This window comes from Salvelinus alpinus, chromosome 28 (genome assembly GCF_045679555.1).
Source record: "Salvelinus alpinus chromosome 28, SLU_Salpinus.1, whole genome shotgun sequence".
In the NCBI taxonomy this organism is placed as follows: domain Eukaryota; kingdom Metazoa; phylum Chordata; class Actinopteri; order Salmoniformes; family Salmonidae; genus Salvelinus; species Salvelinus alpinus.
Genome location: NC_092113.1, coordinates 36,340,921 through 36,402,772, shown reverse-complemented (window position 1 = coordinate 36,402,772; position 61,852 = coordinate 36,340,921). Strand labels below are relative to the sequence as shown.

The 61,852-nt window shown below is 43.3% G+C and overlaps 3 protein-coding genes and 2 pseudogenes across 7 annotated transcripts in view; 3 read left to right on the top strand and 2 right to left on the bottom strand.

The window, feature by feature from the left end:
• Positions 1-1,689: 1,689 nt before the first annotated feature.
• Positions 1,690-1,746, bottom strand: LOC139558047 (U7 small nuclear RNA; annotated as a pseudogene).
• Positions 1,747-3,115: 1,369 nt separating this feature from the next.
• Positions 3,116-17,442, top strand: LOC139557783 (SRSF protein kinase 3-like). The gene is made up of 12 exons (XM_071372964.1): positions 3,116-3,231; positions 10,093-10,196; positions 10,600-10,708; positions 10,810-10,897; positions 11,191-11,278; positions 11,558-11,664; positions 11,797-11,965; positions 12,604-12,680; positions 13,488-13,595; positions 14,259-14,328; positions 14,438-14,530; positions 15,722-17,442. Exons 1-12 carry the CDS (start codon positions 3,191-3,193, stop codon positions 15,904-15,906), a joined length of 1,239 nt encoding a protein of 412 aa, XP_071229065.1. The 5' UTR covers positions 3,116-3,190; the 3' UTR covers positions 15,907-17,442.
• A 285-nt stretch (positions 17,443-17,727) lies between these two features.
• On the top strand, positions 17,728-19,267 carry LOC139556882 (cytochrome P450 2K3-like; annotated as a pseudogene).
• Positions 19,268-36,775: 17,508 nt separating this feature from the next.
• On the top strand, positions 36,776-48,890 carry LOC139557782 (cytochrome P450 2K1-like). Of its 2 annotated transcripts, none has more exons than XM_071372962.1 (8): positions 36,776-37,275; positions 41,229-41,391; positions 43,258-43,407; positions 43,503-43,663; positions 43,793-43,972; positions 44,099-44,240; positions 46,681-47,007; positions 47,529-48,890. In XM_071372962.1, exons 1-8 carry the CDS (start codon positions 37,069-37,071, stop codon positions 47,714-47,716), a joined length of 1,518 nt encoding a protein of 505 aa, XP_071229063.1. In that variant the 5' UTR covers positions 36,776-37,068; the 3' UTR covers positions 47,717-48,890. The 2 variants fall into 2 exon arrangements, with proteins under 2 accessions (XP_071229063.1, XP_071229064.1); XM_071372963.1 differs by having other exon boundaries at positions 36,785-37,275; positions 47,438-47,671.
• Positions 48,891-58,770: 9,880 nt separating this feature from the next.
• The window catches only part of LOC139557781 (LHFPL tetraspan subfamily member 4 protein-like), an 18,353-nt gene continuing 15,271 nt past the window's right edge, over positions 58,771-61,852 (bottom strand). For all 4 annotated transcript variants that reach the window (XM_071372958.1, XM_071372959.1, XM_071372960.1 and 1 more), the window contains one exon: positions 58,771-61,852. This exon is cut by the window's right edge and continues 3,206 nt beyond it. The gene's annotated coding sequence lies outside the window, so the exon portion shown is untranslated.

The following is a 61,852-nucleotide window of genomic DNA, read 5'->3' as shown; positions in this document are numbered from 1 at the left end:
GACATGTGTGGGAGAGGAGAGGTTCCAGACGTGTGGGAGAGGAGGATATCAGACGTGTGTGGGAGAGGAGAGGTACCAGATGTGTGGGAGAGGGGGGTATCAGACATGTGTGGGAGAGGAGGGTATCAGACGTGTGTGGGAGAGGAAGGTATCAGACATGTGTGGGAGAGGAGGGTATCAGACATGTGTGGGAGAGGAGGGTATCAGACGTGTGCATGGGAGAGGAGGGTATCAGACGTGTGTGGGAGAGGAGAGGTACCAGACGTGTGTGGGAGAGGAGGGTAATAGGCGTGTGTGTGTGAGAGGAGGGTAATAGGCGTGTGTTTGGGAGAGGAGGGTATTAAACGTGTGTAGTAGAGCCTATGTTATGACCACAGAGATTATATTGACAATGCCTTTTCTTCAATCATTTTTTTTACATGGATTCAGTTGTCAGTCATTGCTCTCTGCATCTTTTTTAAGAAGCCCTCCGTCTATTAATTATCTCACCTGTGCTTATAATGTTTTGGCTAGGCCTATTGTAGTATTTTTAAGTTTATCTCACCCTATGCCTGTTGCCCTGTTCTGATCTTGGCATACAGCAGAAGGAGACAGAAATGTCCCAGTAACGTCACCTGCGACCCTTTGAACAGAGTCACGTCCATCCGTCGTGCAGACTAGTGACCCCAATCTGGAACTGTGGCCTCCATCACCTCTCTCTCAGCTTACCGACGTGCGCCTCGTGGTTTCTGAAGTGTCATCGGGTGGCGTGTTAGAGCAGAGTGTTAACAGCCGTGTATTGACCACAGAGAGCAGAGCCGAGCCTGAGACCTCACCCTGCTGTCCTCTGGACACAGACTGGGGATATTTTTACCCTCTCTCCAACTCCACGGCTGGTGTAGAAACATACTGATGAAAGTTTAAGAAGTGTAGCCTATCACTTCCCACTGACTTGACTTTCCACCATATCCAACAACTGCCACACAAGTGACCTCTATGACACAAGTTCACTTGTCTTTATATAGCCCGTACATCGTAGAACTATATCTACTTTTACAGTGCATAATTACATCAAATCAGAGATAGGCTAGCTATATTAGGCCTGTATCATTATATACATATCTTGATGACTGCACTATAGGACAAATCTACTGTAGTGTACAGCCAATTTACCGCGTTGACAAGCATAAACTGTTCATGGAATTGTCAGTGTCCTGTGCAATACGCTGGTGCTTCCTTGTGTTGATATACCTTGGCTTGCCTGTGAGATCACGGTCTGTTGGACTGCAATTTAACTCCAAAGCAGCCCCACACAGCTGTCATATCCTCTCCCATCTACCCTCTCACTGCTGCCCACAAGAAAAGAATACTATAGTATACTACGGTATAAATACTATAGTTTTCACTGTAGTGTTTTTGCAGACTTTACTGTAGTATTCACTGTAGTGTTTACAGTTAACTATAGTATAAATACTGTAGGCAAATAAAACTATAGTATATACAGTACACTATAGTAATTCATGTAGTGTTTTGTGGATTGTACTATACTGTAATATTTACTGTAGTGTTTTGCAGACTGTACTATACCATAGTATTTGCTGTAGTGTTTTGCAGACTGTACTATACCATAGTATTTGCTGTAGTGTTTTTGAGGACATTACTGTAGTATTTACTGTAGTGTTTTGGTTTTGTTATATTTGACATAGAAGTGGTGGCTTTCTCCTTCAGGAAACCTACTGGAGAAATACTAAAAGAGCACGTTTTCTACAACCTGTAGGTAGGACTGGGTTCTGAACAGATAGTTCAGAGCTTCAGCTCTTTTCTATAACCTGTAGGTAGGACTGGGTTCTGAACAGATAGTTCAGAGCTTCAGCTCTTTTCTATAACCTGTAGGTAGGACTGGGTTCTGAACAGATAGTTCAGAGCTTCAGCTCTTTTCTATAACCTGTAGGTAGGACTGGGTTCTGAACAGATAGTTCAGAGCTTCAGCTCTTTTCTATAACCTGTAGAAACACAATATGGTCTATACTTGGCATTTAGGTTTCTCACTTATTGGTGGCACGGATTGCTTTATGGGGGAGGGAAATGGGCAGGGTATATGCAAATTAAATACTGTAGTATTTACTATAGTTTAAAAAAGTGTAGTGTTTTGTGGACTGTAATGTTTTTGCGGACATTACTGTAGTATTTACAATATTCTATAGTAAGTACTACACATGATCGAGGGATACTACAGTGTGTAGTATAGTATTCTACAGTATACTACAGTTTACTATAGCATTATATAGGAAGTACTGTAGTATTCTATAGTAGTCTGCAGTATTTTTCCATATGGGTGTGGAGATATACTACAAATCAAATGTACTTATAAAGCCCTTCTTACATCAGCTGATATCTCAAAGTGCTGTACAGAAACCCTCAACGAGAGAGAGAGAGAGAGAGAGAGAGAGAGAGAGAGAGAGAGAGAGAGAGAGAGAGAGAGAGAGAGAGAGAGAGAGAGAGAGAGAGAGAGAGAGAGAGAGAGAGAGAGAGAGAGAGAGAGAGAGAGAGATATATAATATAACCTCCTGCCCAATGTATGACCATATTAGAGAGACATATTTCCCTCAGATTACACAGATCCACAAACAATTCGAAAACAAATCCAATTTTGATAAACTCCCATATCTACTGGGTGAAATTCCACAGTGTGCCATCACAGCAGCAAGATTTGTGACCTGTTGCCACAAGAAAAGGGCAACCAGTGAAGAACAAACACCACTGTAAATACAACCCATATTTATGTTTATTTATTTTAACTTGTGTGCTTTAACCATTTGTACATTGTTACAACACTGCATATATATAATATGACATTTGTAATGTCTTTATTGTTTTGAAACTTCTGTATGTGTAATGTTTACTGTTCATTTTTATTGTTTATTTGACTTTTGTATATTACCTACCTCACTTGCTTTGGCAATGTTAACACATGTTTCCCATGCCAATAAAGCCCCTTGAATTGAATTGAATTGAATTGAATTGAATTGAATTGAATGGAATTGAAGTGAAGGGAGAGAGAGAGAGAGAGAGAGAGAGAGAGAGAGAGAGAGAGAGAGAGTGAGTTTGGGGATTTCCATGTTTAGACCAAGCCGGCCCTCATACCTAAACACAGCTAACTGGTCACAGTCAGTCAGAGTTCTACTGTCTACAGGCTGCGTCCTATTCAGTCATGTGCTCAGATCGGACTTCTGTACAGGCGGCCCAGAAACCGTAAGTATAATTTATTCTCAACACTTTACACATGCTCATTTCATAACAGTCAATTTGGATTACACTTGTTATGATCCATAGACTACAGATTGTAGAGGGACATTCTGTACACAGATTATTACTTGTTCAAAGGTGCATCTCTCTGATGCAGTGTCCTCATAATGGATTGAGCCTGTTACCTATTCACCACACTGGATTGTGATTGATACTCACATGTATATAACGTTTTTGTCACAGAATACCTCCTGTATTAGACAGTTTTTTAATGATTTTAATGCAGCATTGAGATTTATCCCTGTGGTTGAGCCTGCCTCAGTAAACAGAAACCAAATTATATTTTTAATCTTAAACTGACAGTCCCCAAAATCGAGCACTATAATAATTTATGTACAGTTGAAGTCAGAAATGTACATACACCTTAACCAAATAAATTCACCACTTTATTTTAAGAATGTCAAATGTCAGAATAATAGCAGAGAGAATGATTTATTTCAACTTTTATTTCTTTCATCAAATTCCCAGTCGGTCAGAAGTTTACGTTGCCTTTAAATTGTTTAACTTGGGTCAAACATCTTGGGTAGACTTCCACAATAAGTTGGGTGAATTTTGGCCCATTCCTCCTGACAGAGCTGGTGTAACTGAGTCAGGATTGTAGGCCTGCTTGCTCACACACACTTTTTCAGTTCTGCCCACACATTTTCTGTAGGATTGAGGTCAAGGCTTTGTGATGGCCACTCCAATACCTTGACTTTGTTGTCCTTAAGCCATTTTGACACAACTCCGGAAGTATGCTTGGGGTCATTGTTAATTTGGAAGACCCATTTGCGACCAAGCTTTAACTTCCTGACTGATGTCTTGAGATGTTGCTTCAATATATCCACATAATTTTCCTGCCTCATGATGCCATCTATATTGTGAAGTGCACCAGTCCCTCCTGCAGCAAAGCACCCCCACAACATGAGGCTGCCACCCCCGTGCTTCACGGTTGGGATGGTGTTCATCGGCTTGCAAGCGTCCCCCTTTTTCCTCCAAACATAACGATGGTCATTATGGCCAAACAGTTCTATTTTTGTTTCATCAGACCAGAGGACATTTCTCCAAAAAGTATGATCTTTGTCCCCATGTGCAGTTGCAAACCGTAGTCTGGCTTTTTTTATGGCGGTTTTGGAGCAGTGGCTTCTTCCTTGCTGAGCAGTCTTTCAGGTTATGTCGATATAGGACTCATTTTACTGTGGATATAGATACTTTTGTACCTGTTTCCTCCAGCATCTTCACAAGGTCCTTTGCTGTTGTTCTGGGATTGATTTGCACTTTTCGCACCAAATTACGTTCATCTCTAGGAGACAAAATGCGTCACCTTCCTGAGCAGTATGACAGCTGCGTGGTCCCATGGTGTTTATACTTGTGTACTATTGTTTGTACAGATGAACGTGGTACCTTCAGGCATTTGGAAATTGCTCCCAAGGATGAATCAGACTTGTGGAGGTCTACACATTTTTTTCTGAGGTCTTGGCTGATTTCTTTTGATTTTCCCATGATGTCAAGCAAAGAGGCACTGAGTTTGAAGGTAGGCCTTGAAATACATCCACAGGTACACCTCCAATGGACTCAAATGATGTCAATTAGCCTATCAGAAACTTCTAAAGACATTACATCATTTTCTGGAATTTTCCAAGCTGTTTAAAGGCACAGTCAACTTAGTGTATGTAAAATTCTGACCTACTGGAATTGTGATACAGTGAATTATAAGTGAAATAATCTGTCTGTAAACAATTGTTGGAAAAATGACTTGTGTCATGCACAAAGTAGATGTCCTAACCGACTTGCCAACACTATAGTTTGTAAACAAGAAATTTGTGGAGTGGTTGAAAAACTAGTTTTAATGACTCCAACCTAATTGTATGTAAACTTCCGACTTCAACTGTATATGTTTACATTCATTATTTGAGTGATTTCCCACCATTTTATAAGCCAGAAGACAGCCATCCAGAACTTCCTAGAACCATGCAAACGTCTTCTGTCAAATAAACGTGTATTTGCCTCCCTCTGGTGGTTGGATGCATCATTACATCCAGTTACATCACTTCACTGCAACACCACGTCAAATGGGTGGTCCTTAGAACAACATTTATCCAGCTCGACCACTTCACGGCACAGACATAACAAAGCAATCGCTGAATTTGTTTCGAGTAGGCGATATAGCTCTGCTATGAAGAATGCGACCTACGCACTTAATTAAACCTAAAATAAGTAAAGAAGTACATCTGTGTGGAAGTCAAACATTTGCCGACACATTGCATATGCCCAGAATGACAAATCCCAGCACTTTACATACTGTAGCCCTTCTTCCCTTGTTTATAGGAGGGATGCACACTGTTTAAATGGCCCAAATGTTGATTTCGATGTTCACAATGTAACAGATTTTGACTATCACTAGGCTTATTCATGCACAATTTGTAACTTTTTTTTAATCATATCATCATATTTGTAAATGTTTTATTATACTTGTGTACTAGATCATATGGGTTGAAAAATGTTTTTTTCTCAGACGTAAATAATTCCAGGTGAAAGCTTTCTGGGGAGGGGTCAAATTTAATCAAATGTTTTTATAATGCCCTTTTTACATCAACAGATGTCACAAAGTGCTTATACAGAAACCCAGCCTAAAATCCCAAACAGCAAGCAATGCAGATGTACAGTAGAAACACGGTGGTTTCCCTAAAAAGGCAGGAATCTAGGAAGAAACCTAGAGAGGAATCAATCTCTGAGGTGTGACCAGTCCTCTTCTGGCTGTGCCGGGTGGAGATTATAATAGTACATGGCCATTAAGGCCAGATAATTCTTCAAGATGTTCAAATGTTAGATGACCAGCAGGGTCAAATAATAATCACAGTGTTTGTAGAGGTTGCAACAGGTCAGCACCTCAGGAGTAAATGTCAGTTGGCTTTTCATAGCTGAGCATTCAGAGGTCGAGACAGCAGGTACGATAGAGAGAGAGTGAGAGAGAGGGAGGGAAGGAGAAAGATAGAGAGAGAGGGTCGAAAACAGCAGGTCCGGGACAAGGTAGCACATCTGGTGTACAGGTCAGGGTTCCATAGCCGCAGGCAGAACAGCAGAATCTGGATCAGCAGCACGACCAGGTGGACTGGGGATGGGGACATCCAGGAGTCATCAGGCCAGGTAGTCCTGAGGCACGGTCCTTGGGTCCTCAGAGGGAGTGAGAGAGAGAGAGAGAGATGGAGAATTAGAGGGAGCATACTTAAGTTCACACAGGACACCAAATAAGACAGGAGAATTTCACCAAATAAGACAGGAGAATTTCACCAGGTAAGACAGGAGAATTTCACCAGATAAGACAGGAGAATTTCACCAGATCGGACAGACTGACCCTAGCCCCCTGGCACATAGACTATTGCAGAATAGATACTGGAGGCTGAGACAGAGGGGGTCGGGGTAACTGTGGCCCCGTCCGCCAATAACCCTGGACAGGGCCAACCGAGCAGGGCCAACAAGGTAGGATATAACCCCACCCACTTTGCCAAAGTACAGCCCCCACACCACTTGAGGGATATCAATAGACCACCAACTTACTGCCCTGAGTATAGCTGAGTATAGCTGAGTATAGCTGAGTATAGCTGAGTATTATTGAGTATAGCCCCCGAAAATCTCCTCCACCGCATGAGCCCAAGGGGGCGCAAAATCAGACAGGAAGATCACGTCAGTGACTCAACCCACTCAAGTGACGCACCCCTCTTAGGGACGGCATGGAAGAGCACCAGTAAGCCACTGTAATAGGGTCAGAGGCAGAGAATCCCAGTGGAGAGAGGGGAGCCGGCCAGGCAGAGACAGCAAGGGTGGTTCGTCACTCCAGTGCCTTGCCGTTCTCCTTCGCACCCCTTTGCCAGACTACACTCAATCATAGGACCGACCTTCAGTAAAGACTTAAAGATCAAGCCCAAGTCTGCGTCTCTCACATGGATAGGCAGACCATTCCATAAAAATAGAGCTCTATAGGAAAAAGCGCTGCCTGTTTGCTGTAGGGACAATAAGGAGGCCTGCGTCTTGTGACTGTAGCGTACGTTTAGGTATATGCGGCAGGACCAAATCGGAGAGATAGGTAGGAGAAAGTCCATGTAATGCTTTGTAGGTTAGTAGTAAAGCAAGGAAATCAGCCCTAGCCTTAACAGGAACCCAGGATTGCACTGGAGTAATATGATACATTTTTGGGGGTTTTAGTCAAGAAACGCTACTACATTAATGAAATATTGCCCTCTTGCTAGATTGATGACTAAAACCATAGCGAAACAGTGCAGAATGGCAGTCAGCCAAATGATAACGTTTGTTTCCATGGCCAAAGAGGCAGGAGGTCCATGTTTAGCTCGCCTGGCGCACGTTGAGAATATGTGGATTATTTTAGTGCCTGTGGAGGTGACGTTATTTCACTGGGTCTGTCACCGTGTCAAGGACCTGGGCCAATATCAACGCTCTAAACTGGAGCCAAAACATGCTGAGAGACAGCCCTGAAGAAGATAGTTGACTGTAAATAAATGTTTCAGAAAAGCTGTGTTTTTTATAGATAGATCTGCACAAGACAAACACCAAGGCAATATTTATAGTACACCAGTGGAGGCTGCTGAAGGGAGGACGGCTCATAATAATGGCTGTAATGGAGTCAATGGAGTGGTATCAACCACATAGAAACCACGTGGTAGATACCATTCCATTGACTCCATTCCAGCCATTATTATGAGCCGTCCTCCCCTCAGCAGCCTCCACTGTAGTACACTTACCTGATACAGCATATCCTGTTGAATTATTTATAGAACACTTACCTGATACAACATATCCTGTTGAATTATTTATAGAACACTTACCTGATACAGCATATCCTGTTGAATTATTTATAGAACACTTACCTGATACAGCATATCCTGTTGAATTATTTATAGAACACTTACCTGATACAGCATATTCTGTTTAATTATTTATAGAACACTTACCTGATACAGCATATCCTGTTGAATTATTTATAGAACACTTACCTGATACAGCATATCCTGTTGAATTATTTATAGAACACTTACCTGATACAGCATATCCTGTTGAATTATTTATAGAACACTTACCTGATACAGCATATCCTGTTGAATTATTTATAGAACACTTACCTGATACAGCATATTCTGTTTAATTATTTATAGAACACTTACCTGATACAGCATATCCTGTTGAATTATTTATAGAACACTTACCTGATACAACATATCCTGTTTAATTATTTATAGAACACTTACCTGATACAACATATTCTGTTGAATTATTTATAGAACACTTACCTGATACAGCATATCCTGTTGAATTATTTATAGAACACTTACCTGATACAACATATTCTGTTGAATTTTTCCTCTGGCTGAAGACTATAGTTTAATGTCCAAATCCCAGGGAGACACAGTCCTGCCGGCTGTGTCTCCCTGTGAACAGTGAGGGAAGTGTTCCTGTCTGCTCCCAGAAACCAGACATTGATAGAGGGGTCACATCTCTGCTCTTTGTAGGATCAGACAGGCTGACAGAGGGGTCACATCTCTCCTCTGTGTAGGATCAGACAGGCTGACAGAGGGGTCACATCTCTCCTCTGTGTAGGATCAGACAGGCTGACAGAGGGGTCACATCTCTTTACTGTGTAGGATCAGACAGGCTGACAGAGGGGTCACATCTCTCCTCTGTGTAGGATCAGACAGGCTGACAGAGGGGTCACATCTCTCCTCTGTGTAGGATCAGACAGGCTGACAGAGGGGTCACATCTCTGTTCCGTGTAGGATCAGACAGGCTGACAGAGGGGTCACATCTCTCCTCTGTGTAGGATCAGACAGGCTGACAGAGGGGTCACATCTCTCCTCTGTGTAGGATCAGACAGGCTGACAGAGGGGTCACATCTCTGTTCTGTGTAGGATCAGACAGGCTGACAGAGGGGTCACATCTCTCCTCTGTGTAGGATCAGACAGGCTGACAGAGGGGTCACATCTCTCCTCTGTGTAGGATCAGACAGGCTGACAGAGGGGTCACATCTCTCCTCTGTGTAGGATCAGACAGGCTGACAGAGAGGTCACATCTCTCCTCTGTGTAGGATCAGACAGGCTGACAGAGGGGTCACATCTCTGTTCTGTGTAGGATCAGACAGGCTGACAGAGGGGTCACATCTCTCCTCTGTGTAGGATCAGACAGGCTGACAGAGGGGTCACATCTCTCCTCTGTGTAGGATCAGACAGGCTGACAGAGGGGTCACATCTCTGTTCCGTGTAGGATCAGACAGGCTGACAGAGGGGTCACATCTCTCCTCTGTGTAGGATCAGACAGGCTGACAGAGGGGTCACATCTCCTCTATGTAGGATCAGACAGGCTGACAGAGGGGTCACATCTCTGTTCTGTGTAGGATCAGACAGGCTGACAGAGGGGTCACATCTCTTTACTGTGTAGGATCAGACAGGCTGACAGAGGGGTCACATCTCTCCTCTGTGTAGGATCAGACAGGCTGACAGAGGGGTCACATCTCTCCTCTGTGTAGGATCAGACAGGCTGACAGAGGGGTCACATCTCTGCTCTGTGTAGGATCAGACAGGCTGACAGAGGGGTCACATCTCTTTACTGTGTAGGATCAGACAGGCTGACAGAGGGGTCACATCTCTGTTCTGTGTAGGATCAGACAGGCTGACAGAGGGGTCACATCTCTCCTCTGTGTAGGATCAGACAGGCTGACAGATTATATTATGACAGATTGTATTATGTGTACAGTATTGTGTGTACAGTATTGTGTGTACAGTAAGTTTGTACAGTATGTGTATTGGCATGTGTGTGTTGCAGCAGTAAACCTGGGACATCGAATGGACTTGATAAGCTGAGTCGTTTGGAACAGATGGAGCAAGAGGAGTCACTGGACAGAGAGGACCCCAGAGAATACTGCCATGGTCCGTTATGGCTGTACATTTACATTTTGGTCATATAGCAGACGCTCTTTTCCAGAGCGACTTACAGGAGCAATTAGGATTAAGTGCTTTGCTTAAGGTCATAGACAGATTTGTCACCTAGTCGGCTCAGGGATTCAAACCAGCTACCTTTCGTTTACTGGCCCAAAGCTCTTAAGAGCTATGCTACCTGCTGCCCTACCTACCGCTATACTAACTCTGTTACTGGACCAAAGCTCTTAAGAGCTAGGCTACCTGCCTACCACTATACTAACTCTGTCTTTCTCCTTACATGTCTTTCTGTCCTATTCATTCCATTCCAGCATAGAAATAGTCTGTTACCAGACAGTAAATACAGCAGTTGGAGGTGTAACATCTATTGTTCTCATCCTGCATGTTTCAATAGGGGGGTACCACCCTGTTCACATTGGAGACACCTTCAACAGGAGATACCAGGTTGTGTCTAAGTTGGGCTGGGGATACTTCGCCACTGTTTGGCTCTGCTTGGACCTCAGGTACATTCACTATGTTGCAGTGTCAGCATATACTCAAATCTCCCCTTCTTGGCATATAGTGAAAGCTGCAGTGTGATTAAAAGTCAACTGTGTGTGTACAGGTTGGGCAGGCGAGTGGCCGTGAAGGTTTTGAAGAGTGGAGAAGGATTCACACAGGCTGGGCAAGATGAACTGACTCTGCTACGTTGTGTGAGTCTCTTCTTCTCTCTGATTTCTCACCTTAGGTTATTTATTGCTTCCTCAATCTCTTTCTCGTCCTCAACCCCTAAGGGCAAACAGTAGTAACTATTTTTACTCTTAGTCCACCTCATGTTATTTAATTTTCTCTGCCAGACTTATTCACAGACATCCCATGTTTTCAAGGTTCATTATTTTTCTCCCTTGTCTCATACAGACCCATCTCTATCTTTCTATTTAAACAAGTTCTTGTCAGTATAGTCCGGACTCTGAGTCTGAACTCTCCCCCCCCTCTCCCCCCTCAGGCCAGTGGTCCCACGGCTCGTCACCCCCACAGCCGGAGAATAGTCCAACTGCTGGATGAGTTTAAGATAGCTGGAGTCAACGGAGTCCGTATCCTTCCCTAGACTGCACAGTCATCACACACACACACACACACACACACACACACACACACACACACACACACACACACACACACACACACACACACACACACACACACACACACACACACACACACACACACACACACACACACACACACACACACACACACACACACACACACACACACACACACACACACACACACACACACACACTCACTCACAATGAGGAGTCAAAGTTCAGAGTTCAGATGTGTTTGGTTCCTTGACCTCCTGTGTGTAGATGTATGCTTAGTGCTGGAGCTGTTAGGACCAGACCTCTGCTGTTGGCAGGTCTGTTTTGGGAACCCAGGACTATCGCTTTCTTGGGTCAAACAGGTCATTGCTCAGGTCAGAGAGTGACAGAGTTCATGGAAGATGAGTAGAAACGTCATTATGGAAGTCACCACACTGTCTGGATGTGTCTTTAGTTTGATGCAGGAGTTGTTTTGGGTTAACAGTGCCATCACCCTCTCCCTGTAGGTTCTTCAGGCGTTGGACTACCTGCACACTCAATGTAAAATCATCCACACAGACATCAAGCCTGAAAATATACTGCTTTGTTTGGAGGAGCAGAACCCAAAACAGACAGCAGGGGGCAGTGCATGTCCTCCATTCCCTGGGAAAGATGCCAAGTCGATGAGTAGAGCAGGTAGTGTTCACTGTTCAGCTACATAATAGAACCCCGCAGTGGAGGTGTCATAATACCCATAAAACCTAGCGGTCAAACAGGGAAATGGTTCCAATCGTTTTTCCACCATTCATTTTTCCCATAGGAGATTTTAGGAACACTTAAAATAAGGGCTATGTTTCGAGTAGGTTTACTCTGACGTGACGTTTTGATACGCTTGTAAATCTCCATCGTACAAGGTGACTTTATTCAATATAAGCGGCTCTGTATGGTCATATGACTGTTTAGCTACAGATGTTCCAGAACGCTGTAAGGTCATGTGACTGTTCAGTTACAGATATTCTAGAACTCTGTGACGTCATATAACTGTTCAGCTACAGATATTATAGATCTCTGTAAGGTCATGTGACTGTTCAGCTACAGATGTTCTAGAACCCTGTGACGTCATCACTGAGCGCACCAGATGATACATCTGTTTACTGCACATGACACTTTACTGTAGGCTAGTATTCTGTTTCTATGTCACCTTTAGATGTAGATGCATTGTGTATTCTGCCTGTTTGTCACTTCAGGTTGACTGTGTCCAGTATGCTGTTGAAGTGTCTCAATCAGATCATAACCCTCTACTGTATGTTGTTCATCTCTTACTGTCTATCCAGAGAAGGACCTGGTCATTCCCTCCAGTCTGAAGGAGGTCACAGTAAAGATTGCTGACCTGGGAAGCTCCTGTTGGGTGGTGGGTATTGATCAGTCAGTCAGCAATAGCGGAGGTGCATAAAATTGAGGGCCCCCATGCATTTATCACAAATATGTATTTTGCTAAGTTTGACGTATTTTACATTGATCTCCATTACTCTGTTTTTTAAATCGTCATTAGCACAGTAAACATGATTTCAATTTGAGCTCCAAGACGAGGCCACATTGAAAAACTGAAAGATCTGATTGTGCTGATTTACTGGCGCATTGAACCATGTTGCACACTATAGTTTAAAAACTCTGTGGATCGTGCTAAAACATTGAACCATGTTGCACACACTATAGTTTAAAAACTCTGTGGATCGTGCTAAAACATTGAACCATGTTGCACACTATAGTTTAAAAACTCTGTGGATCGTGCTAAAACATTGAACCATGTTGCACACACTATAGTTTAAAAACTCTGTGGATCGTGCTAAAACATTGAACCATGTTGCACACTATAGTTTAAAAACTCTGTGGATCGTGCTAAAACATTGAACCATGTTGCACACTATAGTTTAAAAACTCTGTGGATCGTGCTAAAACATTGAACCATGTTGCACACTATAGTTTAAAAACTCTGTGGATCGTGCTAAAACATTGAACCATGTTGCACACTATAGTTTAAAAACTCTGTGGATCGTGCTAAAACAATGACGTCATACTGGTTTCCGACTTCTTTATGAACCGTTGCCATTGCTGAACCTCAGTAGTTGGTTGCGAAATAAGAGGGACTAGTGTGGAATACTGCCCTGGGATCAGAACTGTATTTTACTCTGTGCCGTTGCTTTGTGTGACATTCCAGTACAAACATTTCTGTGAGGAGATCCAGACCTGTCAGTACCGCTCACTAGAGGTTCTACTGGGCTCTGACTACGGCCCACCAGCAGACATCTGGAGTGTAGCCTGCTTGGTGAGAGAGTCAACGTCCATGCAACCACCATACAACCACCATACAACCACCATACAACCACCATACAACCACCATACAACCACTATACAATCACCATACAACCACCATACAACCAGCATACAACCAGCATACAACCACTATACAACCACCATAAAACCACCAAACAACCACTATACAACCACCATACAACCACTATACAACCACCATACAACCACCATACAACCACCATACAACCACTATACAACCACCATACAACCAGCATACAACCACTATACAACCACCATACAACCACCATACAACCACCATACAACCACTATATACCACCATACAACCACCATACAACCACTATACAACCACTATACAACCACCATAAAAACACCAAACAACCACTATACAACCACCATAAAACCCCCATACAACCACTATACAACCACTATACAACCACCATACAACCACCAAACAACCACCATAAAACCCCCATACAACCACCATCACCAACAACACTTATAGTCTGCATATGTTTGCAGCTTCACTGAAGAACAACCATGATCTCTCCGGTACCTGATTCACTTGGATCATTTAACTGTTTAGTTACTCTTCCAGTTCACCCCCCCCGCTGCAGAATAGTTCCTGGCCATTCAGCTTCTCTTCTTTTTACTCTAGGCGTTTGAGTTGGTCACTGGAGATTCATTGTTTGAGCCCAAAGCTGGGAAGACCTTTTCCTTAGAGGAAGGTAGGCGTGAAAATATTGACACAGGATTCGATGGAGACAACATTGTGTCCACTTTGTGACTTTTGCTTAGTTGTTTTATTCAGTGGGATTTTGGTTCTGTTCCCTCCAGACCACATCGCTCATATAATTGAACTCCTTGGCAAAATCCCAGCAGCAGTAGCCTTGTCTGGGAAATATTCAGTGGAGTACTTCAATCGCAGAGGTGAGTGAAGGACATTGCATTGAAAACAGTCAAATTATTCCAACTTAGAGAAATGACTCTTTGATGTGACGAATTATTGTGTTTAATTTAAGACAAAATTACATTAAATACTTTTTCTCTCCGAGTCAAAAAGCTTCCTTCTATTCACCTCTCTCTTTCCCCTCCTCCTCTCTCAGTTTCACCCTCTCTCTTTCCTCCCTCTCCGCTCTGTTTCACCCTCTCTCTTTCCTATCCCCCCTCTCTGTTTCACCTCTTCTCTCTTTCATCTCCCTCTTCTGTTTCACCTCTTCTCTCTTTCCTCTCCCTCCTCTCTCTTTCCTATCCCCCCTCTCTGTTTCACCTCATCTCTCTTTCATCTCCTTCCTCTCTGTTTCACCCCTCGCTTTCCTCTCCCCCTCTCTGTTTCACCTCTTCTCTCTTTCATCTCCCTCTTCTGTTTCACCTCTTCTCTCCTTCCTCTCCCTCCTCTCTCTTTCCTTTCCCTCCTCTCTGTTTCACCTCTTCTCTCTTTCCTCTCCCTCTTCTCTCTTTCCTCTCCCTCCTCTCTGTTTCAACTCTTCTCTCCTTCCTCTCCCTCCTCTCTGTTTCACCCTCTCTCTTCTCTCTGTTTCACCTCCTCTCTCTTTCCTCTCCCTCCTCTCTGTTTCACCCTCTCTCTTTCCTCTCCCTCCTCTCTGTTTCACCCGCTCTCTTTCCTCTCCCTCCTCTCTGTTTCACCCTCTCTCTTTCCTCTCCTTCACCCTCTCTCTTTCCTCTCCCTCCTCTCTTTCCTCTCCCTCCTCTCAGTTTCACCCTCTCTCTTTCCTCTCCCTCCTCTCTGTTTCACCCTCTCTCTTTCTTCTCCCTCCTCTCTGTTTCACTTTCTCTCTCTTTCCTCTCCCTCCTCTCTGTTTCACCTCTTCTCTCCTCTCTGTTTCACCCTCTCTCTTTCCTCCCCCTCCTCTCTGTTTCACGTCCTCTCTCTTTCCTCCCCCTCCTCTCTTTCCCCACCCTCCTCTGTTTCACCCTCTCTCTTTCCTCCCCCTCCTCTCTGTTTCACCTCCTCTCTCTTTCCTCCCCCTCCTCTCTGTTTTGCCTCCTCTCTATTTCCTCTCCCTCCTCTCTGTTTCACCTCCTCTCTCTTTCCTCACCCTCCTCTCTGTTTTACAGTCTCTCTTTCTTCTCCCTCCTCTCTGTTGCGTGGTCTCCCAGGTGAAATGAATCGTATCGGGGTGCTGCGGTACTGGGGTCTGTATGAGGTTCTGGTGGAGAAATACCACTTCCTGCTGAAGGAGGCCTCTCTGTTCTCTGACTTCCTGTTGTGCATGTTGGACTTCCAGCCCGAGAGGAGGGCCAATGCTGCCCAGTGTCTCCTGCACCCATGGCTTAGCTCCTGAGCCCTGGCCTTGGAGACCTGATAGCCAAGCCCATGGGGACCCCCGGAGCCAACTTGATAAGAAGTTAGGAGATACATGTGTTATGTTAGTGGACCTGCAGAAACAAACCGAATAGTGCTCAGTCGCTGAGACTAGGGGAGGATATAAGTAGTCGTAGTAGGCCCCATGCCAATGTTCTCTGTGAAAAGTAATATTTCATAAACTCCTCGTTAATCCAGCCACAGTGTCTGATTTCAAAAAGGCTTTACGGCGAAAGCACACCTTGCGATTATGTTTGGTCAGCGCCAAGTCACAAAAAAACATACAGCGATTTTCCAAAGAAGGAGAGGTTTCATCAAAACTCAGAAATATTGTTATAAATATTCACTTACCTTTGATGATCTTCATCGGAATGCACTCCCAGGAATCCCAGTTCCACAATAAATGTCTGTTTTGTTCGATAAAGTCCATAATTTATGTCCAAATACCTCCTTTTTTCCCGCGCGTTTAGCCCAGTAATCCAAATGCTCAATGCGCGATCACTTAGTTGGACGAAAAGTCAAAAAAGTTATATTACAGTTCGTAGAAACATGTCAAACGATGTATAGAATCAATCTTTAGGATGTTTTTATCATAAATCTTCAATAATGTTTCAACCGGACAATTCCTTTGTCTTTAGAAATGAAAAGGAATGCAGCTAACTCTCATGGCCACGCGCCAGACTGAGCTCATGGCATTCTGCCAGACACCTGACTGACTCAAACAGCTCTTAATCTCTCCCCCTTCACAGCAGAAGCCTGAAACAAGGTTCTAGAGACTGTTGACATCTAGTGGAAGCGTTAGGAAGTGCAAAATGACCCCATAGACACTGTATATTGGATAGGCAATGACTTGAAAAACTACAAATCTCAGATTTCCCACTTCCTGGTTGGATTTTTTCTCAGGTTTTTACCTGCCATATGAGTTCTGTTATACTCACAGACATCATTCAAACAGTTTTAGAAACTTCAGAGTGTTTTCTATCCAAATCTACTAATTATATGCATATTCTAGCTTCTGGGCATGAGTAGCAAGCAGTTTACTCTGGGCACCTTATTCATCCAAGCTCCTCAATACTGCCCCCCAGTCCCAAAGAAGTTTTAAGTAAGGCTACATGTATCTCTTCTTATAAATGTATGGAACATTTGATTATCTGTAAAGTAGTGGAGACTGGTGGGAGGAGCTATAGGAGGACTGGCTCATTGTAATGGCTGGAATGGAATAAATGGAACAGTTTCAAACAGATCATACATATGGAAACCACATGTTTGACTCTGCTCCATTCCAGCCATCCCAGCCATTACAATGAGCCCATCCTCCTATAGCTCCTCCCACCAGTCTCCAATGCTGTAAAGCATAATGAATGTACAACGTAAAATATTATTTAAGTTTTGTATGATTTGCTTAAATGTAAAGCTAGTGCTCAGCCTTTCCACAGCTGTGCTGGACAGTGCTCTGTGCCAATGGTAAAATGTTTTTTTTTTACAACATCCAATAAATCAAGTATTGATAAAAATATATTGTTTCTGTTGTCTCTTTTGGGGTAACACCTGCATGTCTGCAAGTTCGGACTCTGGCTGGGGCGGCTCAAGGACATTCAGAGACTCCTGCGCTGTCTTGGCTGTGTGCTTAGGGTCGTTGTCCTGTTGGAAGGTGAACCTTCGCCCCAGTCTGAGGTCCTGAGTGCTCTGGAGCAGGTTTTCATCAAGGATCTTTCTGTACTTTGCTACATTCATCTTTCCCTCAATCCTGACTAGTCTCCCAGTCCCTGCCGCTGAAAAACATCCCCACCTTGTAGAGTCCATGCCTCGACGAATTGAGGCTGTTCTGAGGGCAAAAGGGGGAGGTACAGATTCAATATTAGGAAGGTGTTCTTAGTGTTTTGTGCCTTCAGTGTATGATTATGTTGCTACCTAGGGGCACGGAAGTTCAGTTTGAACAAAGTTGACCAGATGGTGACCTAATCACATCGATATATACATAAAACAATTATTGAGGATTAACACAGTAACACACTAAGGCTTATTTTCGTTGCGCTCCTCAAATAGCCCTTTATCTGTTCCTTATATCTGTTCAGCTCTTACGGTTAAATTGGGACGCAAGAAAGAGGTCATCGGGCAGAATACAAGATGGTCAAGCAAGCGCTGGTCAACCATGTAGAGGAATCTGGGGACAGGGGCATCACCTGCATGTCCACAGATACCAACCAAGGACATGTTAAACAATTATGAATGACTGATTTTTGGATAGTTTACTAATATTTCACTTATGCTGTATCACACATTGTTTCCTTGAGATAATTACAAATCCCTTTTTTCCACAGTGATTCTGTTTGCCAATGGAGACTCATGGAGAGAGATGAGACGCTTAAGAATGTGCAAGAAAGGGGCATTAGAGAAAATCATAGAGGAGATTCGTTACTTGGTTGAAGTATTTAAGAAACACAAGAATAATACTTTACAAGCCTGCAGATCATTGACTAAATTATAGCATGGTCTGATCATAATCTATGTAAGGTCACTATACCTGTCCTCATCCTGAGAGATGTTCCTCTATATTACACCCTCGTTAAAACACTGAATAGAACTTCTTCTACACCTGCATTGCTTGCTGTTTGGGGTTTTAGGTTGGGTTTCTGTACAGCACTTTGAGATATCAGCTGATGTAAGAAGGGCTATATAAATACATTTGATTTGATTTGAACTGCAGACAAGGAGCTAAAGAATGAGGAACAACCTGTTGGGGGGATTAGGCAATAGCTCCGTGTGTTTGCTTCGTCTGTAACAAGGTGCCTCCTACACCACCCTATAGGTCAGGAATGGACATCCACGGCTCTTACTATTTCATGTTAGAGCAAATAGTATCAACAGTAGTAGAAGGATTAGATTTTATGTAAAGCGCTACCAAAATGTTACTCTGTTGTCTGCCTTTGTAACAGGTAAGATATTTGACACAACAGCCCGTCAATTACGCTGCCTCCAACATAATCTCTGCCATATTGTACGACAGCAGATTTTAATTCTCTGACGCCCAGTTCCAAGGCATGGTGGACTACGCCAATGAGAGCCTACGCTTTACAGGTTCTGCCTCTATTCGGGTACTGTCTTCACATTCACTCTAAAGTTGTTATAGAATATAAGTATACTGTACTTAAAACATTTTATTATTCACACTTACTTATTTGTATGGTGAGATAAACTGTACAACATGTTTCCATGGTTGGGCCCGTGGTCAAACAATCACAAGCCTAATGCTGAAAAATGTTGATAGCAACCAGAAGGATGTAAAGGAGTTGGTTAGTGGAATGATGGAGACTCCCAACCAGAAGGATGTAAAGGAGTAGGTCAGTGGAATGATGGAGACTCCCAACCAGAAGGATGTAAAGGAGTTGGTCAGTGGAATGATGGAGACTCCCAACCAGAAGGATGTAAAGGAGTTGGTTAGTGGAATGATGGGGACTCCCAACCAGAAGGATGTAAAGGAGTTGGTTAGTGGAATGATGGAGACTCCCAACCAGAAGGATGTAAAGGAGTTGGTTAGTGGAATGATGGGGACTCCCAACCAGAAGGATGTAAAGGAGTTGGTTAGTGGAATGATGGAGACTCCCAACCAGAAGGATGTAAAGGAGTTGGTTAGTGGAATGATGGAGACTCCCAACCAGAAGGATGTAAAGGAGTTGGTTAGTGGAATGATGGAGACTCCCAACCAGAAGGATGTAAAGGAGTTGGTTAGTGGAATGATGGAGACTCCCAACCAAAAGGATGTAAAGGAGTTGGTTAGTGGAATGATGGAGACTCCCAACCAGAAGGATGTAAAGGAGTTGGTTAGTGGAATGATGGAGACTCCCAACCAGAAGGATGTAAAGGAGTTGGTTAGTGGAATGATGGAGACCCCCAACCAGAAGGATGTAAAGGAGTTGGTTAGTGGAATGATGGGGACTCCCAACCAGAAGGATGTAAAGGAGTTGGTTAGTGGAATGATGGAGACTCCCAACCAGAAGGATGTAAAGGAGTTGGTTAGTGGAATGATGGAGACTCCCAACCAGAAGGATGTAAAGGAGTTGGTCAGTGGAATGATGGAGACTCCCAACCAAAAGGATGTAAAGGAGTTGGTTAGTGGAATGATGGAGACTCCCAACCAGTAGGATGTAAAGGAGTTGGTTAGTGGAATGATGGAGACTCCCAACCAGAAGGATGTAAAGGAGTTGGTTAGTGGAATGATGGAGACTCCCAACCAGAAGGATGTAAAGGAGTTGGTTAGTGGAATGATGGAGACTCCCAACCAGAAGGATGTAAAGGAGTTGGTTAGTGGAATGATGGAGACTCCCAACGAGTAGGATGTAAAGGAGTTGGTTAGTGGAATGATGGAGACTCCCAACCAGAAGGATGTAAAGGAGTTGGTTAGTGGAATGATGGAGACTCCCAACCAGGAGGATGTAAAGGAGTTGGTTAGTGGAATGATGGAGACTCCCAACCAGAAGGATGTAAAGGAGTTGGTTAGTGGAATGATGGAGACTCCCAACCAGAAGGATGTAAAGGAGTTGGTTAGTGGAATGATGGAGACTCCCAACCAGGAGGATGTAAAGGAGTTGGTTAGTGGATTGATGGAGACTCCCAACCAGAAGGATGTAAAGGAGTTGGTCAGTGGAATGATGGAGACTCCCAACCAAAAGGATGTAAAGGAGTTGGTTAGTGGAATGATGGAGACTCCCAACCAGAAGGATGTAAAGGAGATGGTTAGTGGAATGATGGAGACTCCAAACCAGAAGGATGTAAAGGAGTTGGTTAGTGGAATGATGGAGACTCCCAACCAGAAGGATGTAAAGGAGTTGGTTAGTGGAATGATGGAGACTCCCAACCAGGAGGATGTAAAGGAGTTGGTTAGTGGAATGATGGAGACTCCCAACCAGAAGGATGTAAAGGAGTTGGTTAGTGGAATGATGGAGACTCCCAACCAGAAGGATGTAAAGGAGTTGGTTAGTGGAATGATGGAGACTCCCAACCAGGAGGATGTAAAGGAGTTGGTTAGTGGAATGATGGAGACTCCCAACGAGTAGGATGTAAAGGAGTTGGTTAGTGGAATGATGGAGACTCCCAACCTTCACATGTATAGAGGCTTTGTTCCTTGTTCAAAAGCAGAAAGCAAAGGTATGACAAGGTATGAATTTCACCACTTTTCAAACCTCATAGTCGTTATCTCCAGCATCACAACAGTCTACTGATAAACTCGTGGATACCATTTTTATGTCTCTGTGTCACGTATGAAGGAAGTTCGAGGTGGTATCGTGAGCCAATGCTAACTGGCGTTAGCGCAATGACTGGAAGTCTATGGGTATCCATCGAGGCTTAACAGCTGTATGCTGTACCAAGGTTAGGCCTTAACTCACTCATACAGGCCATTGCTGGACATAAATGAAGGCCAAAACTGTGGTAGCTGGACTAATATCTATCTATCCAGGCGAAGCGGTAGGCAGTGCTTGTAAATGTGAAAGCTGCATAACAGAGGCCAAGAAAATAACAGTCTGCTCTTTAGCGCTTTCTAGACAGGAAGCAAAACTCTGGAGTGGAGTTCGCCTAAATAGAGCAGATTCCTATTTCCTCTGCCTCCACAAGGCGTCATTCACATGTAGATATTCGTAAGAAAATACCCATAGACTTCCAGTCATTGAGCTAACGCTAGTTAGCATTGGCTTTCAAAATGACCTCTGACTTCCTTCAAGCATTGAAATATGTAGTTTTGATACGTCCCTACACAATTTCCTGATTTCACTGACGGACCACTTAGAAGTTAAATCATAGCTACAAATCAATTTTTTACCCACTGATAGAACATAGGCTTTCACCAAATTGACAAGAGTTTCATGGTTTTTAAGGGGTGGATTATCCCTTTAGGTACTTATATGTTACCCATGAGTCTGTGTCTTTCAGGAATCAGGAAATATGGACATTCACTTTCAAGAAAACAACCTGATATCTTCTGTGACCAACCTGTTTGCTGCTGGTACTGACACCACAAGGACAACCCTTCGATGGGGTCTGATGCTTATGGACAAGTACAACCATACATTGTAAATTCACGTAGGGACCTTTACTTTACTTGACACCCAGTGTCATAACACGTTAACCTTTCTGGCGCAGGCGTTCCGCTAGCGACCCACCTTGACAACATCAAGTGAAATTGCAGAGCGCCAAATTCAAAATACAGAAATAGTCATAATAAACATTCATAAAAAAGACAAGTGTTATACATCGGCTTAAAGATGAACCTCTTGTTAATCCAGCCACTTTGTCAGATTTCAAAAAGGCTTTACGGCGAAAGCATACCATGCGATTATCTGAGGACAGCGCCCCGCTTACAAAAGCATTCAAACATTTTACAAACAAGTAAAGGAATTACAAAAGTCAGAAACAGCGATAAAATTAATCACTTATCTTTGAAGATCTTCATATGGTTGCAGTCACAAGAGTCCCAGCTACACAATAAATGTTTGTTTTGTTTGATAAAATCCCTCTTTATATCCCCAAAACTCAGTTTTGTTGGCAGGTTTTGTTCAGTAATCCACTGGCTCAAAGGCAGTCAAAACATGCAGACGAATACATCCTAATAGTACTGGTAAAGTTTGTTGAAACATGTGAAACGATATTAATAATTAATCCTTAGGTTTTCAATTGTCTAAATAATCGATAATATTTCAACCGGACAATAGCGTCTTCAATAGAAATGAAAAACAACAAAGGGCACGCACTTGGTCATGCTCGCAAACCAGCTCTGCATTCTTCCTCAGTCCACAGACAGAAAGGTCTCATTCTTCTTTATTTTTCAGAAAACAAGCCTGAAACAATGTCTAAAGACTGTTGACATCTAGTGGAAGGCATGGGAACTGCAGTATGGGTCCTAACCCATTAGATACTCTATAGGCATTCAATTGAAAAAACACACATCAACAAAATCCCACTTCCTGGATGGATTTTCCATCAGGTTTTCGCCTGCCATAACAGTTCTGTTATACTCACAGACATTATTTTAACAGTTTGGAAATGCATATCCTAGCTTCTGGGCCTGAGTAACAGGCAGTTTACTTTGGGCACGCTTCTCATCCAGACGTCGAAATACCGCTCCCAAGCCATAAGAAGATAAATTATTAAGACACGGTCATAACCTGTCATTATATGGTCATAACACTATCATGACCCATTATTTACACCTGTTGTGACATATGCTGTGTTATTTTATGGCTGGTTATCCCAAATTTACACTTTATATACATTATAGAAGGCTGAAATATAACAAAATCATTTGACATAAAAACACCAGATTTTCTGCGGCTTTAAAAAAAATAATGTTTATTAATTATGAAATCATGAAAAATATTGAAAACATTCCACCCATGAGGCCACTAGGTCATGGGTGGAAAGGTCTACACTGCATGAAAACCGTCCAAGACCTATATAGTGACACAAAACACAGAGACAATTAAGGTGTTATTATCCATAAACATTGGCAAGAGGCCAACTTTTTAGTACAGGTCGTTGAACTGATACCAGGCTATAGATCATTCAAATTAATGTTTCACCTCTGGGTTATAGTAACATTGGCACTTCCTGTCTTTTTCCAGACCAGTTCCCAGAGGAGATAAGTAGCCTTGTTAAGAGTTCATTTGTGGAATTTCTTTCCTTCTTAATGCGTTTGATCCAAAGAGTTGTGTTGTGACAAGGTAGGGGCGGTATACAGAAGAAAGGCCTATTTGGTAAAAGACCAAGTCCGTATTATGGCAAGAACAGCTCAAATAAGCAAAGAGAAACAATAGCCATCATTACTTTAAGACATGAAGGTCAGTCAATACGGAACATTTCAAGAACTTTGAAAGTTTCTTCAAGTGCAGTCGCACAAAACAATCAAGATTTGTGGTTCCAACCGCTGTGTCTTTGTGAGACGCAGAGTAGGTGAATGGATGATCTCTGCATGTGTGGTTTGCACCGTGAAGCATGGTGGAGTAGGTGTGAGTGTCACGTTCCTGACCTGTTTTCTGTTGTTTTGTATGTGTGTGATGGTCAGGGCGTGAGTTTTGGGTGGGCATTCTATGTTGTGTGTTTCTATGTTGGTTTAGGGTTGCCTGGTATGGCTCTTAATTAGAGGCAGGTGTTTTGCGTTCCTCTAATTAAGAGTCATATTTAGGTAGGTTGTTTCACTGTGTTCGTTGTGGGTGGTTGTTACCTGTCTCTGTGTTTGTGTTCTGCACCAGATAGGTCTGTATCGGTTTTGCACGTTTGTTATTTTGTAAGTTGTTTGTAGTGTTCACTTGTTCTTATAATTAAACATGTTGAGCACTGGCTACGCTGCATTTTGGTCCTCTCCTTCACCCCAGGAAGAAAACCTTTACAGAACCACCCACCAAACCCGGACCAAGCAGCGTGGCAACAAGCAACGGCGGCAGCAGCAGCAGCAGCGGGAACTAGCAAGGCAGAGTGGCTGGAAGCCCGAGAGGCTCCCCCAAAAATTTCTTGGGGGGGGGCACACGGGGAGTATGGCTGGGTCAAGTGGGAGATTTGAGCCAGTTCCCCGTGCTTACCAGAAGGAGCAGTGGGCTAAATTGAGGTACGAGTCGGAGAATGTGGGGGAGTTATTGGACAGATTGGAGGAAAGTGAAAGGATGGGAGATTATGAGACGTTTGATGAGTTGTTGGTGATATTGGGGGAGAGCGAAGAGAGAGAGATGTTGGTTTGGCGTAGCATACACGGTACTCGCCCTGAGGTGTGTGATTACCGTGGAGAGCGGGAGTACGGGCAGACACCGTGTTATGCGGTAAAGCGCACGGTGTCCCCAGTACGCGTGCTTAGCCCAGTGCGGGCTATTCCACCTTGCCGCACTGGGAGGGCTAGGTTGGGCATCGAGCCGAGTGCCATGAAGCCGGCCCAACGTATCTGGTCTCCAGTACGTCTCCTCGGGCCGGCGTACATGGCACCAGCCTTACAGGTGGTGTCCCCGGTTCGCCTGCATAGCCCAGTGCGGGCTATTCCACCTCGCCGCACTGGCAGGGCTACGGGGACCATTCAACCTGGTAAGGTTGGGGAGGCTCGGTGCTCAAGAGCACGTGTCCTCCTTCACGGTCCGGTATATCCGGCGCCACCTTCCCACCCCAGCTCAGTACCACCAGTGCCTACACCACGCACCAGGCTTCCAGTGCATCACCAGAGCCCTGTTCCTCCTCCACGCACTCTCCCTATGGTGCGTGTCTCCAGCCCAGTGTCTCCAGTTCCGGCACCACGCACCAAGCCTCCTGTGCGTCTCCAGAGCCCTGTACGCACTGTTCCTTCTCCCCGCACTCGCCTTGAGGTGCGTGCCCTCAGCCCGGTACCTCCAGTTCCGGTACCACGCACCAGGCCTAGAGTGCGCCACGAGAGTCCAGTGTGCCCTGTTGTTGTTCCCCGCACTAGCCTGAAGGTGCGTGTCCTTAGCCCGGTACCTCCAGTTCCGGTACCACGCACCAGGCCTACAGTGCGTCTCAGCCGGCCAGAGTCTGCCGTCTGCCCAGCGGCGCCTGAACTGCCCGTCTGCCCAGCGGCGCCTGAACTGCCCGTCTGCCCAGCGGCGCCTGAACTGCCCGTCTGCCCAGCGGCGCCTGAACTGCCCGTCTGCCCAGCGGCGTCTGAACTGCCCGTCTGCCCTACGCCGTCTGAACTGTCCGTCTGCCATGAGCCTGCAAAGCCGCCCGTCTGCCATGAGCCTGCAAAGCCTGCATCCCAAATTTACACTTTATATACATTATAGAAGGCTGAAATATAACAAAATCATTTGACATAAAAACACCAGATTTTCTGCGGCTTTAAAAAAAATAATGTTTATTAATTATGAAATCATGAAAAATATTGAAAACATTCCACCCATGAGGCCACTAGGTCATGGGTGGAAAGGTCTACACTGCATGAAAACCGTCCAAGACCTATATAGTGACACAAAACACAGAGACAATTAAGGTGTTATTATCCATAAACATTGGCAAGAGGCCAACTTTTTAGTACAGGTCGTTGAACTGATACCAGGCTATAGATCATTCAAATTAATGTTTCACCTCTGGGTTATAGTAACATTGGCACTTCCTGTCTTTTTCCAGACCAGTTCCCAGAGGAGATAAGTAGCCTTGTTAAGAGTTCATTTGTGGAATTTCTTTCCTTCTTAATGCGTTTGATCCAAAGAGTTGTGTTGTGACAAGGTAGGGGCGGTATACAGAAGAAAGGCCTATTTGGTAAAAGACCAAGTCCGTATTATGGCAAGAACAGCTCAAATAAGCAAAGACCAGTGTGGCAACAAGCAACGGCGGCAGCAGCAGCAGCAGCGGGAACTAGCAAGGCAGAGTGGCTGGAAGCCCGAGAGGCTCCCCCAAAAATTTCTTGGGGGGGGGCACACGGGGAGTATGGCTGGGTCAAGTGGGAGATTTGAGCCAGTTCCCCGTGCTTACCAGAAGGAGCAGTGGGCTAAATTGAGGTACGAGTCGGAGAATGTGGGGGAGTTATTGGACAGATTGGAGGAAAGTGAAAGGATGGGAGATTATGAGACGTTTGATGAGTTGTTGGTGATATTGGGGGAGAGCGAAGAGAGAGAGATGTTGGTTTGGCGTAGCATACACGGTACTCGCCCTGAGGTGTGTGATTACCGTGGAGAGCGGGAGTACGGGCAGACACCGTGTTATGCGGTAAAGCGCACGGTGTCCCCAGTACGCGTGCTTAGCCCAGTGCGGGCTATTCCACCTTGCCGCACTGGGAGGGCTAGGTTGGGCATCGAGCCGAGTGCCATGAAGCCGGCCCAACGTATCTGGTCTCCAGTACGTCTCCTCGGGCCGGCGTACATGGCACCAGCCTTACAGGTGGTGTCCCCGGTTCGCCTGCATAGCCCAGTGCGGGCTATTCCACCTCGCCGCACTGGCAGGGCTACGGGGACCATTCAACCTGGTAAGGTTGGGGAGGCTCGGTGCTCAAGAGCACGTGTCCTCCTTCACGGTCCGGTATATCCGGCGCCACCTTCCCACCCCAGCTCAGTACCACCAGTGCCTACACCACGCACCAGGCTTCCAGTGCATCACCAGAGCCCTGTTCCTCCTCCACGCACTCTCCCTATGGTGCGTGTCTCCAGCCCAGTGTCTCCAGTTCCGGCACCACGCACCAAGCCTCCTGTGCGTCTCCAGAGCCCTGTACGCACTGTTCCTTCTCCCCGCACTCGCCTTGAGGTGCGTGCCCTCAGCCCGGTACCTCCAGTTCCGGTACCACGCACCAGGCCTAGAGTGCGCCACGAGAGTCCAGTGTGCCCTGTTGTTGTTCCCCGCACTAGCCTGAAGGTGCGTGTCCTTAGCCCGGTACCTCCAGTTCCGGTACCACGCACCAGGCCTACAGTGCGTCTCAGCCGGCCAGAGTCTGCCGTCTGCCCAGCGGCGCCTGAACTGCCCGTCTGCCCAGCGGCGCCTGAACTGCCCGTCTGCCCAGCGGCGCCTGAACTGCCCGTCTGCCCAGCGGCGCCTGAACTGCCCGTCTGCCCAGCGGCGTCTGAACTGCCCGTCTGCCCTACGCCGTCTGAACTGTCCGTCTGCCATGAGCCTGCAAAGCCGCCCGTCTGCCATGAGCCTGCAAAGCCGCCCGTCTGCCATGAGCCTACAGAGCCGTCCGCCAGACAGGAGCCGCTAGAGCCGTCCGCCAGACAGGAGCCGCTAGAGCCGTCCGCCAGACCGGATCAGCCAGAGCCTTCCGCCAGACCGGATCAGCCAGAGCCTTCCGCCAGACCGGATCAGCCAGAGCCTTCCGCCAGACCGGATCAGCCAGAGCCTTCCGCCAGACCGGATCAGCCAGAGCCTTCCGCCAGACCGGATCAGCCAGAGCCTTCCGCCAGACCGGATCAGCCAGAGCCTTCCGCCAGACCGGACCTGCCAGAGTCCCTCAGCCCGGACCTGCCAGAGTCCCTCAGCCCGGACCTGCCAGAGTCCCTCAGCCCGGACCTGCCAGAGTCCCTCAGCCCGGACCTGCCAGAGTCCCTCAGCCCGGACCTGCCAGAGTCCCTCAGCCCGGACCTGCCTGAGTCCCTCAGCCAGGACCTGCCAGAGTCCCTCAGCCAGGACCTGCCAGAGTCCCTCAGCCAGGACCTGCCAGAGTCCCTCAGCCAGGACCTGCCAGAGTCCCTCAGCCAGGACCTGCCAGAGTTCCTCAGCCAGGACCTGCCGCCCCTTATCCCGGTGCTGCCCCTTATCCCGGTGCTGCCCCTTATCCCGGTGCTGCCCCTTCATTTAGGTGGTTTTAGTTGGAGGGTGATCATTGGGAGGGGGATACAGAAGCGGGGAGTGACTATGGTGGTGTGGGGACAGCGTCCGGAGCCTGAGCCACCACCGTGGTCAGATGCCCACCCAGACCCTCCCCTGGACTTTGTGCTGGTGCGCCCGGCGTTCGCACCTTGAGGGGGGGGTTCTGTCACGTTCCTGACCTGTTTTCTGTTGTTTTGTATGTGTGTGATGGTCAGGGCGTGAGTTTTGGGTGGGCATTCTATGTTGTGTGTTTCTATGTTGGTTTAGGGTTGCCTGGTATGGCTCTTAATTAGAGGCAGGTGTTTTGCGTTCCTCTAATTAAGAGTCATATTTAGGTAGGTTGTTTCACTGTGTTCGTTGTGGGTGGTTGTTACCTGTCTCTGTGTTTGTGTTCTGCACCAGATAGGTCTGTATCGGTTTTGCACGTTTGTTATTTTGTAAGTTGTTTGTAGTGTTCACTTGTTCTTATAATTAAACATGTTGAGCACTGGCTACGCTGCATTTTGGTCCTCTCCTTCACCCCAGGAAGAAAACCTTTACAGTGAGGGTGTGGGGGTGCTTTTCTGGTGACACTGTCAGTGATTTATTTAGAATTCAAGGCACACTTAACTAGCATGGCTACCACAGCATTCTGCAGCAATACGCCATCCCATCTGGTTTAAGCTTAGTGGGACGATCATTTGTTTTTCAAAAGAACAATGACACAAAACACACCTAGAGGCTATTTAAGGGCTATTTGACAAGAAGGAGAGTGATGGAGTGCTGCATCAGATGACCTGTCCTCCACAATCACCGTACCTCAACCCAATTGAGATGGTATAGGATGAGTTGGACAGCAAGTTCATTGCTTTTTGCAGGAATGAATAGTTTACCACAACTACTTGAAATTATAGGACATTATGTGACAATTCATTCAAAATAAAGATTTTAAACACATTTACCTTACCTAGCACTGCCTGGTATTTGTTGAATATGCACTAATATATATATATATATATATACAGTACCAATCAAAGTTTGGACACACCTGCCCATTCATTATTTTTACAATTTTCTATAGTGAAGATATCAAAACTATGAAATAACACATATGGAATCATGTAGTAACCCAAAAAAGTGTTATCTGACTTAGGACTCTAGTCGCAATTTAGATTTTTGCCACTAGATGGATGCAGTGTATGTGCAAAGTTTTAGACTGATCCAATGAACCATTGCATTTCTGTTTACAATGTTGTATCAAGTCTGCCCAAATGTGCCTAATTGGGCAATATATACATTTTCAAGTTCATAACTGTGCACTCTCCTCAAACAATAGCTTGGTATGTTTTCTCTGTAATAGCTACTGTAAATTGGACAGTGCAGTTAGATTAACAAGAAGCTGTAAGCTTTCTGCCCATAAAAGATATGTCTATGTCCTGAGAAATGTTCTTCTTACTTACAACCTCATGCTAATCACATTAGCGTATGTTAGCTCAACCGCCCCAAGGGTGGGACATTGATCTGTAGAGAACCTTATTAAAACCTCTTAAGTACATATACATATATATATATATATTATTAGTTCATATTCAACAAATACCAGACTACGCAGTGCTAGGTAAGGTAAATGTGTTTAAAATCTTTATTTTGAATGAATTGTCACAATGTCCTATAATTTCAAGTAGTTGTGGTAAACTATTCATTCCTGCAAAAAGCAATGAAATGTACATGTTCACAATATTTTTTTGCGTCACAACACAAGAAAGTAAGAGGAGTCCAATTGAAGGGAACAAACCCCTGACTCCTAATAAATTAAATGTAAAATGTGAAAATATTAAAACATCGTCAAAAAAAGTGTAATAGTGACAGGGGCTTTATCTACATGTGCAAATGACCTCTACAAACCTGTACCCCCACACATTGACTCACCCCCACACATTGACTCACCCCCACACATTGACTCGGGTATATAGCCTCGTTATTGCTGTTTAATCGTGTTGCTTTTTATTTTATTTTATTTTTGACTTTAGTTTATTTAGTAAATATTTTCTTAACTCTATTTCTTGAACTACATTGTTGTTTAAAACTTCTTACGGGTGAAGGGGCAGTATTGAGTAGCTTGGATGAAAGGTGCCCATATCAAACGACCTGCTCCTCAGTCATAGTTGCTAATATTTGCATATTATTATTAGTATTGGATAGAAAACACTCTAAAGTTTCTAAAACTGTTTGAATTATGTCTGTGAGATTAACATAACTCATATTGGCAGGCAAAATCCTGAGTTGAAATCAAAACAGGAAGTCAGAAATCTGAGCTTGTATGTATTCACCAGAGTCCCTAATGAAATCCCCTTGAGATATGAATGATTGTGCACTGCCTAGGGGTTCCACTAGATGTCAAGCATCAATAGAAATTATAATGAGACGTCTATGATGTTGTGGGAGAGAATTATAGCAGAATCAGTCAGGTTTCCATCAAGCAGCCATTTTCTGATCATGCTTTTTCCTCGTGGTACTCACTTGCGTTCCATTGCTCACGAAGACAAGAAAGAATACTCCGGTTGGAACTTTATTGAAGCTATATGTTAAAAACATCCTAATGATTGATTCTGTACTTAGTTTGAAATGTTTCTTCGACCGGTAATATCACTTTTTGAGGTTTTTGTCCGATATAACGCTGACCAGAATTAGCGTTTGGATGTAAACCAGACGCACTAACAAAAGAAGGTATTTGGACATAAATAACAGATTTTTTCGAACAAAACAAACATTTATTGTGGACCTGGGATTCCTGGTGTGCTTTCTGATGTAGATCATCAAAGGTAAGGGAATATTTATCATATATTTTCTTGTTTATGTTGACGCCATCTTTGCGGCTGTGGTGTTTTACTTTTGAGCGCCGTCTCAGATTATAGCGTGGGTTTTTTTTTCCGTAAAGTTTTTTTGTAATCTGACACAGCGGTTGCATTAAGGAGAGGTATATCTATAATTCCATGTGTATATCATCTATATTTATGAGTATTTCTGTTGAAATGATGTGGCTATGCAAAGTCACTTGATGTTTTTGCCACTAGTGAATCTAGTCACCTCAATGTAAACTCAGATTTTTTTATATAAATATGAATTTAATCAAACAAAACATGCATGTATTGTGTAACATGAAGTCCTGTGAGTGTCATCTGATGAAAATAATCGAAGGTTAGTGATTAATTTTATCTCTATTCTGGTTTTTGTGAAGCTATCTTTAGCTGGAAAAAATGGCTGTGGTTATTGTGGTTTTGTGGTGACCTAACATAATCGTTTGTAGTGCTTTCGCTGAAAAGCCTATTTGAAATCGAACACTTTGGTGGGATTAACAACAAGATTACCTTTAAAATGATATAAGACACATGAATGTCTGAGGAATTTTAATTATGATTAAATAAAAATGTTGAAATATTTAAAAAGTTATCCTTTTTAGATAAAACTATACTAAATATATTCACGTGTCACCAAATAATTGATTAAAACACTCTTTTTTTGCAATGAAGGTCTACATTAGCCTCAACAGCACTCTGTAGGGTAGCGCCTTGGTGTAGCCGGAGGACAGCTAGCTTCCATCCTCCTCTGGGTACATTGACTTCCACAGTAATTATGAAAAGTTCTGGAGGACATCTTCCAACCTGTCAGAGCTCTTGCAACATGAACTGACGTGTTGTCCACCCACTCAAAGGATCGGAGAAAGAATATAGTACTAAAAGCATAAGCTACAGCTAGCTAGCACTGCAGTGCATAAATTGTGGTGAGTAGTTGACTCAAAGAAAGCAAAAGACAATAGTTCAACAGTTTAGAACAAATTCATTTCTTCCAAAATGAAGAAACAACAGAGAGATAGTGAGATTGTCTTTTTTTAACTTTCAGTTTCACTTAGCTACTTACTGTAGCTAGCAAATGCAGCTAGCTAGTTTAGCCTACTCAAACACGCTGCTCAAACAGAAGGATGCTATGTTAGCTAGCTAGCTATGACTATCCAACACAACACTGGAGCTCTTCAAAGTCAAGGTAAGCTTTTGGTTTAACTAATTTATTGCCACCGAGGCCCGCCAGTGTAAGTGCTAAGCTGCTTACTGACTGTACACTGTAACGTTACTGCATGATTGTAGCATGTTTACTAACACGTTCATTTTATTAGCTATTTTGACTATGACGTTACTTTAGCTAAAATGTTGACAACGATGTAGGCTGTGTGTAGTGGTTATGATATGGTTTGGATTGGAATTTTATCTTTACCTGGTCACATACAGCTCATGTGTTGTGCGTTGAAGTCCACAAGAGAAGAGAAAATTTGAGATGAGGGGAGCACATAGATGCGATAAAGAATACAACGTGACTGCTATGAAAGTGAACTGTGTTTAGCATGATCAGGGGTGTATTCATTCCCCCAATTCTGTTCAAAAACGTTTCTTAAATGGAAGCAAACAGAATGAAACGAGGATAAACATACCTGAATTTGTCCAATAGAAACTCTGGTTTACAACTTTTGGACTAATGATTATGGGGCCATGTATCGTGAGATTTTGAGTGAAAACCTCCTTCCATCAGCAAGGGCATTGAAGATGAAACGTGGCTGGGTCTTTCAGCATGACAATGATCCCAAACACACCGCCCGGGCAACGAAGGAGTGGCTTCGTAAGAAGCATTTCAAGGTCCTGGAGTGGCCTAGCCAGTCTCCAGATCTCAACCCCATAGAAAATCTTTGGAGGGAGTTGAAAGTCCGTGTTGCCCAGCAACAGCCCCAAAACATCACTGCTCTAGAGGAGATCTGCATGGAGGAATGGGCCAAAATACCAGCAACAGTGTGTGAAAACCTTGTGAAGACTTACAGAAAACGTTTGACCTCTGTCATTGCCAACAAAGGGTATATAACAAAGTATTGAGATAAACTTTTGTTATTGACCAAATACTTATTTTCCACCATAATTTGCAAATAAATTCATTAAAAATCCTACAATGTGATTTTCTGGATTTTTTTTCTTCTCATTTTGTCTGTCATAGTTGAAGTGTACCTATGATGAAAATTACAGGCCTCTCTCATCTTTTTAAGTGGGAGAACTTGCACAATTGGTGGCTGACTAAATACTTTTTTGCCCCACTGTAACCCTGTTACAAACCTACGTTGTAAACTTGAATTTAAAAAAGTCAGCCTCCCTCCTCTTAAATGACACTGACCGGCACTGATAAAAACCCACCCGAGACCTGTTACATAGTGACACAAAGCACAGAGACACTTAAGGTGTTGTTAGCAGTAAACATTGGCAAGAGGCCAACCTGAAACACAGGTCACTGAACAGATACCAGGGTAAAGATCATTCAGATTCATGTTTCAACACGGGGTTATTGCTCATTTTCCCCCAACATCGGACACCCCCTAAATTTGGACACTCTCTAGCAATTGGAGAACTAAATCACCTCGAGCTCAACATTTAAATGGACTGGAAAATAATGGTAAATTTTGCCACTCATGACACCCTTCTAGCTAGCTGATTTTCACTGCAATTTATGTAAGTTAAATTCGGTTTTGAGAGTTTTCAAAAAAGTAATATACATGCACATTTTGTGGGACACGGTGTATATTATGCGACAGACCACATATACTTTTTTACCTCTGAAATATAGCTAACCGATTTCAGGCAAGTCATTTTTGTGTTAATCGGAAGGCTAGCCAACTAGTCAACACTTCGGACATGAGGTTGGTGTCTCTTTTTTGAACAAAATTGTAAGGTGGCAAATAACTGGGGACCGTATGCCTACATTACGGGACGCATTTCTTTTGCTAAACCACTTATCAAAAAGCTGATACTAGTATATTTCCACTGACATGTCAAGCATGCTAATTGGTAACCCGTTAGCTAACATTTTTACGACACCAATAATCACAAAACATTGACAGTTTGATCACAAGATAACACTGTTGAAGGTAATATATTTCTTAAACGCTGTTGAATATGCCTATAATACGGGGTGCTACGCTAGTAACATTGGCACTTCCTGTCTTTTTTCCAGACCGGTTCCCAGAAGAGATGAGCAGGGTCATAGGAAGTCGTCAGGCCTTGGTAGAGGACAGGAAGAACCTGCCCTACACTGATGCAGTGATCCATTGCTTTGCAAAGTCTGATTAAGGACATTATTCAGTTGTACATGTACATACATGTCTACCTTGGTAACCTGATTGCTGCTATCCCTGCATTTCAGTTGCATACTCTACCTGTTCAATGACAGTCAAGTTGAATCTAATATAATCTAATGAAACCCATAGACTTGCCAACATTGTACCCATGTCCATCCCTCACACCCCCAGCCGAGACGTCATCTTTCAAGGCAAGACTGAATCGTTGACCATAACAGTTCCCTTTTGATGTTATATGTTATAAGAGTTTGCAGTTTTTAAAATTGTTATTGCAGATTGAAACAATGTATTTTGAATAACATATGTGAATGAGCTGTAAGTCACTTTGGATAAAAGCATCTGCTAAATGGCATATATTACCTCCATCAAGTTGTAAATATGTATGCCGTTTGATTTCAAATCAAATCAAATTTTATTTGTCACTTGCATAGAATGCAAGAGGTGTAGACCTTAACGTGAAATGCTTTCTTACAAGCCCTTAACCAACAATGCTGTTTAAAGAAAATTGATTTAACTTCTTATGGCTGGGTGGCAGTATTGAGTAACTTGGATGAAAAGGTGCCCAGAGTAAACTGCCTGCTACTCAGAGGATAAGATATGCATAGAAATGTGGATATAAAACACTGAAGTTTCTAAAACTGTTTGAATGATGTCTGTGAGTATAACAGAACTCATATGGCAGGCAAAAACCTGAGAAAAAATCCAACCAGGAAGTGGGAAATCTGAGGTTTGTAGGTTTGCCTATCCAATATACAGTGGGATATTGGTCATATTGCACTTCCTAAAGCATCCACTAGATGTCAACAGTAATGAGGTTGAAGAGGCGCTGTTGTGCCTTCTTCACCACGCTGTCTGTGTGGGTGGACCATTTCAGTTTGTCCGTGATGTGTACGCCGAGGAACTTAAAACTTTCCACCTTCTCCACTACTGTCCTGTCGATGTGGATAGGGGGGTGCTCCCTCTGCTCCCTCTGTTGACGTTGAGTGTGAGTTTATTTTCCTGACACCACACTCCGAGGGCCCTCACCTCCTCCCTGTAGGCCATCTCGTCGTTGTTGGTAATCAAGCCTACCACTGTAGTGTCGTCTGCAAACTTGATGATTGAGTTGGAGGCGTGCATGGCCACGCAGTCATGGGTGAACAGGGAGTACAGGAGAGGGCTGAGAACGCAACCTTGTGGGACCACAGTGTTGAGGATCAGCGGGGTGGAGATGTTGTTTCCTACACTCACCACCTGGGGGCGTCCCGTCAGAAAGTCCAGGACACAGTTGCACAGGGCGTGGTCGAGACCCAGGGTACTACCAGCTTAATGACGAGTTTGGAGGGTACTATGGTGTTAAATGCTGAGCTGTAGTCGATTAACAGCATTCTTACATAGGTATTCCTCTTGACCAGATGGGTTAGGGAATTGTGCAGTGTGATTGCGATTGCGTCGTCTGTGGACTTATTGGGGCGGTAAGCAAATTGGAGTGGGTCTAGGGTGTCAGGTAGGGTGGAGGTGATATGATCCTTGACTAGTCTCTCAAAGCACTTCATGATGACAGAAGTGAGTGCTACGGGGCGATAGTCGTTTAGCTCAGTTACCTTAGCTTTCTTGGGAACAGGAAAATTAAAAAACTAAATACTACATAGTTTCCTAAGAATGCAAAGCGAGGCGGCCATCTCTGTCGGCGCCGGATGTAACACAACTATCAGTTGTGATAATGCGCTCATATAAGAATGAATTCCTGCATACAGCAATGAACTATACATTTTTACAGTGTTTTGTTTTGCGTTACAACACAAGAGAGGAAATGTTTGTCAATTGAAGAGAACAAACCACTGACTCCTAAAACATTAAACGTAAAATGTACAGTTCATTGCTTTTTGCAGGAATCAAAACATTAGAGGGTATTGGCCAGTACGTGGTGAAGGACCAATAGAAACACGCAGCCTTTATTTAGTGAACTTTACACTGCATAGAACTGTCCGAGACCTTTCGTACAGTGACACAAAACACAGTTACAGGTGTTGCCAACTGTAAACATTGGCAAGAGGCCAATCTGAAGCACAGGTCATTGAAACGATACCAGGCTAAAAATCATTCAGATTATCTCTCTGTTCCTGTGTTGGGTCTTTACTGACTTTGTTTTAAATCTTATCAACAGATCACTATTTATTCATTGAATGGGAAATTATTTAACTGAACTGGTGAAACTGAATTATTTATGGAAAACCACACTCAGCCCCGCCTTAATAAAACATTTGTTTGGAAACTGTTGTCTGCCTCTACTTTGTGTAGTTTGACTCAGAGCTCTCTATACTCATTGGCATTCACATAGGGTGGTGTAGGAGGCACCCTGTTACAGACGAAGCAAACACACAGAGCTATTGCCTAATCCCCCCAACAGGTTGTTCCTCATTCTTTATCTCCTTGTCTGCAGTTCTATTCAGTGTTTTAACCAGGGTGTAATAAAGAGGAACATCTCTCAGGATGAGGACAGGCATAGTGACCTTAATTAAATTATGATCAGACCATGCTATAATTTAGTCACTGATCTGCAGGGAATGTGTTGTGCAGGCTTGGCAGTACTATTCTTCTGTTTCTCAAGATGCCTAGCTCCTCCCCCAAGGTGGTCCGTCCTCTACATAAGAAGAGCTCCATAGGCAGGCTGTTGTGTATGAGCACAAGCGGTCTCTCTTTTTAGCCCAGGGTAAGGTGTAAAAGATCCGATCGAGGATGTCTCTTATGGAAGGTCTTCTTCTCCAGGCTCCCAGCACGGTGACACTGCTGGGGGCTGTGCTGTTTCTGCTCGTCCTCTACCTCCTCTCCTCTGGTTCCAGCTCTGAGGAACATGGGAAGAAGCCTCCAGGACCCAGGCCGCTGCCTCTGCTTGGTAACTTGCTCCAGCTGGATCTCAATAGGCCCTACCAGACTCTCTTTGAGGTGAGATATTAATAAGTCAAAAGCTTGCTTGCTTGAACTATTCAATTTCAAGTACCTCCTTTCAAGATATTGACTCACAGTACCCAGCTAGCACATTTGGTTTATTGAAGTTGTGGGAAAGTATGTTTTTTGTTTCATATTATTTGTGGGAATGAAGCCATATGTTTCCTGACCGGTAAAAATAATGTTTGTTTAACCCTTGTGTAGTCTTAACATTCTGTATACTCCCCTTGTCCTAAGGGTAAAAAAGGACCTGCCTTCACTAAACCCCTAAAATAAAGCAGCTCAATTGAATTTTAAACCCCAAATTTATTTTGCATGAAGAAACAAGCTGTCATTCGTCATAAACTTTGTGAATATCTGGGTTCTTCCTCTTCACAATGCAGAAAGACTGACCAGTGGACACCACTCGTGTTTAATACAACACACCTGTCATCATTGTTTTCTTTACTAAAGTAGAGCTTTATTATTATTATTATTGCTAAAGGTACTGCATAGGTGTAAACATATTTTGTTTTGCAAGAGATAGCACTTGTAAAGTCGAAGAAAGTAGCAGAAATGTGCAGAAAGTAGTTTTGAATGTATTTTATTGAATGTAAACAATAACAGTCTTGAACGTTTTTGGAAACATAGTGATATATTCTTATATTCTGTACAATGAGGAATTACACTACAAAATACTAGTCTTCTCCCATCTTATATTCTGTACAATGAGGAATTACACTACAAAATACTAGTCTTCTCCCATCTTATATTCTGTACAATGAGGAATTACACTACAAAATACTAGTCTTCTCCCATCTTATATTCTGTACAATGAGGAATTACACTACAAAATACTAGTCTTCTCCCATCTTATATACTGTACAATGAGGAATTACACTACAAAATACTAGTCTTCTCCCATCTTATATACTGTACAATGAGGAATTACACTACAAAATACTAGTCTTCTCCCATCTTATATTCTGTACAATGAGGAATTACACTACAAAATACTAGTCTTCTCCCATCTTATATACTGTACAATGAGGAATTACACTACAAAATACTAGTCTTCTCCCATCTTATATTCTGTACAATGAGGAATTACACTACAAAATACTAGTCTTCTCCCATCTTATATTCTGTACAATGAGGAATTACACTACAAAATACTAGTCTTCACCCATCTTATATTCTGTACAATGAGGAATTACACTACAAAATACTAGTCTTCTCCCATCTTATATTATGTACAATGAGGAATTACACTACAAAATACTAGTCTTCTCCCATCTTATATTCTGTACAATGAGGAATTACACTACAAAATACTAGTCTTCTCCCATCTTATATTCTGTACAATGAGGAATTACACTACAAAATACTAGTCTTCTCCCATCTTATATTCTGTACAATGAGGAATTACACTACAAAATACTAGTCTTCTCCCATCTTATATTCTGTACAATGAGGAATTACACTACAAAATACTAGTCTTCTCCCATCTTATATTCTGTACAATGACGAATTACACTACAAAATACTAGTCTTCTCCCATCTTATATTCTGTACAATGAGGAATTCAACTACAAAATACTAGTCTACTCCCATCTTATATTCTGTACAATGAGGAATTCAACTACAAAATACTAGTCTACTCCCATCTTATATTCTGTACAATGACGAATTACACTACAAAATACTAGTCTTCTCCCATCTTATATTCTGTACAATGAGGAATTACACTACAAAATACTAGTCTACTCCCATCTTATATTCTGTACAATGACGAATTACACTACAAAATACTAGTCTTCTCCCATCTTATATTCTGTACAATGAGGAATTACACTACAAAATACTAGTCTTCTCCCATTTTTTACACCATTGCCCCCACCCACAAGGTGTATAAACAACAACAGTAATAAATAATAAAATAATATAATAGGTACAAAACAAAAACATGAGGAACGTAAATCAATCAACTATAACTGCTCCAGGAACACCCACCTCTTGTTCTGCTTATCAGGCATCCAGGTAGGGTTGATCTTGTTCCATATCACTAAGGCATTGTATGAGAACACATCAATAATGTTATGGAAGATGACCAGGGGCCAGCGGGCAGTCATCCTCCTGCAGCTGTAAGTTCCAATCACCTTGTCCAGTTTGTCCACACCTCCTTTGTTGTGGTTGTAGTCCAGGATGATTTATTTATTTATTTTACCTTTATTTAACTAGGCAAGTCAGTTAAGAACAAATTCTTATTTCCACATTCTTGTTCCTCTTTGGGAGGTAAGAAACTAGAGTGGTGGTGGGGGTGAAGGCAAACTTTGATGAGAAGGCCTCTCACTCCCTTGTTGTGAGGAGTGCAGGGGGGAGCTCAGGCTTGTTCTTTCTAACTGTGCCAACCATGGTGATCTTCCTCTTCAGGAGCTGCTGGCTGAGTTCAATCAGTAGCACATAATCTACATTTCTCATTGTGTGTGTCTTTGTGGTTTTTGTGGTGTGTAAATGATTTGATAACTGCCGGGTCAGTAATTACCCTAAGACAATCTTTGTACCCTGGTGGTATACAGCTTTCATGGATATATTAACAAAGGCAATGTTAAAAATTTTCTAATGTTGGGGTCACTTTAGGAAAAGTAATCACATTTAAAGTTGAATGAAATATCATTCAGGCAGTTTACTCTGTTGTTAAACATAGTGGCGGGTCATTTTTTAGCCTTAAGACAACACAGGGTTAAAAGTTCTGACATTTTGCGGAAAATGTTGGATATTTTTTGTTTTTTTAATAACTTCCGTATAAATTTCGCTGAATGTTTCAATAAGACTTTTAATAACACTGCTTTTAATAACACTGCTTTTAATAACACTGCTTTTAATAACACTGCTTTTAATAACACTGCTTTTAATAACACTGCTTTTAATAACACTGCTTTTAATAACACTGCTTGCTTATTTTGTGTTTGCTTTTTTGAACTGTTTGAGCACAGACAGGACACATGGAATTTAATTTCATAAGGCATTAATAATTAAACACATTTATTTTTTATTGTGACAGCATCAGTGAGATTCAAACCTTTAACCCTCTGTTCTCTATCAATGGAATTAGTCCACAGCATCACCAGGATCACTAGCATGCCATGTTTTTTTAAATCATACAAATCTGTTAATTGTAGCGTCTTCAAACAAACCCCATTTCAAAGGAAACGAGCACTCATTAAGATCAGGTGTGGCCAATTAGTGGGCGCAGCCATCACACCCAAACACACTTAACAAGATAGAAGATAGAGAGACTTTTGTTGATGCTGAGAATGAAATGTATGTTTTTAAAAAACATTCTTAGAATTTTCTCTGAATGTTATTAAAGTTTTCTTGTGGTTTTTATGGAAAGTTTTCTAAACGTTCTTAGAACATTTTGAGAACATGACTTTAAATAAAACCTGTACGAATCATTATGATGAAGTACTGAAATTCCCACAGAAGAATGTTGTTTCTCAACGCTCTTGGAACAATTTAAGAACATGATTTTAAATAGATATCTATGGGAAATGTTATGCTGAGGGACTGAAATTCCCACGAAGAACGTTATTCCTTAATGTTCTCTAAACTATTTGAGAACATTCCTAGAACACTACCAACATGTAATTCATTTCTTAAATGGGCTTAGACTGTTCCAAAGCCAAGCAACTATACAGCACCATTGCCAGAAATATGTGGAAGGTTGTTTTAAAAATAACCATATGATAACCACGCTCTCACCAAGCTCTATGGTTCTCAGAACATTATGCGCTAGCTGGGTATTTACATGATCAGTCATTCATTTCTGGAAGGTAACGCAATAAACTTGTTTGTCAAACACTGACCTCAGAGGTTCATAGGCTCACATTTTACGAGGCATTTTAATTTGAATGGAAAGGATCTTATCTGTCTAAACCTGGTCTTTTGGCTTATTTTATGTTCTACAGCTGTCCAAGAAATATGGCTCGGTGTTCACAGTTCACATTGGACCCCAAAAAGTGGTCGTTCTCGCAGGATACAAGACAGTCAAGCAAGCACTGGTCAACCATGCAGAGGAGTTTGGGGACAGGGGCATCAATCATTTGTTTGGTGAATTAAACAAAGGACACGGTAATGTCAGATAACTTAACTGATTCTCAGGCCTACTACTTTGCAAACCTTGACAATGGACAGTTAAGCAGGCATGCTTGGTGCCATACTGTGAAAACCAACAACAATATACAGTACCAGTCATTCAACGTTTTTTCTTAATTTTTTTACTATGTTCTACATGGTAGAATAATAGTGAAGACATCAAAACTATGAAATAACACATATGGAATCATGTAGTAACCAAAAAAGTGTTAAAAAAAATATATATATATTATATATAAGAGATTCTTCAAAGTAGCCACCCTTTTCCTTGATGACAGCTTTGCATACTCTTTGCATTCTCTCAACCAGCTTCACCTGGAATGCTTTTCCAACAGTCTTGAAGGAGTTCCCACATATGCTGAGCACTTGTTGGCTGCTTTTCCTTCACTCTTCGGTCCAACTCATCCCAAACCATCTCAATTGAGTTGAGGTCGGGTGATTGTGGAGGCCATCTGATACGGCACTCCATCACTCTCCTTCTTGGTCAAATAGCCCTTACACAGCCTGGAAGTGTGTTTTGTCATTGTCCTGTTGAAAAACAAATGATCATCCCACTAAGCTTAAACCAGATGGCATGGCGTATCGCTGCAGAATGCTGTGGTAGCCATGCTGGTTAAGTGTGCCTTGAATTGTAAATAAATCACTGACAGTGTCACCAGCAAAGCACCCCCACACCATCACACCTCCTCCTCCATGCTTCACGTGGGAACCACACATGCGGAAAATCATCCATTCACCTACTCTGCGTCTCACAAAGACACGGAGGTTGGAACCAAGCATCTCAAATTTGGACTCATCAGACCAAAGAAACGATTTCTACTGGTCTAATGTCCATTGCTCATGTTTCTTGGCCCAAGCAAGTTTCTTATTATTATTGGTGTCCTTTAGCAGTTGTTTCTTTGCAGCAATTCGACCATGAAGGGCTGATTTAGGCAGTCTCCTCTGAATAGTTGATGTAGAGATGTGTCTGTTACATAAACTCTGTGAAGCATTTATTTGGTCTGCAATTTCTGAGGCTGGTACCTCTGCAGCAGAGGTAACTCTAGGTCTTCCTTTCCTGTGGCAGTCTTTATGAGAGCCAGTTTCATCATAGCACTTGATGGTTTTTGCGACTGCACTTGAATACATTTTTCGTATTGACTGACCATGTCTTAAAGTAATAATGGTCTGTCGTTTTTCCTTGCTTATTTGAGCTGTTCTTGCCATAATATGGACTTGGTCTTTTACCAAATAGGGCTATCTTCTGTATACCACCCATACCTTGTCACAACACAACTGATTGGCTCAAACTCATTAAGAAGGAAAGAAATTCCACAAATTTACTTTTAACAAGGCACACTTGTTAATTGAATTGCATTCCAGGTGACTACCTCATGAAGCTGGTTGAGAGAAGGCCAAGAGTGTGCAAAGCTGTCAGCAAGGCAAAGGGTGGCTACTTTGAAGAATCTCAAATATAAAATGTATTTTGATTTGTTTAATGCTTTTTTGGATCCTACATGATTCCATATGTATTATTTCACAGTTTTGAAGTCTTCACTATTATTCTACAATGTAGAAAATAGTACAAATAAAGAAAAACCCTTGAATGAGTAGGTGTGTCCAAACTTTTGACTGGTAGTGTACATGATGCTCTTCTGTGTTCAACCAACTCTAACAACTCCAAATATCTTCCAAATAGTTTATTCTCTCCTGACTTCATAAAAATATGAAGAACAAAACACATTTTGTTTGAAACCTCCTACTTCCATTAATCTGTGCTTCTTAAAATTGATTTGTATTCCTTTAAGAATGTCACTCAACTACTGCATCAGAACAGCATTGTTCTACTGTACTTTTTAATAGGTATTGTATTTGCCAATGGAGATTCATGGAAAGAGATGAGACGCTTTGCCCTGACAAACCTTAGGGACTTTGGCATGGGCAAGAAAGCGAGCGAGGAGAAGATCATTGAGGAAGTTCGCTACTTGATTGAAGTGTTTGAAGAACACAATGGTAAAGTTCTTATATCAATAACATCAATCAAAATAAGTCTTAATCTTTTCTCAGTTTTTCGAATTTCGGTTCTGTTTTTTTGCTCTTTGTCACAGGTAAAGCATTTGACACAACTCAGGCAATGAATTACGCTGTCTCCAACATCATCTGCAGCATTGTGTACGGCAGCAGGTTTGATTACTCTGATCCACGGTTCCGACGCTCGGTGGATCAGGCTAATGAGTCCATCCGACTCGGAGGATCTATTTCAATACAGGTACGATACCGTGCTTATCATGTTTACTTTGAGAACAATGACAGACTGGTCACACTAGATTAAATTAGTCCAAGTATAATATATACAGACAAAATAGAAGGTAATTTTTGCTTTGCTTTTTATTCAAAGTTGTACAACATGTTCCCATGGTTGGGCCCATTGCTGAAGAACAAGACACTTATCATGAAAAATATTGCTGACAACAAGGAGGAGATGAAGGCGCTGGTGAGGGGGCTGAAGGAGACTCTCAACCCGCAGATGTGTAGAGGCTTCGTGGACTCGTTCCTTGTCCGAAAGCAGACCCTGGAGGTATAAAGAGTTATTACAGTTATAAGCATGTCATTTCTTGGAGTGAATAACTAGGGGCTCCAGGGGGAGATGATTTAGAAATAACTGCTCTTGTTTACTGAAACATGTTTGTTTATGTATTAAAAGGAATCAGGCAACATGAACTCTCATTACCACATTGAGAATCTCATACAGACTGTGGCCAACCTGTTTGCTGCTGGTACCGACACCACCGGGACAACCATGCGCTGGGGTCTGATGCTCATGGCCAAGTACCCCGATATACAGGGTAAGGGTTGATACTCATACACTCACCTGACAAACACTTCTCATACAGTGCATTTGGAAAGTATTTAGACCACTTCACTTTTTCCACATTTTGTTACGTTACAGCCTTTTTATAAAATGTATTCAATTGTTTTTATTTCTCATCAATCTACACACAATACCCCATAATCACAAAGCAAAAACAGGTTTTTAGAAATTTTTGCAAAAAACTGAAATAATACAGACAATGCTCTGTACTTTGTTGAAGCACCTTTGGCAGCGGATACAGCCTTGAGTCTTCTTGGGTATGACGCTACAAGTTTGGCACACCTGTATTTGGGGAGTTTCTCCCATTCTTCTCTGCAGATCCTCTCAAGCTCTGTCAGGTTGGATGGGGAGCGTCGCTCCACAGCTATTTTCAGGTTTCTCCAGAGATGTTCTATCGGGCTCAAATGCGGGCTCTTGCTGGGCCAATCAAGGAGTTTCAAAGACTTGTCACGAAGCCACATCTGCATTGTCTTGGCTGTCTGCTTAGGGCCCGTTGTACTGTTGGAAGGTGAACCTTCGCCCCCAGTCTGAGGTCCTGAGCACTCTGGAGCAGGTTTTCATCAAGGATCTCTCTGTACTTTGCTCCATTAATCTTTTCCTCGATCCTGACTAATTTCCCTGCCGCTCAAAAACATCCCCACGTCATGGTGCTGCCACCACCATGCTTCACTGTAGGGATGGTATTGGCCAGGTGATGAGAGGTGCCTGTTTTCCTCCAGACGTGACACTTCACATTCAGGCCAAAGAGTTATTGGTTTCATCAGACCAGAGAATCTTGTTTCTCATGGTCTGAGAGTCCTTTAGGTGCTTTTTGGCAAACTCCAAGCAGGCTGTCATGTGCCTTTTACTGAGGAGTGGCTTCTGTCTGGCCACTCTACCATAAAGGCCGAATTGGTGGAGTGTTGCAGAGATGGTTGTCCTTCTGGAACGTTCTCCCATCTCCACAGAGGTACTCTGGAGCTCTGTCAGAGTGACCATCAGTTCTTGGTCACCTCCCTGAACAAGGCCCTGCTCCCCCGATTGCTCAGTTTGGCCAGGCGGCCTGCTCTGGGAATAATCTTGGTGGTTCCAAACTTCTTCCATTTAAGAATGATGGAGGCCACTGTGTTCTTGGGGACCTTCAATGCTGCAGCCATTTTTTGGTACCCTTCCCCAGATCTGTGCCTCAACACAATCCTGTCTCTATGTACAATTCCTTCGACCTCATGGCTTGATATTTGCTCTGACATGCACTGTCAACTGTGGAACTTTATTTACACAGGTGTGTGCCTTTCCAAATCATGTCCAATTAATTGAATTTGCCACAGGTGGACTCCAATCAAGTTGTAAAAACATTTCAAGGATGAAAACAGGATGCACCTGAGCTCAATTGCGAGTGTCATAGTAAAGGGTCTGATTACTTATGTAAATAAAGTATTTCTGTTTTTTATTTTTAATACATTTACAAAAAAATCTATAAACCTGTTTTCACTTTGTCATTATGGGGTATTGTGTGTAGATTGAGGACATTCAGGAAATGTTTTTACTTAATCCATTTTAGAATAAGACTGTAATGTAACAAAATGTGGAAAAAGTTAAGGGGTCTGAATACTTTCCGAATGCACTGTATATCCACAACTCAATCTCTTATAGCTCACTTATATAATGTGTGCAAACTCCTCTATCTGTATTCTGTCTCTAAATGTTGTCTGTCACTAGCAGCATCATATTAAAATTCTGAGTATCTGAATATGTACTTGGCAAATAAAGGTGATTCTGATTTGAAGGACCTTTGTACAGACAGTGTATGATTGTGGTTATGTAAGACAATTACGGTTTTACTCGCTGTAAACATTGGCAAATTTCCCACCTGAACCACAGGTCTTTGAATTGAATCCAAGTTTTTTTTTTTTTACCATTATTTTACCAGGTAAGTTGACTGAGAACACGTTCTCATTTGCAGCAACGACCTGGGGAATAGTTACAGGGGAGAGGAGGGGGATGAATGAGCCAATTGTAAACTGGGGATTATTAGGTGACCGTGATGGTTGAGGGCCAGATTGGGAATTTAGCCAGGACACCGGGGTTAACACCCCTACTCTTACGATAAGTGCCATGGGATCTTTAATGACCTCAGAGAGTCAGGACACCCGTTTAACGTCCCATCCGAAAGACGGCACCCTACACAGAGCAGTGTCCCCAATCACTGCCCTGGGGCATTGGGATCTTTTGTTTAGACCAGAGGAAGGAGTGCCTCCTACTGGCCCTCCAACACCACTTCCAGCAGCACCTGGTCTCCCATCCAGGGACTGACCAGGACCAACCCTGCTTAGCTTCAGAAGCAAGCCAGCAGTGGTATGCAGTTAATTAGATACAGGCTGAAGATCATTCAGATTTTACAGTAACTTTATCCCTTCCTCTTCCTTTTTTTCCAGACCGGGTCCAAGAGGAGATAAGTAGAGTCATAGGAAGTCGTCAGGCCTTGGTTGAGGACAGGAAGAACCTGCCCTACACGGATGCAGTGATCCATGAGACCCAAAGACTGGCCAACATTGTACCCATGTCCATCCCTCACACCACCAGCCAAGACATCACCTTCCAGGGATACTTCATCAAAAAGGGGACTGCTGTGTTACCTCTGCTGACGTCTGTCCTGCAGGATGAGAGCGAATGGAAGAGCCCTCACACCTTTAACCCCGCCCACTTTCTGGATGAGGAAGGTCGATTCGTCAAGAATGATGCCTTCATGCCCTTCTCTGCAGGTGAGTCCCATTGTTTGTTTCCTTGTTAACACTATCATTCAGCAATGAACTAAATCTGTTATCATTCTATGGTGCTCAATTAACTAAATCTGATATCATTCTATGGTGCTCAATTAACTAAATCTGATATCATTCTATGGTGCTCAATTAACTAAATCTGTTATCCTCATTGCTTTAGCTCAAAGAGAGTTGAGGGGATGGAAATGACGTTGAAGCAATGTGGAATAGACATTGAATTGACGTCTGTGCCCAGTGGGAATATTGATATTTGTCAATTATAGGAACCTTTATTTACACATCTATTGTCCTCATGCTGTCTTCCTCATCTTCCTCTTCCAGGTCGTAGGGTGTGTCTAGGAGAGAGTCTGGCCAGGATGGAGCTCTCCTTTTCTATTGTCCTCATGCTGTCTTCCTCATCTTCCTCTTCCAGGTCGTAGGGTGTGTCTGGGGGAGGGTCTGGCCAGGATGGAGCTCTCCTTTTCTATTGTCCTCATGCTGTCTTCCTCATCTTCCTCTTCCAGGTCGTAGGGTGTGTCTGGGGGAGGGTCTGGCCAGGATGGAGCTCTTCCTTTTCTTCACCTCCCTCCTGCAGCGCTTTTGTTTCTCTCCTCCTCCCGGGATAACAGAGGAGGATCTGGACCTCACACCATCCCTGGGGTTCACCCTCAGTCCTTCATCTCACCAGTTGTGTGCTGTGAGCAGGGTCTGAGATGAAAGTCTGGGTCCAATGTATATTACACACTAAACTCTCAACTTTAGACAAACACACTGCAGGAATATGCTGGGAAACTATTTTGTCACTGCCCATGGACATGAATGACATGAATATATACCTGGCTACAGGGATCTGAGGTTTAAAGTTGATTGGACCTAAATGAACTGAAGCAGCTTTGTAAACCATTCAGAGGGGTTTTGCAGTTCTAGATGCTGACACCTTTATGTCTGAGGGGCAATTGTTTAAAACCATCAATGTTGATCTAGAGACATACACTCAAACAACCTTTTAGGGATACCCTAGGTGGGGTCCTCAGTAAAATGTCAATGTCCGCAGGAAGTGTACGTTATGATTGAGAGACCAAACTTGGACTTTAGGATCCTATTCTTAGACTGCAAGTGCCCTTATCCCCACTGAGGTCCATAGAGGTCATATCCTTACCCACCACTCCCAGGATAATATTATTGGTTTGTAATTCAAGAATTCAAGAATACAGTCCTAAGAAAGGTCACATTTGTAATCTGAAAATCCCCAAAATATGGTCTAAAATATGGCCTATAAAAAAATATGGCCTATAAGAAGTGTAAACTGTAAACTAGTGCCCTCTATACTGCTAGTTGTACTGTCAATACTTGGCACTTTTTTACAGTACAACTGTATGACCTTTTTCCACAGGTCCTTCTGACCAAAGAAACTCAGACATTTCAACAACAAAAAATACCAATCATGGGGAAATTATGCAAATGTTTAATATTCTTTAACTTTTTAGTGCTGTCATTCATTTATTGAATGACAAATACTAAGTGCTAGTTAAGGAAAGGTAGACACATTGGCACTTTTTGAAAGCTTTTCTAAAGATATGAAAATAGATAGCTATGCAGATGTATATGCAGATGATTGTTTATGTATCAGTAATGTCACTTGTCACTTCAATCAGGAACGTGCTGGGCTGGAGTGGGTGAAACAGTGTCAATCACATCCAAACATGGGAAACCAGGTGTTTGGTGTCGTTCCAGTTGTCCCATTCCGGTCATCACTATGAGCCATCCCAAACTCATCATTCTCACCTGAGATATATGTTAACCAGTTAAATCCATTGCTGATGTTGTATATTTAGCTGGAGGAAAATAAATGCAATTCAACTATCAAATAAATAAATACATGAAAATCTTCTTTATTTCAAATGTTATGCACCCTTAGAAAAAAGGGTGCCAAAAGGGTTCTTCGGCTGTCCCCATAGGAGAACCCTTTCCGATTTCAGGTAGATCCCTTGTGGAAAGAGTTTTACATGGAACCCAAAATGGGGGTTCTACCTGGAACCAAAAAGGGTTCTTCAAAGGGAAGACAGAATAGGTTTGCACGTCATTCTTGAGCAGAGGGGGCAAAGTTCTCCCCAAATTTGTGGTATCCAATTGGTAGTTACAGTCTTGTCCCATCGCTGCAACTCCCGTACGAACTAAAGAGAGGCGAAGGTTGAGAGCCGTGCGTCCTCCGAAACACATCCCAGCCAAGCCCCACTGTTTCTTGACACAATACCCTCTTAACCTGGAAGCCAGCCGCACCAATGTGTCGGAGGAAACACCGTACACCTGGCAACCGTGTCAGCGTACATGCACCCAGCCCACCACAGGAGTCGCGAGAGCGCGATGGGACAAGGAAATCTCTGCCTGCCAAACCCTCTCCGCCTTATGGGTCTCCCAGTCACAGCCAGCTGTGATACAGCCTGGGATCGAACCTGGGTCTGTAGTGATGCCTCAAGCACTGCAATGCAGTGCCTTAGACTGCTGCACCACTCAGGATGCCTCCAAAAATGGAATTTAACAAACAATTGGTCCCCCAAAAAATGCGTCCCTCCGTTGAATTTCAAAATCCCAATGCGGCCCTCAAGCCACAAAGTTTGCCCACCCCTGATCTAGAGGTTATGTTAGAAGACAGTATTAGGTATGGGAGATGAACCTCAGGGCTATGTCAGAGGGAACTTTAAATGGAAAAATAATAATAACTTTGAATTTACAAGCATATATATATATATGAAATATTTAAATTCCCTTTATGTATTTGCAACAACCATTCATGAGCAATCTCATTCTTGAGTGAGCATTAACAATGGAACAAAGCCTTTGGGTGTGAACATCAGAACAGATAAGATCACTATCTGAATAAACTTACTGTATATTGAACACAATATACGGGAACTGAATGCAAGTACAGCATTTAAATAGGTTCAGGAAGAAAATAAATATATGACACTTATTTAATTAGGAAAATATCAATGCGAAGCTGTACACAAGTACAGATTAGATGATCACTTTAGAGATGGACAATGACAGTTCTTGCTGTCTATATCCTTTTACTGCAGTGGACTAAATCAGGGTCACAGGGTCACTCCGAGTGTTCCTTGGTCGTCTTAAACAAATCTACTTTGCAACAAAAGTATACACCTCACACACATGGTTATGTCTTTAAAAAAAAGAAGACACCTGCACCATGTCAGATATAGAGTTGTAATGTATTACATTTAGAGTTTGTATCCCAATATTACACTTTATATACATCACAGAACACTGATATATAACAAAACCGTTTGACATAGAAAGCCCAGATTTTCAAAATATTTTAAATGTGTTTTTAATAATTATGAAATTATGACAAATATTAATAACATTCCAACCATGAGGTCACTTTGGTCATTGGACAGCGGGAAAGGGCTACATTGTGCAGACAGAGGCATAGAGGTGCCGACACTCTAGCTCTGGGTTGTGCTGGTAGACCATCCTACCGCTGACACTTACTAGGCCACGACGTGGGCTTATTACAGACCATACACAAGAGACATGAGGTCTTTATGCAACAATAACATGCTGGTGTGATAAACAATTGTTCAAAATGATTGATCCTTCAAATGGACAATTCTGACTACATTTTAATGATTTGGCACAGTTTTACTCACAAAAAGCAGAAGACGTACTGTAATGTATTAGGCATTCAAATGTCGCTCATTTGGGTTTCCTTTGGCTGTCCTCCTCATGGCATACTATGGTTCAACACAGAAACTATTTCCATTATGGGAATTATCTCTGTCTTTCTCTCTGTCTTTCTTTCTCTTCCTCTCTGTCTTTCTCTTTCGCTCTGTCTGTCTTTCTTTCTCTCTCCCCATCTTTCTCGTTCACTCTGTCTTTCTTTCTGTCTTTCTCTCTCTCTCTATTTCTGTCTTTCTTTCTCTTTCTCTCTGTCTTTCTGTCAAACTTTCTCTTTCTCTGCCTTTCTGTCTGTCTCTCTGTCTTTCTTTCTCTCTGTCTGTCTGTCTGTCTTTCTTTCTCGTTCGCTCTGTCTTTCTCTTTATCTCTGTCTTTCTTTCTCTTTCTCTCTGCCTTTCTGTCTGTCTTTCTTTCTGTCTGTCTTTATTTCTCTTGCTGTCTGTCTTTCTGTCTCTCTTTCACTCTTTCATGTACACACACAGCACACACAAACCACACACATAGACAAATACTCACACACAGCACACACATTACACCCACACTGCATGTAGGTAAATCATTATGACTTGGTGACAGAGGCAGCCTGCATAGGTCTTTCTCAATGAGAATGTCTCGAGTCATTATGTTGAATTACACAGACAAGCTGTCTGGGAGTGAAGTCAGGACTTTGTTGAGGAGAGACTGGGTTATGTTGTTGAGGGAAACTAAACAATGGTAATGGATTCTGAGGGTGTTTAGTCACATTTAAGAAATGGGTGAGTGAGTGAATTGAACTCCATTTGTTACCTCAGCTGTGTGAAACAGTTTAACTGTCAGGAAGTCATAGAGCTGAGTTGAACTTATTACACTAATTGTACTGTAATTGTACTGTTCCTCGAGTGCCACAGGTACTGCAGGATTTTGTTCCAGCTAGGCACCACACTTGGCCAACTGAGCTAATTGATCAGTTCAGCTCAGCACACCTGGTCTTCCAGGTCGATTTAAATCAAAAACATGAAGTGCCTGCGGCACTACAGGACCAGGTTTGACTACCTCTACGGTACTCCAGGACCAGGGTTGACTACCTCTACGGTACTCTAGGACCAGGGTTGACTACCTCTACGGTACTCCAGGACCAGGGTTGACTACCTCTACGGTACTCCAGGACCAGGGTTAACTACCTCTACGGTACTCCAGGACCAGGGTTGACTACCTCTACGGTACTCCAGGACCAGGGTTGACTACCTCTACGGTACTCCAGGACCAGGGTTGACTACCTCTACGGTACTCCAGGACCAGGGTTGACTACCTCTACGGTACTCCAGGACCAGGGTTGACTACCTCTACGGTACTACAGGACCAGGGTTGACTACCTCTACGGCACTCCAGGACCAGGGTTGACTGCCTCTACGGTACTCCAGGACCAGGGTTGACTACCTCTACGGTACTCCAGGACCAGGGTTAACTACCTCTACGGTACTCCAGGACCAGGGTTGACTACCTCTACGGTACTCCAGGACCAGGGTTGACTACCTCTACGGTACTCCAGGACCAGGGTTGACTACCTCTACGGTACTCCAGGACCAGGGTTGACTACCTCTACGGCACTCCAGGACCAGGGTTGACTACCTCTACGGCACTCCAGGACCAGGGTTGACTACCTCTACGGTACTCCAGGACCAGGGTTGCCTACCTCTATTGCACTCCACGACCAGGGTTGACTACCTCTACGGTACTCCAGGACCAAGGTTGCCTACCTCTATGGCACTCCAGGACCAGGGTTGACTACCTCTACGGTACTCCAGGACCAGGGTTGACTACCTCTACGGCACTCCAGGACCAAGGTTGCCTACCTCTACGGTACTCCAGGACCAGGGTTGCCTACCTCTACGGTACTCCAGGACCAAGGTTGCCTACCTCTATGGCACTCCACGACCAGGGTTGACTACCTCTACGGCACTCCAGGACCAGGGTTGCCAACCTCTACGGTACTCCAGGACCAGGGTTGCCTACCTCTACGGTACTCCAGGACCAGGGTTGCCTACCTCTACGGTACTCCAGGACCAGGGTTGACTACCTCTACGGCACTCCAGGACCAGGGTTGACTACCTCTACGGTACTCCAGGACCAGGGTTGACTACCTCTACGGCACTCCAGGACCAGGGTCCTCTGGCATGCCTCACCCCAAACCAACCCACCCCTCATGGCAGACAAACCCACCCCTCATCCCAGAAAAACTCACCCCTCATCCCAGACAAACTCACCCCTCACCCCTCACCCCAGACAAACTCACCCCTCATCCCAGACAAACCCACCCCTCATCCCAGACAAACCCACCCCTCATCCCAGACAAACCCACCCCTCACCCCAGACCAACCCACCCCTCATCCCAGACAAACCCACCCCTTACCCCAGACCAACCCACCACACAACCGCTAAGACAACTGCTGTGGTCACATCAACATCAGGCTGGTGTTTTTTGTCATCAGATCACGCTGGAATGTGAGGCAAACATAGTGTTGTTTTTGCCCATGGATGTACAGTTGAAGTTGGAAATGTACATACACCTTAGCCAAATACATTTAAACTCAGTTTTTCACAATTCCTGTCACGCCCTGACCTTAGTTATCTTTGTTTTCTTTATTATTTTGTTAGGTCAGGGTGTGACATGGGGGATGTATGTGTTCCTTCTTGTCTAGGGGTTTTGTATGTTTATGGGGTGTTTCACTTGTCTAGGTGTTTGTATGTCTATGGTTGCCTAGATTGGTTCTCAATTAGAGGCAGCTGTTTATCGTTGTCTCTGATTGGGAACCATATTTAGGCAGCCATATTCCGTTGGGTATTTCGTGGGTTATTGTCTATGTGTAAGTTGCCTGTGTCTGCACTTATTGAATATATAGCGTTACGTTCGTTTGTTATTTTGATAGTGTGTTTAGTGTTCTTCGTTTCGTTAAATAAATAGAAGAATGTATTTATATCACGCTGCGCCTTGGTCCTCCTCTCCCTCCATACGACGAACGTGACAATTCCTGACATTTAATCCTAGTAAAAATTCCCTGTCTTAGGTCAGTCAGGATCACCACTTTAATTTAAGAATGTAAAATGTCAGAATAATATTAGAATGATTTATTTCAGATTTTATTTCTTTCATCACATTCCCAGTGGATCAGAAGTTTACATACTCTCAATTCGTATTTGATAGCATTGCCTTTAAATTGTTTAACTTGGGTCAAACGTTTCGGGGAGCCTTCCACAAGCTTCCCACAATAAGTTGGGTGAATTTTGGCCCATTCCTCCTGACAGAGCTGGTGTAACTGAGTCAGGATTGTAGGCCTCCTTGCTCGCACACGCTTTTTCAGTTCTGCCCACAAATTTTCTATAGGATTGAGGCCAGGGCTTTGTGATGGCCACTCCAATACCTTGACTTTGCTGTCCTTAAGCCATTTTGCCACAACTTTGGAAGTATGCTTGGGGTCATTGTCCATTTGGAAGACGCATTTGCCACCAAGCTTTAACTTCCTGACTGATGTCTTGAGATGTTGCTTCAATATCTCCACATAATTTTCCTGCCTCATGATGCCATATATTTTGTGATGTGCACCAGTCCCTCCTGCAGCAAAGCACTCCCCAACATGATGCTGCCACCCCCGTGCTTCACGGTTGGGATGTGGTTCTTCGGCTTGCAAGCCACCCCCTTTTTCCTCAAAACATAACGATGGTCATTATGGCCAAACAATTATATTTTTGTTTCATCAGATGAGAGGACATTTCTCCAAAAAGTACGATCTTTGTCCCCATGTGCAAACCGTAGTCTGGCTTTTTTATGGCGGTTTTGGAGCAGTGGCTTCTTCCTTGCTGAGCGGCCTTTCAGGTTATGTCAATATACGGCTCATTTTACTGTGGATATAGATACTTCTGTACATGTTTCCTCCAGCATCTTCACAAGGTCCTTTGCTGTTGTTCTGGGATTGATTTGCACTTTTCGCACCAAAGTACGTTCATCTCTAGGAGACAGAACGCGTCTCCTCCCTGAGCGGTATGACGGCTGCGTGGTCCCATGGCGTTTATACTTGCATACTATTGTTTGTACAGATGAACGTGGTACCTTCAGGCGTTTGGAAATTGCTCCCAAGGATGAACCAGACTTGTGGAGGTCTACAATTTTTTTCTGAAGTCGTGGCTGATTTCTTTTGATTTTCCCATGATGTCAAGCAAAGAGGCACTGAGTTTGAAGGTAGGCCTTGAAATACATCCACAGGTACACCTCCAATTGACTCAAATTATGTCAATTAACCTATCAGAAGCTTCTAAAGCCATGACATAATTTTCTGGAATTTTCCAAGCTGTTTAAAGGCACAGTCAACTTAGTGAATGTAAACTTCTGACCCAGTGGAATTGTGATACAGTGAATTATAAGTGAAATAATCTGTCTGTAAACAATTGTTGGAAAAATTACTTGTGTCATGCACAAAGTAGATGTCCTTACCGACTTGCCAAAACTATGGTTTGTTAACAAGACATTTGTGGAGTGGTTGAAAAACGAGTTTTAACTGTAACTACAATTCCTCTGCTTCCATCTTTTTGTAATTTACACTTTGGTTATGATAATCTAATGGAATGTCAATCTGGTCCAAAGATGCATTCCTTTAAAACATAGCTCTTCTTGTGTGTAATTACCAATATTGATGGGAGGAGGTGAAAGAAACGACCACACATTGAAGCGCAAACTGATGTGACAGAGTGAGCATTTATGAGGCTTTCTTCCTATTGCCGCACTTCTCCATGGCCTTGACATCCTCCTTGGTGACTCACTTCCTGTTGGAGTGGCACAGGCTGCTCTATACACTGTCCCTGTCTAACACTGTCCCTGTCTAACACAGATGATGAATTTGATCTACAGGTAACTGCCAAAAATAAAGGAAATACTTGAGTAAATGAGTGATAAAAAGTATGTTGAAAGCAGCTGCTTCCACACAGGTGTGGTTCCTCAGTTAATTAAGTGATTTATACTGAACAACAATAGAAACGCACCATGTGAAGTGTTGGTCCCACGTTTCATGAGCTGAAGTAAAATATCTCAGAAATATTCAATTTGCAAAAAAAGCTTATTTCTCAACATCAAAACATTGCACACATTTCTTTGCATCCCTGTTAGTGAGCATTTCTTCTTTGCCAAGATTATCCATCCACCTGACAGGTGTGGCATATCAAGAAGCTGATTAAACAGCATGATCATTACACGGTGGCAGGTAGCCTAGTGGTTAGAGCGTTGGACAATGTTGGAAGGTCGAATCCCCGAGCTGACAAGGTAAAAATCTGTCGTTCTGCCCCTGAACAAGGCAGTTAACCCACTGTTCCTAGGCCATCATTGAAAATAAGAATTTGTTCTTAACTGACTTGCCTAGTAAAATAAGCAGGTGCATCTTGTGCTGGGACATTAAAAGGCCACTCTAAAATGTGCAGTTCTTTCATGCCACATATGTCTAAAGTTTTGAGGGAGCATACAATTGGCATGCTGTTTACAGGAATGTCCACCAGAGCTGTTGCCAGAGAATTGAATGTTCACTTCTCTACCATAAGCCGCCTCCAACGTCACTTTAGAGAATTTGGCAGTACGTCCAACCAGCCTCACAACCGCAGACCACCTGTAACCACGGCAGCCCAGGACCTCTACATCCATCTTCACCTGCGGGATGGTCTGAGACCAGGTTTGCACAACCAAAGAATTTCTGCACAAACTGTCAGAAACCGTCTAAGGGAAGCTCGTCTGTGTGTTCATCAATTTCACCAGGGTCTTGACCTGACTGCAGTTCCGCGTCGTAACCGTCTTCAGTGGGCAAATGTTCACCTTCGATGGCCACTGGTACACTGGAGAAGTGTGGTCTTCACAGATTAATCCCGATTTAAACTGTACCGGGCAGATGACGTTGTGTGGGTGAGCGGTTTGCTGATGTCAATGTTGTAAATAGTCTGAGTGGCCATTTGATTAATTGTTCAGCAGTCTTGTGGATTGGGGGTAGAAGTCTTGTGGATTGTCTTGTGGATTGGATTGGGGGTTAAGGAGCCTTTTGGACCTAGACTTGGCAACCGGTCAGGATGCTCTCGATGGTACAGCTATAGAACACATGCCAAATCTTTTCAGTCTCCTGAGGTGGAAAAGGTGTTGTCGTGCCCTCGTCACGACTGTCTTGGTGTATTTGGACCATGATAGTTTGTTGGTGATGTGGACACCAAGGAACTTGAAGCTCTCGATCCGCTCCACTAGAGCCCCACCGATGTTAATGGGGGATTGTTCGGCCCTCCTTTTCCTGTAGTTCACAATCAGTTCCTTTGTCTTGCTCACATTGAGGGAGAGGTTGTTGGCCTGGTACTACACTGCCAGGTCTCTGACCTCCTCCCTATAGGCTGTCTCCTCGTTGTCGGTGATCACTGTTTTGTCATCAACAAACTTAATGATGGTGTTTGAGTCGTGCTTGGCCATGCAGTCATGGCTGAACAGGGAGTACAGGAGGGGACTAAGCACTCACCCCTGAGGGGCCCCAGTGTTGTGTTGTTGCCTACCCCTACCACCTGAGGGTAGCCCGTCAGGAAGTCTAGTTGCAGAGGGAGGTGTTTAGTTCCAGGATCCTTAGCTTAGTGATGAGCTTTGTGGGCACTATGGTGTTGAATGCTGAGCTGTAGTCAATGAATAGCATTCTCACATAGGATTTCCTTTTGTCCAGGTGGGAAAGAGCAGTGTGGAGTGCGATTGAGAATGCATCATCTGTGGATCTGTTGGGGCGGATTACGAATTGGAGTGGGTCTAGGGTTTCCGGGATGATGGTGATGATGTGAGCCATGACCAGCCTTTCAAAACACTTCATGGCTACCGATGTGAGTGCTACGGGGCAGTAGTCATTTAGGCAGGTTGCCTTTGCTTCCTTGGGCACAGGGACTATTGTGGTCTGCTTGAAACATGTAGATATTACAGACTCAGTCAGGGAGAGGTTGAAAATGTCAGGGAAGACACTTGCCAGTTGTTCCATGCATCCTCTGAGTACACATCCTGGTAATCTGTCTGGCCCCGTGGCCTTGAGAATATTGACCTGTTTAAAGGTCTTGATCACACAGCCATCACTTCATGTTTCAGCATGATAATGTCCCCAGGTCGAAAGGATCTGTACATAATTCCTGGAAGCTGAAAATGTCCTAGTTCTTCCATGGCCTGCATACTTACCAGACATGTCACCCATCGAGCATGTTTGGAATGCTCTGGATCGATGTGTACGACAGCGTGTTCCAGTTCCCGCCAATATCCAGCAACTTCGCATAGCCATTCAAGAAGAGTGGGACAACATTCCACAGGCCAGAAACAACAGCTTGATCAACTCTATGCGAAGGAGATGTATCATGCTGCATGAGGCAAATGGTGGTCACACCAGATACTGACTGGTTTTCTGATCCACACCCCTACTTTTTTAAAGGTATCTGTGACCAACAGATGCATATCTGTCTCAGGTATGTGAAATCTATAGATTAGGGCCTAATGCATTTATTTAAATTTACTGATTTCCTAATAAACTGTAACTCAGTATATCTTTGAAATTGTTGTATGTTGCATTTATATTTTTATTCAGTGTACATCCAATCATGCTTAGGGTCTTTTATAAAAATGCCCAGTTGCCCATTATTTGGGCTACCATGGCTAGAAGAAGAGCTCTCTGACTTTTTAAGAGGAATCTCAAAGAAGCATAGGGGGTTTAAAGGGTGTGTTTGTGTACTAGTGTGTGTGCGTGCGTGTGTGTCCGTGTGTGCGCGCGTGCGTGTGTGTCTCAGTCACTTATGGGAGATTCTAGAGAGGCGCCTGAGACAGCATTTTCCACCACCATCAACAAACATTAGACGATGGAATTTCTCACGAAAGAATGGTGTCGAATCTTTCCAGTAGAGTTCCAGACACTTAGAACACATAAAATCTAGTCCTGTTCTGGTGGCTCAACTCCTATAAATACACTTTGTTGGCCTTTTCTTTATTATGGCAGTTACCTGTATATTCACACATTTGACTTGAACATTTCAGAGAATCCTCAATAAACGTCAACACAGTCAGAAAATGGTACAACATTTTGACACGTTTATGTCTTTGGACACACATTAAACAATGGTAAAATGTTACTTGATTAGTTGATACTGTTATTGTTGTTGTTTTGTTGTAGTTGTTGAACCAGCACTCTTACCAATTCATTTAGCCTTTGTAGGTTTAAGACATTTTACAAAGTGAGAGACTGAATGATTATCATTACACTTTCAGTGAAAATCTCACAATACATTACTGCTTCATTCCATAACACAGACAACTAAAATGTCAGCAGAAAATCTCAACAATATTGTATAGTCAGGTATTCCCAAACTGGGGTACGCAATGCCGTCGGGGGAACGCCAAATAGAAATGTGATTCACATTTATTTTCCAACAGGGCTATACATCTGGGTGGTTTATTTCTCACCTGAGTAGCCTTGTTTCACTGCCAAAAATAACATTAAACCATCTAGTGTTCAGCAAAATAACAACACAATAGTCAAATAATGAACTTCCAATCACATTAACCGCTACTCTCTCGCAGGACGTAGCTGCTGCTCATGTTGGTATCTGTACTGATGGCCCATGACAGGGAGACATAGTGGAGTGGTAATGCACGTGCAAGCACTTGGGTACACTGCAGCATCCACCAAGAAGCTCTTGCTGCCAAGAGAACGCCTGACAGCTTGAAAGACGTTTAGGACATTACAGTGAAAATTGTTAACTTTTTTTTCTTCTGCATTATGCAATGGGCAGCGACCATGTAACGCTTTTACAACATACAGAAGTGGGCTGGTTATCAAGGGGCAAAGTATTGACACGTTTTTTTGAGTTGAGAAACGAGCTTAAAGTTCTTTACTGACCATAATTTTCACTAGTCTGACCGCTTGCATGATGATGAGTTTCTCACACGACTGGCCTATCTGGGTGAGAGAGAACTCAAGCTTACGGACACGTCAAATATGATATAGCGAAGCACCTGAGTGAGTTGGGTGTGCAATTACGCATGTACTTTCCCGAAACAAATGACACAAACAACTGGATTCGTTATCCCTTTCATGCCCTGCCTCCAGTTCACTTACCCATATCTGAACAAGACAGCCTCATCAAAATTGCAACAAGCCGTTCTGTGTAAATTAAATGGATTGGGCTGCGCTCAGAGATCCCTGCCTTGCCAAATCACACTGTTAAGACACAGATGCCCTTTGCAACCACGTACCTATGTGAGAGTGGATTCTCAGCCCTCACTAGCATGAAAACTAAATACAGGCACAGACTGTGTGTGGAAAATGATTTTAAACTGAGACTCTCTCCAATACAACCCAACATTGCAGAGTTGTGTGCATCCTTTCAAGCACACCCTTCTCATTAACCTGTGGTAAGTTATTCACAATTTTCGATGAACAAATAAGGTTTTATATGTAAGATGGTTAAATAAAGAGGAAAAATTATTGATTATTATTATATTATTATTTGTTCCCTGGTCCTATAAGAGCTCTTTGTCACTTCCCACGAGCCGGGTTGTGACAAAAACTCACACTCATTCTTATGTTTAATAAATGTATCGTATAGTGTGTGCGTGGCAGGCTTACAATGATGGCAAAAACCAACATTTGAGAGTGCGCTGATCCTGGTGCTAGAGGGGGTACGCAGCTGGAGGTTGAATGTTTGAAGGGGTACGGGACTATAAAAAGTTTGGGAACCACTGGTATACAGTATTATAGTTCAATATACAACAAATCCACAGATTGTCATGAATACATTTTTCAGATGATGGCAACATATTTTGTCAACATTTTTGTTGGTAAGATATATATAAAAAAGTACAAACATATCTAAAATCTCATAATAATTTTTGGGGTTGAAATGATATATCTGTAATATACACTCACCGACCAGTCTATTAGATACACCACCCTTTTCACGAAAATAGACTGCTCCTACAGACAGTGAGTCACGTTGCCGTGGCTTGTTATATAAAGCAGGTAGCCAGGCATCGAGGCATTCAGGTACTGTTCAATTGAACGTTAGAATGGGCAAAACTAATGACTTAAGCAACTTTGAATGTGGTATGATCATCGGTGCCAGGCGCACCGGATCCTGTATATAAGAAATGACCGCACTCCTGGGCTTTTCATGCATGACAGTGTCTAGGGTTTACCAAGAATAGTAGCGATACAAAAAGAACATCTAGTCAGCGGCAGTCCTGTTGGAGAAAACAGCTCGTTGATGAGAGGTCGAAGGAGAATGGCAAGAATGGTGCAAGCTAACATGCGGGCCACAAACAGACAAATAACGGTGCAGTACAACAGTGGTGTGCAGAGCGTCATCTCAAAATGCCCAACTCGTCGATCCTTGTCACTCATAGGGTTCCACTCCTATCAGCTGAAAACAAGAAGAAGCGGCTCCATTTGGCACGTGATCACTAACACTGGACAATTGAGGAGTGGAAAAACATGGCCTGGAACATGGTCAGGCCCCCGACCTCCACCCAATAGAGCAGAAAATCCTTAGGATGAGATGGAATTAACATATCGCCGTCCAATCCGCAGCAACTGCGTGATGCCATCGCGTCAGCATGGACAAACATCCCTGTGGAATGCTTCTGACACCATGTAGAATGCCCCAAAGAATTCAGGCCATTCTGGAACCAAAGGGGGGGTCCGACCCAGTACTAGATGGTTGTACCTAATAAACTGGCCAGTGACTTTATATTCCAGTGTTTCTTTATGTGTGCTTGTGTTGAAGCCCACTGTTGTCCTTGACTCTGTTAATTGACTGTAATTCAAAGAGGCCTCCCACTGAGTTGAGTGATGGGGCAAAGACAGCACTCAGAGCTCAACCTTACTTTGGAGCCAGAAGAAAAAAAGAGTTGTTGGTTATGTAACCCATCTATGGTTATGTAACCCATCTATGGTTATGTAAACCATCTATGGTTGTGTAACCCATCTGTAGGTACAGTAGTGTGCTCATTAAGTTAAGGTATAACAAGTTGTCAAGCTCTCAAAATAACAACACAAAGGAGAGAAACAGATATTTACAAAAGCAATGTTTTGTCCGATCAGACCCAAGGCTCTATTCTGGAGTAAGAGTAGTGTTTGATTTAGTGTACAGT

Excerpts from the sequence above, each read along its gene's own strand:
- LOC139557783 (XM_071372964.1), top strand. The coding sequence starts at position 3,191 with ATGTGCTCAGATCGGACTTCTGTACAGGCGGCCCAGAAACC. Across the intron at positions 10,898-11,190 it reads AACTGACTCTGCTACGTTGT|GCCAGTGGTCCCACGGCTCG; the intron begins GTGAGTCTCTTC and ends CTCCCCCCTCAG. Across the intron at positions 14,329-14,437 it reads GACCTTTTCCTTAGAGGAAG|ACCACATCGCTCATATAATT; the intron begins GTAGGCGTGAAA and ends TGTTCCCTCCAG.
- LOC139557782 (XM_071372962.1), top strand. The coding sequence starts at position 37,069 with ATGTCTCTTATGGAAGGTCTTCTTCTCCAGGCTCCCAGCACGGTGACA. Across the intron at positions 43,408-43,502 it reads AGTGTTTGAAGAACACAATG|GTAAAGCATTTGACACAACT; the intron begins GTAAAGTTCTTA and ends TCTTTGTCACAG. Across the intron at positions 43,664-43,792 it reads GAGGATCTATTTCAATACAG|TTGTACAACATGTTCCCATG; the intron begins GTACGATACCGT and ends TTTTATTCAAAG.